The sequence below is a fragment of the Microcebus murinus genome, chromosome 5, assembly GCF_040939455.1.
Source record: "Microcebus murinus isolate Inina chromosome 5, M.murinus_Inina_mat1.0, whole genome shotgun sequence".
NCBI lineage: Eukaryota > Metazoa > Chordata > Mammalia > Primates > Cheirogaleidae > Microcebus > Microcebus murinus.
The window spans coordinates 8,158,733-8,215,110 of NC_134108.1; the positions used below are offsets into that span (position 1 = coordinate 8,158,733).

The 56,378-nt window shown below is 44.6% G+C and overlaps 2 long non-coding RNA genes across 7 annotated transcripts; one reads left to right on the forward strand and one right to left on the reverse strand.

The window, feature by feature from the left end:
• Positions 1–11,580: 11,580 nt before the first annotated feature.
• Positions 11,581–25,956, forward strand: LOC105868625 (uncharacterized). The gene is made up of 3 exons (XR_012919201.1): positions 11,581–12,107; positions 25,361–25,480; positions 25,845–25,956. It is a non-coding gene; the product is annotated as an uncharacterized LOC105868625 (long non-coding RNA).
• An 11,343-nt stretch (positions 25,957–37,299) lies between these two features.
• LOC105868624 (uncharacterized) lies at positions 37,300–49,975 on the reverse strand. 6 transcript variants are annotated; one of them, XR_012919241.1, is made up of 6 exons: positions 49,804–49,975; positions 44,653–44,754; positions 42,671–42,774; positions 42,157–42,219; positions 41,388–41,497; positions 37,300–37,434 (listed from the first exon to the last, which is right to left on the reverse strand). It is a non-coding gene; the product is annotated as an uncharacterized LOC105868624 (long non-coding RNA). The 6 variants fall into 6 exon arrangements; XR_012919244.1 differs by having other exon boundaries at positions 42,671–42,778; XR_012919243.1 differs by having other exon boundaries at positions 44,618–44,754.
• Between the last annotated feature and the right edge of the window lie 6,403 nt (positions 49,976–56,378).

Here is a 56,378-nt window from a genome sequence, read left to right on the forward strand (position 1 = left end):
AAAGAACTTCTACTCAAGCAACAAAATATAGCTCAATTAAAAATGAGCAAAGGGCCGGGCGAGGTGGCTCACGCCTGTAATCCCAGAACTCTGGGAGGCCAAGGCAGGCGGATTGCTCAAGGTCAGGAGTTCAAAACCAGCCTGAGCAAGAGCAAGACCCCGTCTCTACTATAAATAGAAAGAAATTAATTGGCCAACTAATATATATAGAAAAAATTAGCCTGGCATGGTGGTGCATGCCTGTAGTCCCAGCTACTCGGGAGGCTGAGGCAGCAGGATTGCTTGAGCTCAGGAGTTTGAGGTTGCTGTGAGCTAGGCTGATGCCATGGCACTCACTCTAGCCTGGGCAACAAGTGAGACTCTGTCTCAAAAAAAAAAAAAAATGAGCAAAGGACTTGAATAGACATTTCTCCAAAGATGATACACAAACAGCAGCAAGAATATGTAAAGATATTCAATATCATAATCATTAGAGAAATGCAAATCAAAACTAAAATGAGATATCACCTCACACCCGTGAGGGTGGTTATAATATCCAGCAAACAAAACAAAAAGTGTTGGTGAGAATATGGAAAGATTAAAACCCTTTTGCACTGTCCATGGGAATGTAAATGGTGCCGTCACTATGGCAAATGGTATTGCAGTTCCTCAAAAAATTAAAAGTATAATGATCCAACAATCTCTTGTCTGGGTATATATCCAAAAGAATTGAAAGCAGGGTCTTGAAGAGGCATTTGTACAGCTATGTTCATAGCAACGCTATCTACAATTGCCAACAGGCAGAAGTAACCCAGGTGTCTGTGCATGGATGAATGGATAAACAAAATGTGCTATATGCAATACAATATTATTCAGCCTTAAAAGGGAAGAAAATTCTGGCAAATGCTACAACATGGATGAACCGTGAAGGCATTATGCTAAGTGAAATAACCCAGTCACAAATAGACAAATGCTGTGTATTATCACTTGTATGAGCTATCTGGAGTAATCAAATGCATGGGGACAGAAGGACAGTAGTTCCCAGTGCTGGACGGGAAGCTGTTGTATTAATATAATGGGTTTAGGGTTTGTTTTGCCAGATGAAAATATTCCAGAGATTGGTGGCACAACAATGTGAATACATTTCACACTATTGAATTGTATACTTAGAAATGGTTAAGATGGTAAATTTTATGTTATACATTTCACAACTTTTTTAAAAAAAGTAACAGAAACGCTATAGAATCTACCCAAGATTTCATCCAAGAGGCAAAAAGAAACAAGTCCACAGATTGGGCTTGAAGAGTCCCCAGGAGGAGGAATAAAGAGTGTCCTGCCTGCCCCCTCTAAAGTTCAGCTCATTCAATCATCTGGTTAAACCAGGTAGGACTACAGCATACTAATTAAATGCTACGAAGGTGAAATTTCATACATTGCTGCTCTGTTTAGTTTCTTCTGGTCTTTGTTTCACAATCGTTTATCTTTCTCTAAACATAACAGGAAGAGAGTGCAAACAAACATTTATAGAACATCGAGTTTCTGAATAGACGATGCTACCAGATTGCCTGCTATAGTGAATGTTACTATGCACTTGGCAGCCAGCAGCCTCTCAGCGGGTCCTGCATTATAAGTGAAGCTACTGGCACTGAGAGAAAATACAAGGTGATGACTCACATTTTCTATATTGATTCCTTTTAGGAAGGGTTTGAGAAATTTAAAAGCTTCTCCAAATGATAGGAATTCATAGCATTTGCACCATGCTGAAATTTTTTTAGGAGAGACGGGGTCTCGCTCTTGCTCAGGCTGATCTCGAACTCCTGAGCTCAAACGATCCACCTGCCTGGGCCTAAATTAATTTAGTTCAGAGAGTTCTCATAATTTATCTTCATAGAGCTATATCTAGTTATCTTGTTTTGTTTTTTTTTTATTTCGGCATATTATGGAGGTACAGATTTTAAGGTTTCAATAAATGCCCTCCCCCCACAATTGTTTTTTTTTTTTTTTTAAATCTAATAGAAAATGAGAATGGGGTTTTATAAATATAAAGTGGTGGTAACTAAAAGGCTCTCCCAGAAAGAGTGATAAACTATAAAATTTAAGTTCCTTGACAGCGGAACATAAGAGAATTACACCAAATTTGTTCGTGAGTTCAGAAGGGATACAGGACAGGCCATGGCCATGCTGGGCTTGGCAACAGCACCACAAGTATTTAGCATGAGTGTGCCGACGGTACATCGAGCAATGTTACGATGCTGGCCTGCTGTTCTCTGACTCCTGCAGCACTAGTTTCGCTTCAGACAATGAAGCAATAAAACAGAGTTTTATTTCTATGAGGTCTCAAAATAAGGCAGCATTATCTGTAGACTGGCTAAGTCTGACGGGTTATCCAAGACCATTGTAGCCCACTGCATGTGTTTGGCTCATGTTAACTTTTAATATGAGAACCAAATCTAATCAGAGCTTTTGCCTTTAACTAGCCACACCAGACCCAAGTAACTGCATCTTGATAGATGTAGTCACCATTGCTACGTTAATACCTCTACACAGGCCGGGCGCAATGGCTCACGCCTGTAAACCTAGCACTCTGAGAGGCCGAGGCGGGCGGATCGCTCAAGGTCAGGAGTTCGAAACCAGCCTGAGCAAGACTCCGTCTCTACCAAAAATAGAAAGAAATTAATTAACCAATTAAAACTATATATACAAAAAAAAAAAAAAATTAGCCGGACATGGTGGTGCATGCCTGTAGTCCCAGCTACTCGGGAGGCTGAGGCAGAAGGATTGCTTGAGCCCAGGAGTTTGAGGTTGCTGTGAGCTAGGCTGACGCCACGGCACTCACTCTAGCCTAGGCAACAAAGTGAGACTCTGTCTCAAAAAAAAAAAAAAAAAAAATACCTCTACACACATAAAATGAATGCCATTTGAAGCTATGTGTCTTTCAAATAATTATGCAGAGAAATAACAAAGTACTTTCAAAAGATACTGAAATCATACTATCTACTCCATAAAGGCCAATTGAAAATTGTGGGGAATGCAGTCAACATCCACACCATTCTAACCTTATACAGAACATGCTCCTGGACCTGCTTACTTATAAACAGTACTGCGCCTAAAGGATCATGCTTGCTCAGTTCAGTTATGTGTTTTAGATATTCACACAGTATAATTTGCACTCAGTAAAATCTCTTTTTTAACATTATCATTTTCACTCATCAGAAAAAACATAAAGCACCATCTACTGTTTCCATAGTAAAGAAACATCAGCACACAACAAAGCATTCAATCAGAACAGACTGAGGACATCGCCTGCCAAACATGACAATTTGCTAGTGGAAGGGGGGGTGAGAAACCTGCTGCCCATGTGAAGAACGAACAGTGCTCATCCCCACTGCAGAGAGAGTGCACAGCCACACTGCAGAGAGAAAGCACAGTTGGGTCTTGAGCTTTGTCATTTATTTATTCAATCACTATTTATTTAGGGCCTACTATGTACCAAGACCTGTTTTTGTGGCTGGAGACACAACAGTGAACAATCAGGTGAGGTTGCTGCCTAGACTTCGCATCATCTGGAAATGAATAAACAGCCCTGCCTCCCTCCCTGGGCAAACATGGTCAGCCCATTGTGACCATTGTGAAATAAAGGTACTTTTTTTTTTTTTTTTTTTTTGAGACAGAGTCTCATCTCACTCTGTTCCCCGGGCTAGAGTGCCAGGGCATCAGCTTAGCTCACAGCAACCTCAAACTCCTGGGTTCAAGCAATCCTTCTGCCTCAGCCTCCGGAGTAGCTGGGACTTCAGGCATGTGCCACCATGCCCAGCTAATATTTTCTATATATTTTTAGTTGGCCAATTAATTTCTTTCTATTTTTAGTAGAGACGGGGTCTCCCTCTTTGCTCAGGCTGGTTTCGAACTTCTGACCTTGAGCGATCCTCCCGCCTCGGCCTCCCAGAGTGCTAGGATTACAGGTGTGAGCCACCGCACCTGGCCATAAGGGTACTTTTTAAGAATAATATTTTTTTCAGTGAATACTAATTGTGATTCAGCTGGTCTGGGCTGGGGTCTGGACATCCTTTGTTTTAAAGCTCCCCACGTTGGTGGAAAGTGCAGCCAGCGTTGAAAAGTTGAAAACCTCTGAGTTCTTTCATGGACACTGGTTTCTTATTCTCATTTGACCAGAATATGGTCTCCAGTGTTACAGAAAAATGGAAATTGGATCCAGTTTATTAGGTAATGTGACCAGACCATGGCAATCCCTGCCAATCTCTCAACCCCCAAAGAACAGAGACTGGAGGTCGCATGGCCATATCCATGACACCCGGGGGAATGTGGTCACGGCTCACCCCATCTGCCTCCTGCAGCCATCTGCCACGTTAAGTGTTCAGTTAGAAGAATTAGGAGAGCCCATGTACGTTGGGGAGGAAATGCCCAAAAAAGTGTCTTATTTATAATTAAAATAACTACAATCAAATTTTATCTTATTTATTTTGGGGAATGTTTTTAAAAAGTATAAAATTCTATTTAAAAACCAATCTATCCCGTTTTATTCAGAAATTTAAGACATAGCTAGATTTTAAGAATATAGCCATGGTTGGTGGATGGATATGGCATTTAAAAAGAGAGAGAGAGAGAGAATATAGCCATGGGTTTATTTTGCGGTAATATTAGCCTAAGCAAATATTACAATGTGAACATAGTATTATTTAATAAAAATTACTGAGGTATTAAAGCTTCATGTTTAAATAAGAATTCTCTGTTTTAATTGAATATATATATAATTCTATAGTGCTTTTTATATCCAATAACTTGCTTGATTGAAAATGTAATTTTAATAAAAGATAATTTATGAGTTTCTAAATTGATAATGCACCACAAATTATAATAAATCTGACAAGGTAGAAAGACTCATAGCATGTATAGTACAGGCTGACCAATCCTCACATTAAGCTCATTGACTAAAAGCTTCATATCATGCTCTTTTTAATTTTTTTGTTTTGTTATGATTTTGGTTTTGGTGAGACAGAATCTCAGTCCATTCCCTGGGCTAGAATGCAGTGGTGTCATCATAGCTCAATGCAGCCTCCAACTCCTGGGCTCAAGCGATGCTCCTGCCTCAGCCTCCCAAGTAGCTGGGACTGCAGGTGTGCATCACCATGCCTGGCTAATTTTTTTAATTTTTTGTTGAGATGGAGTCTCACTAAATTGCTCAGGTTGATCTCTGATCTCAAACTCCTGGCCTCAAGCAACCCTCCCGCCTCTGCTTCCCAAAGTGCTAGGATTACAGGTGTGAACCACCACACCGGCCTAAATTATTTTGTAAGTTCCAAGTAGTACTCAATGCAGAACATAGTACTTTTTTTTTTTTTTTTTTTTTTTTTTTTTTGAGACAGAGTCTCGCTTTCTTGCCTAGGCTAGAGTGAGTGCCGTGGCGTCAGCCTAGCTCACAGCAACCTGAAACTCATGGGCTCAAGCGATCCTCCTGCCTCAGCCTCCCGAGTAGCTGGGACTACAGGCACAAGCCACCATGCCCAGCTGATTTTTATATATATATATTAGTTGGCCAATTAATTTCTTTCTATTTTTATGGTAGAGACGGGGTCTCGCTCAGGCTGGTTTTGAACTCCTGACCTTGAGCAATCCGCCCGCCTCGGCCTCCCAGAGTGCTAGGATTACAGGCGTGAGCCACCGCGCCCGGCCTGGAACATAGTACTTTTAAAGATAGAATCTCTATCCTCTAAGAGCATCCAAATTAAGCAAAAATGAGTATATATTTTAAATTACTGTCTGAGAGAAGAAGGGGGAAAATATAAGTCTTAATAAAAATAATTTGTGCGCTGGGCATGGTGGCTCATGCCTGTAATCCTAGCGCTTTGGGAGGCCGAGGTGGGAGGATCACTCAAGGTCAGGAGTTCAAAACCAGCCTGAGCAAGAGCAAGACCCTGTCTCTACTAAAAATAGAAAGAAATTAATCGGCCAACTATAAAAATATATAGAAAAAATTAGCCGGGCATGGTGCCGCATGCCTGTAGTCCCAGCTACTCGGGAGGCTGAGGCAGAAGGATCACTTGAGCCCAGGAGTTTGAGGTTGTTGTGAGCGAGGCTGACATCACAGCACTCTAGCCCTGGCAACAGAGTGAGACTTTGTCTCAAAAAAATAATAATAATAATAATTTGTGCCTCTATAATCTATTTGGAATTTGCCAGAGGTACTAATAAATTCCCCTTTTCTACTCATTCATTCCTTCATTAAATGCTTATTGCGTTCCTGGGCTTTAGAGATGCAAAATGAACAAGACAAGGACGAACAAGGCCTGTCTTTACCAAGCTTAGGCGGCTGGAACCGCAGTGTATTCTCCTGTGGAACAGAACATGCGTGGGGCGTGCACAGCACCACCATCAGAAGCACAGGTGGGGATTTAACCAATATCCGGCATCGAAAGCTGGAGTAACAATTGCAGAGGGTTTTAATGTGGTAGTAATCTTAAAGTATGTCCACCTGGAGGAAGCAAAAAAAAAAAAAAAAAACCAAACCCAAAATGGAAAGTCTTTTTGTAAAATGCGAATTATACTGTGTAAATATCTAAGACTAGCATTTACACCTAACTGAACAGAGGAAGGATAATCCCTTAGGCACGTACTGTTTGTATGTGCGCAGGTCTAGGAGCGCGGTCTGTATAACGTGAGAATAGTGTGGATGTTGATGGCATTACCCACAAACCCGATTCTCCCCAGAGCCTGGCATGAAGAGGCGTTGTATTTCAGCAGCGTTCTTTTGTCAGCCTCAGTTAGTGTACTGATTGAAGAGTCAATGTTAAGAGGCTGTATAAACCACCTGCTAAAATATTCTCATACTTATCAGACTACCCTGGGAAGAGGGCACTGAAGTCAGCACATTAACTCTTTCAGAGCAAGGAGGCTCCAATCAGGTCCATGCAGCAGCATCTGGAAGCAAAGCAGCAAGGCTGGTCCTGGAAGCAACTCAACCCTGAGACCCTCTTGGAGCCTCTGAAAAATCTGGGAAAGAGGCTGCAGTTTAGTCAATTGAATTCAACTTCATCTACGGAGCAAGGATAACAAAAGAGCAAGTGCAAGTTACCTGCTTCATCGTAGAGAGCACAGACATAGGACTTAGGGTGTCAGCCAAAGGATCCCAGTACATCGAAACAGAGGGAACATGGGCCAGGCGCGGTGGCTCATGCCTGTGGTCCTGACACTTTGTGAGGCCAAGCCGGAAGGATCACTTGAGCCTAGGAGTTCGAGGTTGCAGTGAGCTATGGTCCCAATGCTGCACTCCAGCCTGGGCGAAGAGGGCAACCCTGTGTCTTTAAAGAAAAAAAGAAAGAGAGGGAACATGGATAATGGAGCATGCTGCTGCTACAATTTAAATTTGTGGAACCAAAATTTCCGAAATCACATAATAATGCACTGATAAATATTATACTTGAGTTTCTACAGATTTAAAAACAATGGAAACCATTTTAGTGACTTACCAACAAGATAGTTCCAATTCACTATTTCATTTTATAGTGATTTTGTAAATGTACTATAAACAAAAAAATACAAATGTATTTCTTTTATAGTGATTTTGTAAATGTACTGTAAACAAAAAATTACAAATATATTTCTACATACAGAAAGTTTGAGTTCCCACTGTTTGGGGTACTGAATAAAAATAGTCGATAGGCCGGGCGCGGTGGCTCACGCCTGTAATCCTAGCTCTCTGGGAGGCTGAGGCGGGCGGATTGCTCGAGGTCGGGAGTTCAAAACCAGCCTGAGCAAGAGCGAGACCTCGTCTCTACTATAAATAGAAAGAAACTAATTGGCCAACTAATATATATAGAAAAAATTAGCCGGGCATTGTGGCACATGCCTGTAGTCCCAGCTACTTGGGAGGCTGAGACAGAAGGATCGCTTGAGCCCAGGAGTTTGAGGTTGCTGTGAGCTAGGCTGACGCCACGGCACTCACTCTAGCCTAGGCAACAAAGCAAGACTCTGTCTCAAAAAAAAAAAAAAAAAAAAATAGTCGATAGATTTGGATAAAGTTACTTGCCTATGGCCGGGAGAGGTGGCTCATGCCTATAATCCTAGCACTCTGGGAGGCCGAGGCGGGCGGATCGCTCGAGGTCAGGAGTTTGAAACCAGCCTGAGCAAGAGCGAGACCCCATCTCTACTATAAATAGAAAGAAATTAATTGGCCAAATAATATATATACAAAAAATTAGCTGGGCATGGTGGCGCAAAAATTAGCCGGGCATGGTGGCACATGCCTGTAGTCCCAGCTACTTGGAAGGCTGAGGCAGCAGGATTGCTTGAGCCCAGGAGTTTGAGGTTGCTGTGAGCTAGGCTGATGCCACGGCACTCACTCTAGCCTGCGCAACAAAGCGAGACTCTGACTCAAAAAAAATAAATAAATAGTTATTTGCCTAGTAAATTGTGCCAAAAATAGGAGATTTATTATAAAGGTTATACTTCTGGCGAGTTGATTTTGGACCAACATTCCTGCGAAGAACAATTAGAAAACCTGGACTAAATATAACAAGCATTGGTTTGAAGGTAGCAGAGATCTACCAGGGCCATGGGCATCTTCAGGACCGAGACATGAAAGAGATGCAAGGCCAGGAGAAGGAAGCCCAACATTTCAGGCCACTTTTCCTCTTAAGGCAACTTTTGATTCAGAAAGCAAAAGCAGTAGCTGACAGGTTGAGGAGCTGAACAGAGCTTTTGGTCATCTCAAGGTCTGAGGGAATAAAACTTAGACTTCTGGGTCCACCCAAGAGGAAGGACGCTTGTAAACACCCTAGGGTTTTAGCTGGCACTACCAGTGCTAAACCCTTAGAAGGGTGAACCAAACATAGACCAGCTCTTAAAGACTAAAGCCCAGCTCTGAACCGTCTCAATCTCTGACAAAAATAAGGGGATCTGTCCCTAGCCCAGCTTTCTGACAAAAACAAAATTATTAATAAATCTTCTCTGGAGAAAGACCACATCATGCAGAGCCTCAAATTATCACTAAAAAATTTCACACACAGTGTCTCATCCCAAAAAAACCAGGGCATAGGAATCTGGCAAATTCCACTTTAATCAAGTAAATCGAGATAAATATCACTAAAAATAGAACTCTCTGATATCATGTACCTCCCGATGTGACACACTAAGAAGGATATAACATCAGTTATATGGTATTTCTGTCAAATCAACAGAACCTGATTTTAATCAGGAGCAAACAAGCCCGAATTAAGAAACCTTATTAAAAACAACCCGTACTTGTCAAAACTATCAACATCATGAAAAACAAAGGCAGGCTGAGGTATGTGAGTATTACCAACTCCTTAATAAACAATATTGCCAACAGGGCAAGCTTCCTACTGAGCATCAAAGCAGAAAATAATAAAAAAAGCAGTTGTAGAAGTTGCGAGTTTTGATCCACGTGCTCTTCTTCTCGCCATGTGAACCTGCTCGGGGCGCTTGAGCGGGAAGCAGAGATGAGCATCGAGCATCAGATCGCTCTGGTCTGCGCTGGTTATCAGCTGACACACGCTCTGGACGCTTTGCAGGAAGGCCGAGGCCCTGCTGTGGAAACAGCCGCTGAGGCTGTGCCCGGGGCCAGCCTTGCTCAGCCCTGTCCTTCCAACAGGTCCCTCCAGTCTTCTTGTTTCCTAACCTAATCTCCTTTCGGAAAGATGGAGATCTCACCTTATCTGAGGACCCTAAACAGTTTGGCAGACTTTTTATGATCTTAATTCAAATCATAGGAATTGAAGATTTCCAAATCAATTACTTAAAAAAGAGACATTTGTTAACCTTTGCCCAAATATAAAGTAATATTTTTCTGCCCAAATATGAAACCCAAGGAAAAAAATGTATATTTGCCACACAAAATCTTTTATTTGTGACTTTATAAAACCTCTCATACAATGACATGGCCTTTTCAATTTGAATCAAAAGTAAAAACACTCCTTTGGGTGTTCTCTTTAGGAAAATGTAATTAGCCTTGTTTATGAGATACACGCTATCCATTTCTCCTACTTATTGTTCTCGCGTTAGCAATACCATGGAAGCTTTGCCTCTAAACATATAAATGTTTTACTCAGGCAATGCCAACCATTTGATCTAAACTCTTGGAATGGGCCAGGCACGGTGGCTCACGCCTGTAATCCTAGCACTCTGGGAGGCCGAGGCGGGAGGATCGCTCAAGGTCAGGAGTTTAAGACCAGCCCGAGCAAGGGTGAGACCCCATCTCTACTATAAATAGAAAGAAATTAATTGGCCAACTAATATATATAGAAAAAATTTGCCAGGCATGATGGCACATGCCTGTAGTACCAGCCACTCGGGAGGCTGAGGCAGGAGGATCGCTTGAGCCCAGGAGTTTGAGGTTGCTGTGAGCTAGGCTGACACCACGGCACTTTGTAGCCTGGACAACAAAGTGAGACTCTGTCTCAAAAAAATAATAATAATAAAAAAATAAAATAAAGAAATAAACTCTTGGAATGATTATTGCCCCCAACAAGAATTAATCATGAATTTGCCATTTGTGATGAACTTGTACTTTCTAATAGGGAATTAGGCTCCTTTCTCATTTTCTCGTAATGACCACTACGACAAGGGCCTGGCCCAATAGAAACCAGTTGTAACTTAACACCTGACTGCCTTTATCATCATTGGCAACGGGAGCACGAGTCAGGAAGACCCCAGTTTTACACAATATGACTTAAACAAGAAGGTAAGAGCTAGCACTATTTCATGAATTGCCAAAAACCTCTCCCACCCCTCACCTCTTCCTGTGATCTTTCTCTTTCTACTGTTTCAATTTCTAGTATATGAACATTACACAAATTACCATGTGTGAGTCACCTGATATTGTGGAGAAAGAAAGAAAAGAAAAAAAATATTTGTTCTTTTTCATGGTTATTGCTATGCAAACACAATGCTATATTTTGTATTTGTCACTGGAGTCATGAGTCGGCGCCCATGGTAACATGAGAGCTTTCCCTAACAAATGGATGCAGTTGAGATGGAATGTTTGCAGGGACGTGCACCAGCAGCGTTCTGTAACACTTCAATCACGAACACCTTTTCCATTGTGCTCTAAAAAGATGCCCTGACTCTATTCCTGAATCTGCCATTGAATAGCTAAAGAGAATGAGAATTTCTGAATCTGGTATCCTCATTTTTTTAAAAAGGTGGGGGTGGACTCTATGGTCTTTAATATCCTCACCAGTTCTAAAATTCTGTGGCCCAGATATTATGGGATATGCACACTGCGTGGACACCCCCCTCCCCGGCCTGGCTGGTGGTGCAGGACGCTGGCACCAGCGGAAGGCGCTGAGGAAAGACGCCCCAAATGAGCGCAATGGGCAACACATGTGGAGGCAGGTAGAAGGGCCACACTTGGGGGCTAGGGTAGTCTCGAAGGATTCACGAAGACCTGAGACTCCAGCCAGGCCCAGCCGGGTGTGGCTGTGCCCAGGCTGCAGGAAAGCAGTGACATCAGGAGCTACAGCCCGTCTTCACTTCCGGCCAGGGAGCACTAGTGACACAAAGGTGAGCAAAACCAACCACCAGCCCGCCTCCCAGAGCCTGCTGGAGGACGGCGTGAACAGCCCAAGAGTGAGTCTCTAGGGCAGGCCCTGGGCAGGTGGGGTCACCTGCGGGGCATGTGAGCTGTGCGTGGGCCCAGACAGTGCGCTCACAGCTGTGGCAAGACCTGGTGAAGACGCACAGCAGGGGACCACAGCGAGGGCAGGGGGCTGAGCGCAGGGAGGGCCCGGTAACAAGGCAAAGCGAGGCGGAGGGAACCCACTGCCAGGCCCGGGGCGGCCCAGGCAGAGCAGGATCCGAGGGGTCAAGCAGAGGGAGGGGACGGCTTCCCACGGGGCCAGGACCTCAGGGCACAGACGCCCGCGGCCCTTAGTGGAAACCTGCGTCCTAGCCAGAGTGCTAGAGATTTTACTGCAGGGAAGGAGAATGAGATTTTGGGGCAGGAGGGTGATGTGAGCCACATAGCAGACAGTGACTGAAAGGGAGGCAAATGTGGAGAGAGCTGCCGCAGACAGCGAGGTGGCCTGGGCAGCTGGGCAGGTGCAGGTGCCCGGGAGGCGCTGATCAGCGGGCTCGAGCTCCGGAAGGGGCAGGTGAGAAACTCGTACATAACTAAGGATCACATTTTTTTTTTTTTTGAGACAGAGTCTCGCTTTCTTGCCCAGGCTAAAGTGAGTGCCATGGTGTCACCCTAGCTCACAGCAACCTCAAACTCCTGGGCTCAGGCAATCCTGCTGCCTCAGCCTCCCGAGTAGCTGAGACTACAGGCATGCGCCACCATGCCCAGCTAATTTTTTCTATATATATTAGTTGGCCAATTAATTTCTTTCTATTTATAGTAGAGACGTGGTCTCACTCTTGCTCAGGCTGGTTTCGAACTCTTGACCTCGAGCAATCTGCCTGCCTCGGCCTCCCAGAGTGCTAGGATTACAGGCGTGAGCCACCGTGCCCAGACAAGGATCATATTTTATGATGGACAGACAGTTAAATAAATGGAGCAATCGAGGACCTCCTGAAATGGGGCCACCTCTGTGAGATGGGACTGAGGAGGGGGCCAGAGCCATGCAAAGAGCTGGGCAGAGAGTTGTCTACGCAGCAGAGACTGTGGAGAGGGCCCCAGGTGTGGACAGGGGGATGCATCCAAGGGAACAGACAGCCACGTGGCTGGAGAGCCGGAGAAAGGGCAGCAGGGCAGCAGTCACCGAGGAGGACTGAGGACGGGGGCACAGAGCTTGTTCCAGACAGGGAGCCAGGCAAGGGGACACTGAGAGGAAGCTCAACTCCTGTTGGACACAGAGAGCCCGGGAGAAAAGGCAGGACTGGCTCAGTGCTGAGGCCGAGACCAGGGAGGGCACCATGGGCTGAGCAGCGCGGAGGGCAGGCCTGGGGGAGGGAGCCCTGGCCTACGGCCAGCAGCGAGGCGCCCCACTGCGCAGACAGCTGGAGAAGCGGTGGGAGGTGGGCGGGAGCACGTGTTCATCCGTACCTGGGAGTACCTGGGAGCCGAGGCTCAGAGCGGAAGCTACAGCCGCAAGCCGCCAGAGCAGGGCAGGGAGATGCCACCAGATTCCAGGGCGTTTGACAGTGGGTACAGCTTGTCCCCAAGGCAGCAGAGGAACCTGCAGTGTCCTCCAGAAATCAGGGATTTAGAAGGTGTGATACAGAGTCACACATTGGGTACAGTCACACTGATCAAAAGAGATCATGGAGCTGGATGGGGTAGCTCATGCCCGTAATCCTAGCACTTTGGGAGGCCCAGGTGGGAACATCATGTGAGGCCAGGAGTTCCAGACCAACCTGGGCAATATAGCAAGACCGTCTTTACAAAGAATTACTAGCCTGGTATGAGCACTTGCCTGTAGTCCTAGCTACTCAGGAGACTGAGGTGGGAGGATCGCTTGAGCCCAGGGTGTCAAGGCTGCAGTGAGCTGTGATCATGCCACTGCATTCCAACCTGGGTGACAGAGCAAGACCCCCTCTCTAAAAGGAAATTAAAAAATCACAGGTGCAGAAGAAAGTAAAGGAAAACACCAAGGACTTGCAGTATCTTTGAGTCGTGAGACTAAGGGTAAATTGGAGGGGTTCCTTTGTTTTCAGATTTTCTACAAGGATTATCTATTATATTTAGAGCTGAAAAACATGCTTTAAAATAATCAAACTCGGATTACGCACAAGCACTCAAATAGGAGCTAGAATCAGAGGAGAGACACAGAAATGAAGCACCTGTCAGAACAGAAATTTGACTAGTGGGGAAGCCTGTCAGTGGAGAATGTTGAACATGGCTCCCAGTGTGGCCTGTAAGAGAAATGGCTGAGGCCCCTGACCTCTGGTGGGGGCTCAAGCCACGTTCTCCCTCTTTCGGCCCCCTCCTCCTCCCACAAGCCTCGGCTGCAAGCACTGCTCCTGCCATACTGCCTGCTGGCCGCTCTGCCACCACCACCATGTGACCTCCTTGCTATACCTGGCCCACCTTCTTCTCCCCAATCCAACATGCTGAAGAAAAGGCCCACAATTGCTCAGGTCTCCAGTGCCTTCCTAGGTCTTGCCCTTTTCAAAGTACAGTTGTTCAAATGCCCTGAAATGCCTGGGCCTCCTTTCAGTAAATTCTCTTTTCATTCCAAATAATTACAGAGTTGGTGTCTGAGACTTGAAACCCAGACAACCTTAGCAATTACAAGTGGATTACTCCAAAGCTAAAACACACAAAATGCAATGAATGCAGAAATGTACTGGGGGAAAGTGACGTCATGGTTGGTTGTAATAAGATCCTCGATAGTCATTTAATGATCATCTCTCTACCTCCTGCCGTTGTCTTCCCGGACAGAAATGGTTTGGTAATCCCCTTTCGAGAGCTGAGAGCTCTCTAGCCCTGGCTCAAAGGCATTCTCCCATACTGGCCACACTTGGATTGTTTGCATGTTAAAACAACCTGATTATATTTTTAAAGGAATGGTTTCTTACTAATGATAGTCTAAGTTCTATAGAGTCACATAAATAACAGGAAGTCCTTGTTATATGGTGCAGCTGGTCACAAAATCACAGTGCTATGGGCCTCTCTCTACTTAGTGCAAAAGGAAGAATTTTTACACACTATTAAGATACTTACCTACATTTACTGGATAAGAAGCAAGAACATGGCTCACGCCTGTAATCCTAGAACTCTGGGAGGCCGAGGTGGGAGGATCGCTCAAGGTCAGGAGTTCAAAACCAGCCTGAGCAAGAGCAAGACCCTGTCTCCACTAAAAATAGAAAGAAATTAATTGGCCAACTAAAATTATATAGAAAAATTAGCTGGGCATGGTGGCACATGCCTGTAGTCCCAGCTACTCAGGAGGCTGAGGCGGAAGGATTGCTTGAGCCCAGGAGTTTGAGGTTGCTGTGAGCTAGGCTGACGCCACGGCACTCTAGCCCAGGCAACAGAGTCAGACTCTGTCTCAAAAAAAAACAAAACAAAAAAACCCACAAAGCTAATACGATTCATTTTAACAGAACATTTTTAAATGTATCCCATTGAGAAACACTACCTTTCTTATTTTCCAAGGCAATCACGATAGGCCATGTGAATTCCACATAAAGGGAATTCCAGCACTTCCCTAACTTCCTCATAATGGGAATTAACTGGTTGCTTATGGATCACACAGCTCCCAGGTGGTTCTGACTTCGTGGGCCTGGCATGGAGCCCAGGGACTGTAACAAGTACCTTGGGTGGTTGTCGTCATCGGAAGGGCTGGATGCAGCCGTTGCTGTGTTCCTTCTCTTTGTTACTGATGCTGCTAATGTTGACAGTTGTGGTCCTGAGGCTGTTGCATGTTGCATTCTGTAAGTTTGACTGTGATACGCTGCATATACTTCTCTGTTTTTCTCTTTTATGGGGTTCCTTGAGTTTCCTATATCTGTAGATTGATGTTTAAACACCATTAAATTTGAGAGATCAGGGTCTTTATTTCTTTGAACAACTTTTCTGCCATTATCTCTCTTCTCTTCTGCTAGGATTCTGATTACATGTATTTTAGACTACTTGAAATTGCCATACAGATCGCTCTGCTCATTTTTCTTAAATCTTTTTTTCTCTTTTTTTTTTTTTTTTTTTTGAGACAGAGTCTCACTTTGTTGCCCAGGCTAGAGTGAGTGCCATGGCGTCAGCCTAGCTCACAGCAACCTCAAACTCCTGGGCTCAAGCGATCCTGCTGCCTCAGCCTCCCGAGTAGCTGGGACTACAGGCATGCGCCACCACGCCCGGCTAATTTTTTCTATATGTATTAGTTGGGCAATTAATTTCTTTCTATTTATGGTAGAGACGGAGTCTCGCTCTTGCTCAGGCTAATTTCGAACTCCTGACCTCAAGCAATCCGCCCGCCTCGGCCTCCCAGAGTGCTAGGATTACAGGCATGAGCCACTGCGCCCGGCCTTTTTTTTTTTTCTCTTTATTCTTCAAATCTGATCATTGCTACTGATATTATTTTCAGAATCACTAACCCTTTCTTCTACAGTCTGCTGTTAAGTAGTTACATTTGCATTTTACATCCTATAGCTTTTAATTCTAGCATTTCCATTTGGTTCTTTTTTATGGTCCCATCTCTCTGCTGATGTTCCTTATATGATCACTCAATAAAGGACAATATTTTCCTTTAAGCCTTCGTATATTTCTATATTAGCTTCTCAAAATCCTTGTCTGCTAAGTTTAACATCTAGATCAATTTCAAATCTGTTATTGACTGTTTTTATTTTTCCTTGATCATGGGTCACATTTTTTCTGTTTCACGTGTCTACTAGTTTTTTATTGTATGGTGGACATTGTGAATAATATGTTGTAAGGAGTTTGGATTATGTCATCTTCCCTTGTAAGATGTTGAGTTTTGTTATGGCAGGCATTTAAACTACTGTTATATCCTTTTGATCAGTATAGGTTAGTAGTATTCTTTGGGAGGAATCTATTTTGGTTTTAGACTTAGTCCTGAGTTATTTCCCTTACTCTGTGGCATAGTTCTTTCTCCCAGGGCGTAGTCTTTCTAGGTCTCACCTAAATGCCGAAGGTGTTCAGCAAGGTGTCTATTCAGGCTAGACCCGAACTCCGTCTCCCAGTAATGTACAAATTCTAGTAGTACTGTTCAGTCTCAGCCCCACAACAGGCCTTGTGGAGTCTTGCCCTGGACAATCACAGCCTGGTCCTTGTTAAGGATTCACACAAAAACTCCCCACACAAACTTCTGTCCCCAGTATCCTGCACAGCTCCCTTCTTCTCTAGTACCCTGTTCTGTAAATGTTGGCTGCTCCCAAACCCCAATCTCTGCCTCCTCACTTGGGTAAAGTTGCTGCTCAGCTTAGGTTCCACCTCCCCTGTGTGACAGCAGGCAGAGGGCCAGGGGATGTGGAGATTATCTTGTGTGTTTCCCGTAAGTCAAGATCACATCCAGCACTCCCTGTCACTCAATGCCTGAAAACACTCGACTCATGTGTTCTGTCCATTTTTGTAGTAGTTTTCAGCAGAAGGACAAGTCTGGTGAGAGTTTGCCTATAATGGCCAGGAAAGGAAGCCAGGCAGATGTAGTGATGATGATTATGGCTGTAATCATGGCTTACATGGCTGCACGTGGGGATACCTTGAGGATGTTTTCTGTTTGAATATAGTGCCCAGAGCATTTTTTATAAGTTCTGCAGATGACCTGAAGGGGCAGCCAAGATTGAGAAGCAATCTAAATGTATCACAGTGTTCCTGCTCTGGCTTCTCACTTCCGTAAATTTTAGGCTTTTCTTTTTGGTTGTAAGATAATCCCCTAAATCACTCTGGCCTCCTTGAATCGGCCTGTAAGGAGGGTTTTGATGGCTTCTGTTATTAATATTATGCCTCAAGGACATCTAGAGTACGAGCCTCTGCAAGAAAGCTTGCTTGGTCAGCTGCTGCTGGGACCTGTGCTTCCCAGCCCACATTGACCTGATTAATAATTTACAGTCATCATGAGTGTTATTCTGGTTTTGGAGGTCATTTTATTAAACTATATACCATGGCCGCATGTTCTGACTTCCAAAGGTGATTACTGATTGCTGTGGAGATTCTATAGACCTGAGACTGCTCCAATAGCAGCAAGACAGTGCACTGAATTGGTATAGTACATACCCCAACTATCTTCAGAACAAAGCTAGGTTCAAGCAGTAGGCCACACCAGCTCCCAGGAATTATAATCTCTAATTGTGGGGGGAGGGCAATGCCCGGGGGTGGGAGAAAGTGTCTGGAGAATGAGAGAAACTTCAGAAATATCCCTAGAATAGGTTATCACATTTTTTAGCTTGTATCCCTATTAGTGTGTTAGTGGTTTTCTAAAATAATGCTTTATTTTATTTTGTTTATGAGTGGTACCAAAAAATTTTTAGCCTCATTACAAATAGTAATATTATATATACACAATATATATTATACATATATGTATATAATAATCTTTTAGGCAGAGCAATGTGATTTTTTAATGTTGCAGAATTTTTAGAAATATTGGTTTAATACTTTATGATATAGCAAAAGTTTGTTGGGCCGGGCGCTGTGGCTCACGCCTGTAATCCTAGCTCTTGGGAGGCCGAGGCGGGCGGATTGCTCAAGGTCAGGAGTTCGAAACCAGCCTGAGCAAGAGCGAGACTCCGTCTCTACTATAAAAAATAGAAAGAAATTAATTGGCCAACTGATATATATATAAAAAATTAGCTGGGCATGGTGGCGCATGCCTGTAGTCCCAGCTACTCGGGAGGCTGAGGCAGGAGGATCACTCGTGCCCAGGAGTTTGAGGTTGCTGTGAGCTAGGCTGACGCCACGGCACTCACTCTAGCCTGGGCAACAAAGCGAGACTCTGTCTCAAAAAAAAAAAAAAAAAAAAAAAAAAAAAGTTTGCTGAAATTTAGCTAGCAAATTTAAATCCTCTCTGATATCAATCAGTTCTTGCAAAGTAATCAGAGGGTGTTCCATTTTTATAACCTTAGTATGTTGTTTGAAAGTCTGAAGATTTAATTTGGAACATTTTAAGCAAGTTAGAGAATTCTATTTCCAACTTTTGAAATGGAAAAATATGAAAATTTTAAAAAGTGGACACGTCATTTTCAGTAACAAAATCAATCATAGAATAAAAATAGCCCCAAACTTCTATTTTTAAAATGCTCTCTATAAAGTTTGTTTTGTTTTGTTTTGTTTGAGACAGTCTCACTTTGTTGCCCAGGCTAGAGTGAGTGCCGTGGCGTCTGACTAGCTCACAGCAACCTCAAACTCCTGGGCTCAAGCAATCCTCCTGCCTCAGCCTCTCAAGTAGCTGGGACTACAGGCAAGCGCCACCATGCCCGGCTAATTTTTTCTATATATATTAGTTGGCCAATTAGTTTCTTTCTATTTATAGTAGAGACGGGGTCTCGCTCTTGCTCAGGCTGGTCTGGAACTCCTGACCTTGAGCAATCTGCCCGCCTCAGCCTCCCAGAGTGCTAGGATTACAGGCGTGAGCCACAGTGCCAGGCCTATATAAGGTTTGGATTTGCTGAAATTTCGTTTAATTATTAGGTGAAAGAAGAGTGTTGGATTCTTTTAGCAACATGGACAAGGCAGGCTGTTTAGCACCCTAAATAATCATACAAATGGCTTCGCTTCTTGCTAGCCCCCAAGGGTCGGCAGGAAAGCAGCTCTGCTAGCCTGTAAGGATGTTTGCAGTTGCTGCCGGCCTGCAGAAGCTCCGCTGCGGAGAGGAGTTGAGGCAGGAGCCCAGCGCCTCTTAGTTAAAGCTAAAATGGGGCCCAGGATTCTCCAAAGAAATCCTCACCAAAGAGACAAATTGGGGTCAAATATTTCATTTGCACAAGGTAAGAAGGCTTTCCTGGCCCCCTTTTCTGTGCACATGCCCTTCTGGCCTTTCTGCCCCACCCCAGACCCCCATAGGATCAGGGGTTCAGTCCCTGTTGGAGGAACCAAAGTTCTGTGAAGTTTTTTTGTTTGTTTTTTGGAGACAGTGCCCCAGGTAAAGTGCAGCTTTTCTTCACAGCTCACTGCAACCTCAAACTCCTGACCTCAAGTGATCGTCCTGCCTCAGCCTGCCGAATAACTGGGGCTACAGGCGTGCACCACCACGCCCAACTAATTTTTCTATTTTTTTTTTTTGTTGTTGTTGTTGTTGAGATGGGTTCTCCGGCTGGTCTAGAACTCCTGGCTTCAAGCAGTCCTCCCACCTTGGCCTCCCAGAGTGCTAGGATGACAGGCGTGAGCCACTGCACCCAGCCAGTTCTGTGAGTTCTGTCCAATTCTGTTGTTGTTCTATGGCTCTGTCTCAGATTATGATCCCCATGGGATAGGGACTGTGTCCCCTCAAATCACTGCATCCCCGGAAACCGCCGCATCCTCCATCTCACTCTGATTCATCCCTAAATGGGGTTCCTTGTCCCAGCACAGCTAACGCTCTTACCCAAGAGACTGTTCTTGAAATCAAGGGTTGCCTTCAAAAAGAAACAGAAACAGACACAGAGCACAGCAGGCCTCCCGAGCAGTGGGGTGGGGGTCACTGATCACGTGAGAGGTGGCCCCGTGTCTCCTGCTACCCCGGGACTGCAGAAAGGCCAACAGAGGTCACCAGACCTGGGTTTGGATTCTACCTCTCCAAGAACACTCAGGATATTTTAAAGTAAATAATTAAGGCCATATAAAAAGATCTAACTACAAGGATGTTCGCCCAAGCCTAATGCTGGAAACTGGACAATTTCTTTAAGTTTCAACAGACTCATGTAATGATGATATAGATTGATATTTATTAGAAAGAAAAAATGTTCAGTGCATGACAAATTTTTGAAAATAGTGAAAATGTGTGTGTTATATGATACCAGTTTGTTAAAATGAAACAACATGCAAGCTGTCTCTCATCACACACACACACACGTTTAAATAGTAATTATACATATGTAGTTATTAGTGATTTTAATGGCTTATTGCCTTTCTGAATTCTTAAATATTTTTTTGCAGTGAATATGTAACACTTTGGAAGAAAGAAAAAAATTGTCAAATGTATACACACACACACACACACACACACCCCTTCCAAGGCGAGAAAGCTGAGTGGAAGGAATTCGTTTCTAATAGATGAATTTCAAACAGAAATCCTGTATTGGTGGAGGGCTGTCGCTGGCCCCCTCCCATGCCCTCGCCCCTCCCCCATTCCCAGGCTCACTCAGAGCCCCAGGTGTCACCTTGCTGCCCTGCCCCAGCCTGGGCTCCCCAGGTCACCCCTCTGAGCCACGTGAGAGCTGGCTCTTTGTTCTGTCACCTCTGCATTCAGCAGCCAGCCCAACACTTGGGCTGCAAAGAGGGAACACCCTATAAAAATTAGGAGAAAGAAGCGACTCACTGGGGAAACATCTAATGCGGACGTGGAGAAAGAGGCCACACCACCCCTGAAGGACAAGTGATGATGCCCAGAAAAGCGGCTTCCACTGGGCCTGCAACGCTGACCTTCACCTGTCACGAGCACCATGGAAGAAAGTCGCGCCGAGGGTGCGTGCGGGGACCAGCCACTCCGTGTGGGAGACCGGGTTTCCCCTCCAGCGGCGTTTTGCATCAGACTTGCTGGCAATGTTTTGTGCTAAAAAAGTTACACATTGAGCTGAAAAGTCAAGGCTGCGACGGTGTGATCAAGAAGGACGTGCAAAGGGCACAGCAGAGCCTGATATTAACGTCCTCTCCTAACCCACGGTAGGAGACATGAGGACACTGATATAACCTTTGAAACTCAGAATTCAAGACAAATAGGACGTTCCTGGCCCTGGTTTAATTTGCTGCATCTGAGGAGAGCAAACCCAAGCCCTAAGAGGCAACGCCCGTGAATTCGCTTCCAGCCTTTCCAGGGCCCTTCATTTAGACAGCTGGAACACCGTTCCAGAACCTCTGGGGACGAGAGACCTGTCTCCCGCAGAGAAGTGTGCGTTTCGTTTCGCCGGCCGACGCGGTGTTCTGGACCTCGCTTATTCCCCGTAGAAACAGCGCTGTTCGAGACTCGTGCTCAGCATACACCACGCAGTCAGTCACCGCAGAGTCCTTTCCGTCACGAAAGGCTCCAGGCATGCAGAGGAGGTTACGAAGAATACAAACCTTATAACAAAACAGTTTCTGCTTCCAAAGCTCTAAACTCCACATAATGAAAAGTGGGGTGTGAAAACATCACTAAACGCCATCTTAAACATCTGACGTTCCTAATGAGAGACTCAGTCGAGAGGAATAGTAAAATAAATGACGGAGTATCGCAAACTTGGTGGCTCAGATAGCAGAGGGTAAGCTTGTACAAGGAGACTAGGCACCTGCACAATTTCCTAAATTCTACTGCATTGGAGAAAGTGATACGGAACCTAAGAATTTACACCTAGAATTTATAACAGCTACAGGTATTTTAAGAAGAGGAGAAGGGCCGGGCGCGGTGGCTCACGCATGTAATCCTAGCACTCTGGGAGGCCGAAGCGGGCGGATTGCTCGAGGTCAGGAGTTCGAAACCAGCCTGAGCAAGAGCGAGACCCCGTCTCTACTATAAATAGAAAGAAACTAATTGGCCAACTAATACATATATAGAAAAAAATAGCCAGGCATGGTGGCATATTCGTGTAGTCCCAGCTACTCGGGAGGCTGAGGCAGGAGGATCACTGTAGCCCAGGAGTTTGAGGTTGCTGTGAGCTAGGCTGATGCCATGGCACTCACTCTAGCCTGGGCAACAAAGTGAGACTCTGTCTCAAAAAAAAAAAAAAAGAAAAAAAAAAAAAAAAAAGAGGAGAAAATCTTTTCATGGTAAAACCCTGGCACTCTCTGGCATCCATGTCTCCAGAACTCTCTCAGGCTTTCCAACCGGGTCCCAACCAGGAGACACTAAGCACACACATATCCACGTATATACTGACATACAAGATGCCCAGAATATTTTTGCATTTCTTTATTTTCTAAGTCAAATATGTCCTGGACCTCAACTACCTACCTGGCAGAAAATCCAGTGTGAGCCATGTTGTGGGGGTTCCCCTTTCTGGGCTCGTGCAGGAACTCGAGGAAAGGTCCGCAGACCCAGGGCTCAGCCAAAGGTCGGTGAGCTTCACCACGAAGACCCCAGCCAAGCAGGCCAGGCTTGCAGGTGGGGCTGGCCACTCCCCGAGCGCACACAACTTAGGGGCCCCAGGCGAGGCACTGCAGGCTCAGGGCCCACAGGTCCACCCCCACCGCCGAGGAAACCCCCAAAGCTTAAACTCCAGCCACGCACCCATCTCAAGGTTGCACCTGTCCCCTCTTCCTGTCCGAGAGCCGCCTCCCTCCTTCCCACTGGTGGTAGCGGAGGGAGTTGTGGGGCAATTTCAGCCTAATAACTCTCTTCCTCCAACGAAGGGGTAACGAGACTCTAGCTCAGACATTACAAACCAGATGTCTGAGGGCAAAATTGAGTTGCTTTGGGTCTACTCCGTTTTTATCACTTTGCCAACACTTTAAAAATGTCTAGAATTTTCACATAAAAACCCAGCTTCCTGGCCGGGCGCAGTGGCTCACGCCTGTAATCCCTAGCACTCTGGGAGGCCAAGGTGGGAGGATCACTCAAGGTCAGGAGTTTGAGACCAGCCAGAGAGAGAGCAAGACCTCGTCTCTACTAAAAATGGAAAGAAATTAGCTGGACAACTAGAAATATATAGAAAAAATTAGCTGGGCATGGTGGCGCATGCCTGTAGTCCCAGCTACTCAGGAGGCTGAGGCAAGAGAATTGCTTAAGCTCAGGAGTTTGAGGTTGCTGTGAGCTAGACTTATGCCACAGCACTTTAGCCTGGGCAACAGAGCAAGACTCTCTCAAAAAAAGAAAAAGAAAAAAAAACCAGCTTCCCGTTGGCAGGTGCTCTGGCAACACCGGGGCCACACCCCCACATGCTGTGGCTGGCTGGAGCTGAGTGACGGCATTCCGTGGGACGTGTGTTCTCTGCTCTGCCGCAGTCTCCACTACTCCCCATCGTAGCACCAGGGACAATCATAAACTTACATTACCTACTTGACCCGTGTGAGAGTTGAATTTTGCAATGTTTGATCTAGGTCTTAACCCTTTGCACTCGCTCGCTTTTTCTCTCGATTCCTTTATTCTATTCGGGATTTAATTTTTTAAATATCCCAGATTTTACAAAGCGTGGCAGTAGAATAAAAAACTGGAATTTCTTTTCATACAAACTTATTTATTTGGATTTTTTTATATTTCAAATTATTGACATATTCAAAGAGTAATTTTAATCTCTATAATTTTTGCTAACCGTGTCGAGTCACACTCGACATCCGAGTGCAAAGGGTTAAAGGTTAGGCTGCCTCTCTGGGGTTAGGAAAAGGAGCAATTACCTTTTCGTTCTTTCAGGTTTCCCAGAGAATAAGCCAAAAGGTAAGGTTTCCATAGCGTAGCCTGCCACTGCCACCCCGGAACTCCTCCCTCGGGAAGCACAGGCAGCTGAGCACGGCAGCCACCAGCTTCCCGGGCTCATGCGGTGTGTGGCTACTCAGCCACCCACATGTTAAAGAAAAAATTATTCCCACACTTGTTAAAAGACTTCAGACTCTCGTGATGGGGACAGGGACCACGCAGTGGGGGTTTGCAGCGGGACAGAGAGAGCGGGCTCAACTCCAAACACAACAAGGAAAAGTGGGAATTTATGGGGAAAGAGCAGGGCTGGGAGATTCAGGCTTCCTGTTGAAGGCGGGCCCTGGTGGGGGTGGGGGCCTGGGCTTTGGTCAGGTGTCAAGCGGGTCGATATCGAGGGTGGGGGTTCTGGCTAAGCTGACGGCAGGATTCTTCCCAAAACTGGGCTCCTGAGATCTGCCCAGGATCTGCCAAGAGTCTGGAGCCTATTTGACAAGCGGCTCCGAGGAGGCCGACTGGAGTTTGGCCAAGGAGAGAACATTTGTCACAGCCCTCGCCTCCTCACAGACAAACCTCTCTGAAAAACCAGAAGGGCTGTACCCGCTGGCCATGTCTGCGACTCTCCCACTGCCAGCTGTGACCGGGGAGAGGGGAGCGGAATGCGGAAAGCAGCAGCGCAGCTCCGCAGGGTGGTCTGTCCCAGCAGAAGGAAGGGAGCTGGCCCCAAAGGGACAGGGGACCCGGCAGATACGGCCAGCACAGTGGCTGTCCACTGAGGGCCCATGACACCCAGGGGGGCCGGCTGGCTGAAGGGGTGGCAGTCACAGTGCAAGGTGACCCAGCAACAGTGGCGGGCTGTGACTCAGCCTCAGTTCCACACCGCGCACGTTTGTATCACAGCCATGAGGGTAGGAGGTTGCATCTCGCATCACAGAAAAATATTAGGATGCATAAAATTAAAAGGTTCTTGGGTAACCTCCCAATACACATCACATTCCCTTCCCCAGAATGACACGGTCCTAGAAGATACGAGGGAGTGAGCTTCCCAATGCATCTGAATTTTAAGGAAGATGTGACACAGAGACAGGCCCCGTCTCCTGGGCACCCCGGCCGCCAGGTGCGCTCCCAGCAAACGGCGCTCGCCCACGTGCTCCGTGCAGTTAACAGTGCACGGGCATAACCAGCACTGCCTCCTACTAACCAGTGTGGAATCTATAGTCAACACCAACAGCTGTTATTACTCACCGGGGTATTCATGGGGTAGGGCCAGGAGGAAGGGCTGGGCTGAGGGCCAACTTGCAAAGGACAGGAGGGAGGTAAGGCCACGGCTGTCGTGGATGGACACTGGGCAGGGTGAGAAAGAACAACCACGACGTTAACTAGTGTTGAGTACTGTCTCGTGAAAGACTCTGTGTATGTCACTTTATAAGTGTTGTCTCATTAAATCTTCTCCAGAATGCAGTAGGGGCTATATTATCCCCATTTTGCAGGGAAGGAAACAGGTGGAAGCCAGTTACATGCTTGCCCCGGGCCTTGATGGCAGTGAATGGTAGAGCTGGGATTTCAACCTGAGTCCCAGGAATCTGGGAACAGCAGGACAAACGAAAAAGGTAAAGGAGGCGAGAAATTAGGAGAGAGATAAATAGAAAAGTCCAAATGAGTGTGTCACAGCACCAAGGAATACAGTTGCGGGGACGGGGTTTAGGGAGGGGAGGTGGCATCAAAAGTGGCAAGTGCTGTGGAGCTCTAGTTAGAAAAGGAAAGAGACTCAGCCTCAGGAGGGGCCCCAAGGATGGCGGTGGAGGCGGTGACTGTCACTGGAGCCGTAAGGGCCAAAGGAAAACTGTAGAGTGATGAGGAATGACTGGGAGATGCAGAGATGTAGACAGAGAACAACAGGCACCTGTCCAGGAAGCTGGGCTGTGGCATAAAGATCAAACCCCTTTAACATGTAATTTCTTTTTTTTGAGACAGGGTCTTGCTCTGTTACCCTAGCTAGAGTGCCGTGGTGTCAGCCTCGCTCACAGCAACCTCCAACTCCTGGGCTCAAGCGATCTTCCTGCCTCAGCCTCCCAAGTAGCTGGGACTACAGGCAAGTGCCACCATACTGGGACAATTGTTTCTATTTTTAATAGAGATAGGGGTCTTGCTCTTGCTTGCTCAGGCTGGTCTGGAACTCCTGACCTCAAATGAGCCTCCCACCGCAGCCTCCCGGAGTGCTAGGATTACAGGGGTGAGTGACCGCGCCCGGCCAACATGTAATTTCATGGTTAGGGCAAAATGCAAGAGAGTCCAAAGCCACTGGGAGCCCCGGCCAAAGGTGGCCTGCACATGCCATGCGCCAGGCTTCTTGTGGCACAAACCATCCCCCCAAATCCGCTACTTCCTCAGAACAAGTGGTACCCTGTTGGGGTATTTGAAATCCCTTTCCTGCCTGCCAAGGTGCTGAAAGTAAATTTGCAAGTATAATCTGTGCAGCCATGTGCTGCAGCAACCCTCTGGAGGACAAAGAACTCCTGTGAACACCACTCAGGTTGCTGATCTGCCACAAATGCAGGCACTGGCGCCCTTCATCGCTTCTAGGAATTCCAAATGTCCACTGAAAACATTCTCCATAAACATCCCATGTGAGCCATGCATTTTTGCCTTGGAAATGTCCTTTTTTTTTTTGAGACAGTCTCACTCTGTCCCCCAGGTAGAGTGCAGTGGCACCATCATAGCTCACTGCAACCTCAAACTCCTGGGCTCAAGGGATCTTCCTGCCTCAGCCTCCCCAAGTGGCTGGGACTTCAGATGAACGACACCATGCCCAGATAATTTTTCTGGTTTTTTGTAGAGATAAGGGTCTCACTCTTGCTCAGGGGCTGGTCTGAAACTCCAGAGCTCAAGCGATCCTCCCACCTCTGCCTCCCAGAGTGCCAGGATGACAGTTGGTTTGGTTTTAGAAAGCAGCCATGGCCGGGCGCGGTGGCTCACACCTGTAATCCTAGTTCTCTGGGAGGGTGAGGCGGGTGGATCCTTTGAGCTCAGGAGTTCGAAACCAGCCTTAGCAAGAGCGAGAGCCCATCTCTACTATAAATAGAAAGAAATTAATTGGCCAACTAATATATATAGAAAAAATTAGCTGGGCATGGTGGTGCATGCCTGTAGTCCCAGCTACTCGGGAGGCTGAGGCAGGAGGATTGCTTGAGCCCAGAAATTTGATGTTGCTGTGAGCTAGGCTGCCGACATGGCACTCACTCTAGGCTGGGCAACAGAGTGAGACTCTGTCTCAAACAACAAAAAAAGAAAGAAAACAGTCATTCTCAAAGATGGACAGCTATCTACGCTCTAGAGCCCCAATGAGGGGCTAACTTTCTCTGACTCCCCTACTTCTAAAGCAAGATGCAGTTTGGGAACAAAGTCACAAAAAGGAGAAACAGGATTTTGTCTGTCCCCCACCACCACACAGAACCGGCTACCTGAAATTTTCAGGATGGAAATACGCTCAGATTTTCCCTGAGGGGTTAAATACACAAGAAACTCCGTAACCATTAGGTAGGATGATGATAAATTACTAGAGCCTTCCTTTCTTTCTTCAATCCGCACAGCCCTCTTGTCCTCAAAGAAATCCACAGAGCTGGAAAGATATAGGAGACAAAAGCGGTAAAGAAAAATCTAGGGCAAAAACAAAAGTGGAAAATTCACAGCAGTGTTCTTGCATGTTAAACTAATCCCTGGTTAATCAAACACTTTGAATGTGATTCCTAAAGTCAATCTTTTCTTTTTCGTTAAAAAACAAATGCCTGCAGTCTAACGTTTTATAGAACGACGATGGAATAGAATTGAAAACATAAATTCCAAAATATCTTACATCTAACTAAAGCGACCAAAAGTTTAGGGAAGCGAAAGTAACTGAAATAGGCTTCCTCTGTTCTTTTTTTTTTTTTTTAATGTTTGCTAAATCGGCTTAGAATTGAGCTAGAGAAAGGATTAAGTGCAGAGGAGGGGAGGGCTGCTCTCTAATCAGCGTCCGTGGGAACTGTGGGCAGTTTCGGGCCCGGATACTCCCCCTGCCCGGGGGACCGCCACCTCTCAGCCACCGTGGTTCCACCTGCAAAGGCCTTTCCCACGTCATGCTGCTTCCAGGAAGGTCAATGACGACGCCGTCGGCCAAACATGCCCCGACTTTCCTGGGTTCAGTTGCTGCAGTGTCTTTTTAGATGTTAATTTTATGATTCACTCAAAGGCTTTCAAAAGAAAGAGGCTTTTAAGCGACGCAAGAATCAAATGCGGTTTGAAGCCCTGGCGAGCCGATACGATCGGTCTCTGGAAAGGCACGGAAGCATGCGGTAGAACGGGTTCGGCTTGGAACTGAAACCACACACAGGAGAAAACGTTTGCAATAGAGGAGGTGTCACTTCCAGAGGGAACTTAGCAAGGGGCCCGTTTCCCAGTGCGGTTTACTTGTCGCAGGAGATTTCTTCCCCATCCACGTATCCTTTCTCACAGGAGACTGGGAAGGGTAGCCAGCTGCAAATGCCTACACTGAAATATTTAAGATTCCTAGCAAAGCCATGAAAGCTTTCCGTGATTGAATTTAATATATTAAGTTTCCACGTAGAACTATTTTTAACCAGTCTTGTCCAACGCGCAGAATTTTGGATGACTTTTACGCTTTACTATGGACTTTTCTTTCCATTTGTAAGATTTATGTGTTTAACAAGTATTTGCTGGTAAAAGGCTTAACAAAAGCACTGGTGAGTCACTCCAGAATGTGTTTGCACACGGCCGGCCAGGCTGAATGGAGGGAAAGCTCAGAGGAGGGAGGATCTTCTGGGGGGGGGAATACGTGGCCACATGCACCGCCCTGGCGCTGCCCCCCCTCCCAGCCAGCAGGGAAGCCCTCACTCCACCCCACCCCCTGTGAAGGCAGGCAGGGGTTCAAGGGGTTTCTCTTCTTCACTTTCTTCCATTTTTTTTCCAATAAAATATTTCAAACATACCAAAAGGCCTAAACAGTAATACAGTCAACAACTTTTATTCCGCAACCACCCAGCTCAAGGAAGGAAACATTTCAAAAACTGTTCCCAGGACAGCCCTGACCCTAATCTCATTCTCCTCCCTCTCTCCAAGCAGCAACTCCAATCTTGAATTGGCTGTTCTCATTACCATAGACTTCTTTCATTACACATGTAAACACTGCTAACACTATTTAAGTACTACATTTAGGTATTGCACATTTTAAAGCTTTAGATGAATGGGATACTACAAGGTTACCCAAAGTTGTGTGGGGTCCTACGCAAATGTTTTTTTTGTGGGGTTCCTGTCTACGTAAACAATTTGAGTTGCCCAAAACAGCATGTGAGCACCATCCTGGCAGCCCAATCTTATGCTATGCCACTAGCCAACAGGAGCAATGGCTCACAATCCTGCCTGCAATGTAGGCTTGGCACATGGGAACCCAGGCAAGCTGCTCAGGGCATCTGGTCAATCCCAGGCACTGTGCAGGCAGGGGAAGGGACAGCAGGTCCATACAGATCTCTGTCCTACCTCAGCCCTCGCTCCAGAGATGTGGGACCCAGGACAGCTGCCCCGCTTGCCCCAGTCTAGGACCAGAACTGGTATGCCATATGTAAACTTCTGCAATTCATAGTTTCCCTTCAACATTGTGAGAGTCAGCCATCTTGACAACCATAGCTCCTGCTCATTCGTTTTCACTGATATTTAGCATTCCATTATATGCATAGACAACAATTTATTCATTCTCCTGACAACAGACATTTCCTTTGTTTCCATTTTCCCACTATAAAAGAATGATACGTTAGATATTCCTCTACACCTCTCCTGTGCAAGGGTTTGTCTATGGTGCAGATTCCTAAAAGAGGAATCACTGGATCTTGTCGTATGTATATTTTCAGTTCTTTTTTAGCCTAAAGCTGCCTCCTTAATATTTTAAGTTTGGCCTAAAGGTTTCTCCTTACATAGTGAACCGCAGCCTAACTGGATGGGCAAAGAGACTGTGACCTACTCTTGTACCAATGACTGGGTTTCAGCCAATCACAGATGGCCAACCATTCTGACTGTTCAAGGCAAATGTGAGCTGTAACCAGTGCATATCAGCACATCTGGCTATTTATTCTATTTTTTGTAGAGACAGGGCTTGCTTGCTCTTGCTTAGCCTGGTCTTGAACTCCTGGCCTCAAGCAATCCTCCTGCCTTGGCCTCCCAGAGTACTAGGATTACAGGAGTGAGTCACTGTGCCCAGCCTAATTTACTATTTTGTTTTGTCCTTTCGTGAAATGCCTATCTTTTCTATTGAGTTGTCTTTTTAATATTAAGTCTTTACATATTTTGGATACTTCATATAATCTGCTACTAATATTTGTGAGTAAAATATGTTGCATATACGTCCTCAGATTCAATATCTTTTTACTCTTCCGTTTTGTCTTTTTCTGCAGTCTTCAAATTTAATATCAGTGAAGTTAATCTTATTTTGTTATTTGCTCTTTTTATCACTTATAAGGAATCTCTCCTAACCTGAGGTCATAAGCATTTTCTTCTAAAAGTTGGGAGTTTTTCTCTCTCCTATTTAGATCTTCAGTCCACCCTGCAATTGATTTTTGTTTATACTGTGAAGATTCAACCTTATTTTTTCTTATATGAATAACTAGTCGGACACTTTTCCTTCCCCATTGATCTTGCACGCCCCTCTGGAGTTTATCCATGTCCACACACGCATGCGTACTTTTCCGTGCTTTCTACCCTACACCATTCATCTGCCTGTGCCTTCACCAGTACCTCTCTGAGTTATTAGACTACTATAAAACATAGTTATATCTAGCAGAGCAAACCTTATGCTTCTTCAAAGCTGGTTATTCTTGGCTCCTTGCTTTTCTACTAAAATGTAAAATCAGCTTGTTAAGATCCAAGAAAAATCCAATTTGGATTTTATTTTTTATTTTTTTTGAGACAGAGTCTTGCTTTGTTGCCCAGGTTGGAGTGAGTGCCATAAAGTCAGCCTAGCTCACAGCAACCTCAAATTCCTGGGCTCAAGCGATCCTCCTGCCTCAGCCTCCCGAGTAGCTGGGACTACAGGCATGCGCCACCATGCCTGGCTAATTTTTTCTGTATATATTAGTTGGCCAATTAATTTCTTTCTATTTATAGTAGAGACAGGGTCTCGCTCTTGCTCAGACTGGTTTCGAACTCCTGACCTCGAGCAATCCACCCGCCTCGGCCTCCCAGAGTGCTAGGATTACAGGCATGAGCCACTGCACCCAGCCTTGGATTTTAATTGTAATTGAATTTATAGGTTGATTTGCAGAGAACTGACATCTTTATGAAATTATCTTTCTATCTACTTGTTTGGTATATATTTTTTCATCCTTTTACTTTCAACAATTTATTGTCTCTTGTAAATAGCATTTCGGTAGACTTGTCAAAAATCAATCTGGAAATGTCTGTCTTTTAAGAGGTTAGTTTGGTCTGTCAACATTCATTATTATTACTGATGTATTTGGAATTATTTCCTATTTTTTTCTTTCTTTTATCCTGTTTATTCTGTACTTCTACTTTTTTCTCCTTCCCTGCCATGTTTTGGATTGATCAAAGGGTTTAATTTAGTTGTTTTCCCCACTGAATTCAAATGCACATACTTTCGTTCAGTGGCTCTCATTTGTTAGCGGCATCAGAATCACCGGAAAGGCTTGTTGAAACGCTGATGTGCCCATATGGATTGCAGGGGTTCTGACTTAGCTTTCTGAGGTGGGGCCCAAGAATTTGCATTTCTAAGAAAATTACAGGTGACACTGATGCTGCTTGTCCAGGGACCACACTTTGAGAAGTGCTGCTCTGATGCTTTTCTTTTTTTTTTTTAATATTTATTTATCTATTTATTTATTTTTTGAGACAGAGTCTCACTCTGTCGCCCGGGCTAGAGTGAGTGCCGTGGCGTCAGCCTGGCTCACAGCAACCTCAAACTCCTGGGCTCAAGCGATCCTTTTGCCTCAGCCTCCCAAGTAGCTGGAACTACAGGCATGCGCCACCGTGCCCGGCTAATTTTTTGTATATATATTAGTTGGCCAATTAATTTCTTTCTATTTATAGTAGAGACAGGGTCTCGCTCTTGCTCAGGCTAGTCTCAAACTCCTGACCTCGGGCAATCTGCTCGCCTTGGCCTCCCAGAGAGCTAGGATTACAGGCGTGAGCCACCGCGCCTGGCCTCTGATGCTATTCTTTTAGTGGTTAGCCTTCAATTTTTAACATTGATAATCAACAGAGTATACAATCAATAAATATCTTTACTATTCTTCCTAAAAATACAGAGACCTTAGAATATTGTAACTCTAATTTTCCCTCTCCTGCTGTAAATGCTTTTATGATTCAGGATTTTAATTCTACCTTGTTTTTTAACCCCCCCAAATCAGGGGGGTCTGGAATTATTTTCCTGCTATGTAAAGTACATGCTTTAGAAATTTCTTCAGTGAGGATCTGTTGGGAGTAGATGCTCAAGATTTTTTGTTGATGTTATTGTTTTGTTGCTTGTTTGGTTTCCTATTTGCTCATTTTATTTGTTTTTTGTTTTGGTATAATAATGCCATTTTTTCACCTACATTCTTTTTTTTTTAAAACAGAGTCTCACTTTGTTGCCCAGACTAGAGTGAGTGCCGTGGCATCAGCCTAGCTCACAGCAACCTCAGACTCCTGGGCTCAAGTGATCCTCCTGCCTCAGCCTCCCAAGTAGCTAGGACTACAGGCATGCGCCACCATGCCCAGCTTATTTTTTGTATATATATTTTTAGTTGGTCAATTAATTTCTTTCTATTTTTAGTAGAGACGGGGTCTCGCTCAGGCTGGTTTCGAACTCCAAACCTTGAGCAATCCACCCGCCTTGGCCTCCCAGAGTGCTAGGATTACAGGCGTGAGCCATCGCGCCCGGCCTCACCTACATTCTTGAATGATAATTCAGCTAGACATATAATTCTATATTAACGGTTACATTGTTCAGCATTTTGCAGATAGTACTCTGCCACCAACCTCTGGCCTCCACTGTTAACTTGAGGAATCTGCTGTTCTTACTGTCATGCTCCACAGGTCACCTGTCCTTTCTGTATGGATGCCTGTACCCTGTTTCTTCAGTGACCTCAGTACCACCGTGGTGTGTTGAGGTGTTTGTTCCTTTTCCTTATTCAGCTTGGGCTTCACCATTATTCCTGAATCTAAGGCTACATAACTTTCAGCAATCCTGAAAAACTCCCAGACATTATCTTGTTGAGAATCCCTTTCACCTGTTCTCTCTGTTCTCGCCTTATTGTACAGAATTTTTATCAGAAGCATGTTAGACCCCTCATTCTATCCTCCACGGCTCTTAACCCTGCCATTTTCCCATCATTGTGTCCCTCTATGCTGCGTTCTGGGAAATTGATTTCAGCTTTAATCCAGTTAACTCGTTATCTAATTCCTTCTTTATTTAGCCATGTCAAAATATACTATTTAACCCATTCAGTGGTTTGTTCTTATTGGTTTTTAAAAACCTTATTAATTATATTTTTTTCACTTCTTAGAAGTCTTATTTAGTGCTTTTAAAAATCTGCCTAGGCCGAGCACAATGGCTCAAGCCTGTAATCCTAGCACTCTGGGAGGCCAAGGTGGGAGGATCACTCAAGGTTAAGAGTTCGAAACCAGCCTGACCAAGAGCAAGACCCCGTCTCTACTAAAAATAGAAAGAAATTAATTGGCAAACTAAAAATATATAGGAAAAATTAGCCGGGCATGGTGGCGCATGCCTGTAGTCCCAGCTACTCAGGAGGCTGAGACAGCAGGATCACTCGAGCCCAGGAGTTTGAGGTTGCTGTGAGCTAGGCTGACGCCATGGTACTATACCCGAGCAATAGAATGAGACTCTGTCTCAAAAAAAAAGTCCCTAAAACTAATCTGTGCTGTTAGAAGTTGGGATCGTAGTTACTCTTGGGAAGGGTATGGGTGAGCATGGGGTTGGGGGTCTCGGGTGCTGGTAACATGGTTTTTGTTATGGGTGCCGAGCAGACAGATGTGTTCTGAATGTGAAACTCCATCAAGATGTACAGTTATAATCTGTGTAGTTTTTAGTATTTATGTGATTATATTATATAATATCTCTTTTTCCTTTCTTGTGTATATTTTTAAATTTAACCAAAAATCTTAGGCATTTTTAAAATATTCTGCATTTGATAGATCATGTTCTTAGGAGCTTTTGATATCTCTAATTTATGGTGGCTTGTTTCTTCATGTCTTTTTTTTCTTTTTCTTTTTTTTTTTTTGAGACAGAGTCTCACTTTGTTGCCCAGGCTAGAGTGAGTGCTGTGGCGTCAGCCTAGCTCACAGCAACCTCAATCTCCTGGGCTCAAGCAATCCTCCTGCCTCAGCCTCCCGAGTAGCTGGGACTACAGGCATGCCACACCATGCCTGGCTAATTTTTTCTATATATATTAGTTGGCCAATTAATTTCTTTCTATTTATAGTAGAGATGGGGTCGGGGTCTTGCTCTTGCTCAGGCTGGTCTGGAACTCCTGACCTTGAGCAATCTGCCTGCCTCGGCCTTCCAGAGTGCTGGGATTACAGGCGTGAGCCACTGCACCAGGACTTCTTCTTGTCTTTTTAAAGTTTTGGAGTGCTATTTTGTGTTTGGTGAGGGCTTATCTATGGGAACTCTGTAAGGCTTCAGCTGAGAGTGTGTCCATCCAGGAGGGATCTGCACGGCTTCTGCAAGATGTCCAGACTTGCTGCCGAGTCAGGTTCATAATGCTAACTTCTCAAACCACCCAGAGTAGATTCAAGTCTCAAACTCCCACCCATAGGAATGGAAATGTATGCTTGCAAATTCTTGGAAGTTACTTTTTTTCCTCCCACCGAGAAGAGAGACAGACAAGTTTCTTTATTATTGCTCCTTGCTAAAGGCCAGATTTTCTTCTTTTATTCAGTCCATTCCTTCTTCCCTGAGACTGTGGCTCTTTGAGTGTCTGGCAGTGTGTAGAGTTCTCTATTTCAACTCCCTAAGTGGCGAGGGTCCCTGCACCGGATTATCTACTGGGCCATATGGACCCAGCCTCCAGGTTATCAAGATTGGCAAACACCCGGGCATGGCACCAGCTTCAGTATTAGCTTACAACTCCAGTTTCTTTCCATCTGTGACCACCAGGAATTTCCTCAATATTCTTTTGATCTGCTATATGTATTAATATTTAAAAGGATATTTGTTACATTTAACCTTGCATTGTGAGGTATCTTTATTTGGGTTGTTTTCACATTTGTTGTTGTCTGTCAGTTCTGACAGTAGAATTAGCAGAGATTCCAGTCCAGTTAATAGCTTGGTGTGCTCTGGGAGCAGGACACAGGGCACTGGTTTTTGCCATGAAGCTCTAGTAGACCCAGCACGACTTAGGAGTCAAGAGTTGTGGCTGCAGCCCAGTATCTAGAGTGAAACTGACCAGGGCGGAAGTAGCAGCTTTCCTGAGCAACCAGTGAGGGCAGGTGTTCTCAGTCATTCCTGGAAGCCCAGCGCAGATCCTGCTCCTCCAGCCCTTTCCGTGATAGTGTAAGAACCTAATTCCCTTTGAGAAAGCTCTTTCCCCTTAAATAGGAAGAGTGATTTCTGTTATCTCCAGCTAAACCCTGCCTGATACAGACATCAAGAGTATAAAGACAAAAGAATAACAAATATATAATAGATTTTGATCAAATTTGTAATTGAAAAGTGGAAATTATAGCAGGATATATTTTTAAAGTTTTGTCATTTATTTTTTTTAAAGCTATATTTCACCTATTACATTGATAAAGATTCAAAATATAATAACCACTGATAATGTTTTGGGGAAGTAGGCCAGGTATGGTGGCTCATGGCTGCAATCTCAGCGATTGGAGAGGTTGATGCTGGAGGATTACTTGAGGCCAGGAATTCAAGACCAGCCTGGGGAACATAGTGAGACTCTGTCTCTACAAAAAATTTTTTAAAAATTTAGCCAGGTGTGGTGGCAGACATCTGTAGTCCCAGCTATTTGGGAGAATGAGACAGGAGAATTGTTTGAGCCCAGAAACTCAAGGTTACAGTGAGTTTTTTTACGTTTATGTTTGGGGACAGAGTCTTACTCCATTGCCCGAGCTAGAGTGCTGTGGTGTCAGCCTCTCTCATAGCAACCTCAAACTCCTGGGCTCAAGGGATCCTCCTGCCTCAGCCTCCCGAGTAGCTGGGACTACAGGTGCAAGCCACATGTCCTGCTAGTTCTTTTTCTATTTTTAATAGAGATGGGATCTCACTCTTGCTCAGGCTGGTCTGGAACTCCTGAGCTCGAGCGATCCTCCCGCCTCGGCCTCCCAGAGTGCTGGGATTACAGGCGTGAGCCACCGCGCCCGGCCTACAGTGAACTGTGACTGTGCCACTGCACTCCAGCCTGAGCAACAGAGCAGAAACCCCATCTCAAAAAAAGATTTGAGGAAGTAGAGACACTCTCATATCCACTGCTATTAATGTAAATTAGCACACCCTTTCTCAATAACAAAGCTTTAAAAATGTGTGTGACCCTTGATCTAGTGATTCTGCTTCTGGGAGTTCATTTTAAAGGAATAATTAAAGATATGCAGAAAGACTTTAAGAATGTTCAGTCAGGCCTGTAATCCTAGCTCTCTGGGAGGCCGAGGCGGGAGCCTCGCTGGAGGTCAGGAGTTTAAAACCAGCCTGAGCAAGAGCAAGACCCCCACTCTACTATAAAATAGAAAGAAATTAATTGGCCAACTAATATATATAGAAAAAATTAGCCGAGCATGGTGGCGCATGCCTGTAGTCCCAGCTACTCGGGAGGCTGAGGCAGGAGGATTGCTTGAGCCCAGGAGTTTGAGGTTGCTGTGAGCTAGGCTGACTTTATGGCACTCACTCTAGCCTGGGCAACAAAGTGAGACTCTGTCTCAAAAAAAAAAAAAAAAAAAAAAAAAAGTTCAAATATTCACTCTGGGAGGCGGATGGCTCAAGGTCAGGAGTTAGAAACCAGCCTGAGCAAGAGTGAGACCCCATCTCTACTAAAAACAGAAAGAAATCAGGGGGGAGGAGGAGCATGGGCAAAATACGTAACCTTAACCCTTGTACCCCCATAATACACTAAAATAAAAAAAATTTAAAAAAAAGAAATTAATTGGCCAACTAAAAATATATAGAAAAAATTAGCCAGGTATGGTGGCACATGCCTGTAGTCCCAGCTACTTGGGAGGCTGAGGCAGAAGGATTGCCTGAACCCAGAAGTTTGAGGTTGATGTGAGCTAGACTGATGCCACAGCACTCTAGCCTGGGCAACAGAGTGAAACTGTCTCAAAAAAAAAAAGAATGTTCAGTGAATTATTGTCTGTAATTTTTTAAAAATGAAGTTACTTCATGTCTTAGTCTATTCCTGCTGCTATAACAAAATACCACAGACATGGTACATTATACGTATTTAATAATAGAAATATATTTCTTATAGTTCTCAAGGCTGGGAAGTCCAAGATAAAGGCACCAGGAGATCCAGGGCCTGGCGAGGGCCATCTCTCTTCTTCCAAGGCGGCACCCTGTTGCTGTGTCCTGGCACAGTGGAAGGAACCAACAGTTCATCTCACATGGTGGAAGGGCAAAGGGCAAGGGTATGTTCTTTGACCTCTCCTATAAGGGTACTAATCCCATTCATGAGGGCAGAGCACTCATGATTTAACCACTTCCCACTCTTAATAGTATCTGATTGGGTATTAGAGCCCAACACAGGAATTTTGGAGGGACACATACATTCAAACCATAGTCCCTCATATTGAACAGCCAGGGGCTGTTCAAATAAATTATGGCACATACACAAGACAGAACATTATACAGTCTTAAGAATCTCCCATCCAAGTACTAACCAGGCCTGACCCTGCTTAGCTTCCAAGAAGTCTTAAGAATCTATGGTAGAAGAATGCCAAAGACATGGTAAAACGTTGCCCATTTATTAAGTGAAAGATCAGGTACGAAGAATGTACACAAGAGGATTCCATTTTTGGTAAAATAAAAAGTTGATAAAATATAATGTCCAAATTATTAACAAACAACATGGATCGATCTCAAAGACATTATTTTGAGCACAAGAAGCCAGACATAAAAGCACATGTTGATGCAAGTGAAAATAGGGGGCGGGGCAGAGTGGTGGGGGCAGAGAGCGGATATGGACTGCACAGGAACAGGAGGGAAACTTCGAGGCTACCGTAACCGGTTCACATCTTGAGCTGGTGTTATGCCCTGAATGTCTGGGTCCCTTCAGCATTCATCTGTTGAAATCTAATCTCTGATACGTTAGAGTCAGGAGATGGGGCCTTTGGGAGGAATTGGGTCATGCGAGTGGAGCCATCATGGCTAGGATTAGTGCCCTTAGGTAAGGAGAGACACGAGAGCCATGATCTTTCTCTCCACCCTGTGAGGATACAGTGAGAAAACCCCCTCTGTAAATCTAGAAAAAGGCCTTCACCAGAACCCTGATCTCAGACTTCCAGCCTGCGGGAACTGCGAGAAATAAACGTCTGTTGTTGAAGCCACTCAGTCTGTGGTACTCTGTTGCAGCAGCCGGAAGTGACTAAGACAGCTGGGATGTGGTCTCACGGGAAGCCACAAATGTAAAAGTTCACTGACTTGTGCACTTCAGACGAGCGCCGTTTATGCGCTTTATTGTGTGTATGTTAAACTTCAATAAAAAGGTAAAAGTCTTTGTGCCAATGTGTCCACACCCTGCCCCCGACCCCCACTACGGCCGCATTGACGCTGAGGCTCCGTGCTGGCTATCTGGAGAGCGGTGAAAGATCAGGATAAAGCAGCAGGCCGAGGCAGCAGCCTTCACACCCAGGGGTCTCCTGCTGCTTTCAATCCACCCCCTCCCTCAGCTGAACCCATGGCTCTGCCAGCTGCCCTGAGCTATGGCAGATTTTAATTTTTGTCTGTATTTTCTAAACTTTTTATAATCTGTATTACTTTTGCAATAAGAAAAAGGAGGTATTTCATTTGTGGTTTACAGTTCTTTTTTTTATTAGCTCACTGCAACCTCAAACTTCTGGGCTCAACTGATTCTCCTGCACCAAGAAGCTGGGAATAGGCCAGACGTGGTGGCTCAAGCCTGTAATCCTAGCACTCTGGTAGGCCAAGGCAGGCAGATTGCTCGAGGTCAGGAGTTCGAAACTAGCCTGAGCAAGAGCGAGACCCCGTCTCTACTATAAATAGAAAGAAATTAATTGGCCAGCTAATATACATAGAAAAAATTACCTGGGCATGGTGGCGCATGCCTGTAGTCCCAGCTACTCGGGAGGCTGAGGCAGGAGGATTGCTTGAGCCCAGGAGTTTGAGGTTGCTGTGAGCTAGGCTGATGCCACGGCACTCACTCTAGCCTGGGCAACAAAGTGAGACTCTGTCTCAAAAAAAAAAAAAAAAAAAGAAGAAGAAGCTGGGAATATACAGGTGCTCACCACCACACCCAGCTAATTTTTCTATTTTTTTGTAGAGATAGATCTTGCTCTTGCTCAGCTGGTCTCGAGCTCCTGACTTCAAGTGATCCTCTCGCCTCGGCCTCCCAGAGTGCTAGGATTACAGGCGTGAACCACCGCGCCGGCAATGGAAATATGATTTTAGCTCTCTGGGAGAGGTGGGCAGTTGGGACAGGCAGAGAGCTGGCCTGCATGAAGCTCAAATTCAGGGCTGTGTTGAAACCCATTTGGCTTGGGCATGGAATTTTAGCTGAGACTTTCTCCCCAGAAGCTAGAGTAGAAGCTCAAGATGCATTTATTGAAAGGATGGACAGATGGAAAGATATGGAAGAGTGAGCTCATTAATTTGGATTTATCTTGGAAGTGATGTCAAGTCAACAAACGATGCTGAGCAGCCCAGTGATAAGCTGAAAACGTAGTTTAGAAAAATGTGTCTGTGTGGGAGGGAAGAGGAAGGGTGAGCTGGCAGCGAGGAAGCTCGGCTGCGGGCTCCCACCAGGAGAGAAAGGGCTTATGGAAGCAGCATCGTGAGATTGAAATCACTGGATTTTAGTGCCCAATTGGATGGGAAGGTCCAAATCGGGAAAGCATCGGTGTCAGCCTGGGGAGGTTCATTCACTTCCCTGCCACCCACCCAGCCCCACTCATTCGGTTCCTGAACACTCACTGAGCACTTGCCATGGGGCAGGCCCTGAGAAAGAGCCAGAGATTTAAAAAACAAACAAACAAACAAACAAAAAATGGTGTGAGAGACAGTATCTGCCCGCAAGCAGCTCACAGCCTAGTGCAAGAGGAGACGGGATCCGCAGGCAGATGTAAGAGTAGCGCAGGGGTGCGAGGCTGGCACTGGCCGGAGGTACTCTCCCTGCCACCCCTTCCCCATGGGGTCCCTCTACCCAGGCTTTAGAGAGAGGTGGGACTTGGGGAAACACCAGGAGCTGAAGGCAGCCCTCTGAGACCCCTGGGAAAGCCCTGCCGGTGGGAGGAGCTCCAGGAAGCCGGTTTCCCTTTCTTGAGCACGGGGTGTGGCGGGGTGGACCCTACCCGTACCAGGGCACCACATATTTCCTTGGCTCTCTGACTACCTTCTCGCCTCCTCTCCCTCCCACTACTCTGCAGGTACCGCTCAGAAGCCAGAATGTGGGAGCTGGAAAATGTAGTTTAGCACACACTCCCTTCTTGTGCAGATGAAGAAACTCCCCTGGCAATGTTCCTGGTTCTTCAAACCTCTCCACCTGCACTGCCAACAAAACTGTGCTGGGTCATTAGACAGGCAAGTGATAAACACACAATAATGTGCCAATAAAGTCACAGACAGGTGTTAAGAGCTGGTAATGAGTTAATGTGTTTTTTCCCCATGAGGGTCATTTACATTTTATTACAGAAAGTTCTTAAAAGCCCTTAACAAAAAACAGATAAAGGAATGCGTCCCCACGTGGAGTGCACCAGACAGGAGCAGAGCGCAGTGAGTACTGCTCCAATTTCACCTTCCAAAGCCAGGTCACACTCCTTGGCCTTCTGTGAAGGCAGCTGACCCTGCACATTCAAATTCTTCCCACCGGGACCAGGCAGGTGGATGTGTGAGGGGCAGGCTGGAGATAACAGCCTTGAAAGCAAGAAGATGCCAAAGAGACACAAGAAAGGAGCGATGATACCCTCCACTCCTCTTTCCATCTCACAAGCAATACAGGTATGCAATGTCAGCTGCACACCATAGATTTAGATTAGTGATTTGGGGTCAGAAACCCTGGGAGGCATCAAAAAGCCCAATCCTCTGTTCCTCAGAGCCAGGAATCACCTCCCCGGGCAGGTTGACTGTGTTCTCAGTCTTGTGACCCAACTTCCTCCCCAAACAGTGTACAGTGAGTGCACTGTGCACAGAGGCCCAGCCAAGGGGACACTGAGGTTGAAACCCAGTTCACGCTCAACTCACCAAGCCCTACGATGCGGCCAGCTCTGCAGCAGTCCAGAGTGGTCTGCTCTGGACTCAGTGGTCTGACCAAAGAAGTGTCTCTTTCTAATGTCCACAACCTATCTTACCTCTTGCCTTCCTGGAGCCTACAAAACACTAAGTTGATGTCTTTGGAAATGTAGAGGTGGAAAGATGTAATACATTCCCTCACCCATCATACGTATCACAGTTGACACTCCTACAACAAAAGATAGGTTAACAAGAGAAAAGTATAACAAATTTATTTAATCAAAGCCTTGTGTGACATGGGAGCCTTCACAAATTACCCCAAAACCCAGGGAAAACTGTTCTTATGCTTGGGCTCTATGAAGAATGGACAGCTGTATAGAAGTATGATTGGACAAGGTAAGATCTAATGGTAACCGACTGAGTGGGGAGACCCGGTAAGGCCTGCCTGTTCAGATTCTTCTTGGCCTCTCTGCGAAGCATTCCTTCCTCCTGGGCATGGGGCAGGACCTCTCAGGAATGAAGAACTTCAAGGGAAAAAGGAGAGAGTGACCTTTCTAGGTTTTAGGGCTTGCTTGGGGGGGCGGGGTTCTAGCGTCTCTGACTTGCCTTGGGGAAGAGGGATTCTGGTTTCCGTGACTGGAGCCAGGGAAGCAGGAGGGGCAGGAGACGGGAGGGCGGGAGAAGGTCAGAGGGACCTTGCTTCTGAGGCCCTTCCAGTCTCTTTTAGCATAAGTACTCTGCATGCCAAGTGAGCATGTTTTGGGGTATTGTGTTCTGAGCCCCAACAGAAATAAGTAAGGTACACTTAGTCCCTCTGAGGGCCCAGTAGACCATGCCACGCCCAACCACACTGAGTTTAATATAGCACAGGAGAGGACGCTCCCTCACCCGCCCAAGGCCTTCAAAGGGTGTCTGCTGTCCCCACGTCCACTCAGCATCGTACTGGATGTTCTAGGCAGTGCAGTAAGGAAAGAGAAAGAAAGTGAAGAGGTTCAGAACATGCCACCCCAAAATATTTTCCTACTGTAGCATATTGATTATTTTGAGCTAAAGGCAACTGAGACCCACATAGGAAAAGCTCTTTATCTCCCCCTTAACTGTCTAAAATAAAGTATACATTTCCCTTTTGTGAAGGAAATTTACATTTATAAAGGAAATTTCCATTAGTAAAAGTATCTGTGCCAGGAAGAGAGCTATTATGAGACTTTTGTCTCCTGAAAGACTCCCATTTGCATGAGATGACAGCCTTACACACCCTCCCGGCCCTCCCCAAAATTGGCCTCCTTCACGCCAGAAGCCTGAAGCTCCCATCCTTTCTGAGCATCCATTCTGCTCAGGATGATAGATGGGTCTCAACCATCTGGCTGCTGCCTTGGGTCTGGTGTTTTTGTGAGGCTCATACCTGTAGTCCCAGCACGTTGGGAGGCTGAGGCAGGAGGATCGCTTGAGCCAGGGAGTTTGAGGCTGAAATGAGCTATGGTGATGCCTCGGCACTCTAGCAAGACCCTGTCTCAAAAAAAAAGAAAAGAAAAGAAAAGGAAAGGAAAAGAAGAAAATTGGTTTCTCTTCTGTAACTCTGTCTTATGTCAATTTAATCCTTAGACCAGCACAGAACCTAGAAGGAAACAATTTTTCTTCCTTTATGAAAAGAAAGGTATAAAAATTAGACAGAAAGAAATAAAACTATATTTATTTGTAGGTAACAATGGTTATAAACATAGCATAAAATAACAATTAAAAAAAATTTTTTTTTTTTTTTGAGACAGAGTCTCACTTTGTTGCCCAGGCTAGAGTGAATGCTGTGGCATCAGCCTAGCTCACAGCAACCTCAATCTCCTGGGCTCAAGCAATCCTCCTGCCTCAGCCTCCCGAGTAGCTGGGAATACAGGCATGCACCACCATGCTCGGCTAATTTTTTCTATATATATTAGTTGGCCAATTAATTTCTTTCTATTTTTATAGTAGAGACAGGTCTCGCTCTTGCTCAGGCTGGTTTTGAACTCCTGACCTCAAGCAATCCACCCGCCTCGGCCTCCCAGAGTGCTAGGATTACAGGTGTGAGCCACCGCGCCCAGCCCACAATTAAAATTAATAAATTCGGCAAAGTTACATGCTACGAGGTTAAATGTATGAAAATCAATTGTATTTCTATGTACCAACAAAAAATTTGAAAATGAAAAAAATTCTAAATGCCATTTATAATAGCATCAAAACTATAAATAGCTAGGAATAAATCTAAGAAAAAAGTGTGCCAAATCTCTATGCTGAACATTATAAAACATTTCTGAGAGAAATGAAAGAAGACAAATGAATAGAGAGTTATTCCAACAAAAAGGAGGCCAAATGAAGAGATATGTGTGGTGGTAAGGTTTCTATATTGCACTTGAAATGATAAAATATTAGTTCTAATTAGACTGCAAAATGTTAAGTATGTGCATTGTAATCTCTTGAGAAACCACTAAAAAAAACATGCAAAGAGATAAAATGAAAAACTCAATAGTTAAGATAGAACACTAAAAATATTCAAACAATACAAAACAAGGCAGGAAAGAAGAAATAAAGGGATAAAGAACAAATAATAAATAGAAGAGAAATATTAAAATTTTTAAAAATCTAAATCCAAGCATTTCAATAACTACATTTAATGGAAATGATATAATCGAAGGTCAGTACATTTTTTCCGGAAAGGCCCAAACTGTAAATATTTTGGGATTTATCAGCAATGTGGTCTCTGTTGCAACCATTCAACTCTGCTTGAAAAGCAGCCATAGAAGATACATAGATGAATGAGCATGGCTGTGTTTTAATAAAAATGTATTCACAAAACAGGCTGGCCATGTTATTGAAACTGCCAAGCAAGAAAGGAATTTTTTAATACGAAAGATGTCTTGTCAGTAGAACAAGAGAGGCTGCCTCAAATCCACCTCTTCTGACTAACAGGGATCCTGGGCATTTTTTTTTTTTTTTTTTTGAGACAGAGTCTCACTTTGTTGCCCAGGCTAGAGTGAGTGCCGTGGCGTCAGCCTGGCTCACAGCAACCTCAAACTCCTGGCTCAAGCGATCCTCCTGCCTCAGCCTCCCAAGTAGCTGGGACTACAGGCATGCGCCAACATGCCCGGCTAATTTTTTTTTTTTTTGTATATATATTAGTTGGCCAATTAATTTCTTTCTATTTATAGTAGACATGGGGTCTCGCTCTTGCTCAGGCTGGTTTTGAACTCCTGACCTTGAGTGATCCACCCGCCTCAGCCTCCCAGAGAGCTAGGATTACAGGCATGGGCCACCGCACCCGGCCTGGAATGGCTATGTTAATATCAGATAAAGTAGACTTAAGAGCAAAGAAAATTACCAGGAATAAAGAAGGACATTATTGTTGAAAAATACCTCTCCAAAAGACTCTCCCATTTCTGAACATCTTGTGAGTGCAGGCAATGACTTCCCTGGATCTGGAGTATCTTTTCAAGGATGTTTGTATAGTTGACAGCCCTGGAAATAGTAATAGTTCTTCACTCTGGAGCAAAGGGCAAGTTAATTTCAGTCCAGTATAATAAAGATAATGTCTCCCTTTGGGGCAAAAGTCAGGAAGGCTTACTGCCCATTATTAAAGGTCTGGGTTCCCTAACCTCAGGGGTCCTCTCCCATAATGCAGCCTATGGCATGCACAGGTGCCATCTGGTCCCCTTCACATCAGCCTTGCAGAAATGGAACCCAGGGAACTGGCGCAAATGTGACTACTGCTCTTGTAGGTGATAAAGTCCTATGTCATCGTCCCAGGAGTCAATGTGTCTTTTTGCCAACATCTATGAAACTGTGGCAGGCTAACTTGCTAGCCTGTAAGTAGGGTAAAATCTCACACCTTTCAGTTCATGCAAATGATAAAAGGGCCACCAAGATGACAAAGCTATCCTAAATGTGTATGCAACTAATAAGAGAGCTTCAAAATATTTGAAGAGAAAACCGATAAAACTGAAAGGAGAAATGGACAAATGCAATTATAGGTAGAGAATTCACCACTCCTCTCTCAGTAATCAGCAGAACAAATAGAAAATCAACAAGGATAGAGCTGAAAAGCATCATCCACCAACTAATATAATTGATATTTGTAGAATATTTCACTCAACACATTCTTCCTGAATTTTGCTATTCACCAAAATAGACCACATCCAGGATCATACATAAAACAAACTTTGATACATTTAAAATAATTGAAATTATACAAAATCTTTTCTATGATCAGAGTGGAAATAGAAATCATAAGAGAAAGATAACTGGGAAATCTCCAACCTTAAAAATTAAACAACAGAACCTCTGGCTGAAGCTCTCCCGAGGGCCCAGTCTTAAAGAGGCCCCCACTTCCCCAGGTTTCAGCCTCACCAGGGTTTCAGATGGCAGAGCTGGGAGTAACCATTTAAAAATATATCCAGGGGGAAAGTAACCATTTTGAAAAACACTCAGGGCATTATCCATAGCAAAGGCTGCCTTTTAAGGGAAACTATTTTATCAGAGGCTAACCTCATTTGGAGGAAAGGCAATTAGCCAACTCCAGCCCCCTCTAGTCTTCCTGTATCAGGTAAGGGGAGAAAAAAAAGCTAAGAACCCCTTCTACAGGTCACAGTCCAAGGACTCAGAGCCACTAAGCAACTGAGATTTAATCATATGGTTAGAGAACACTTCTCCTCCCTCAAACCACATCAACAGGACTTCAGTATACTAACAGAGGATTACAACTGAGAGAGCTGCAAGGCCCAGAGACTCCATTTAAGAAGTTCTTAGGTCGCTCAAAGACAACAAAAAGAAAAAACCAAGGAAACTAAAGGAAGCCTCTGGCACCACAACTACAGCAAACATCAAACACAGGCCAGTTCCTAGCCAGATTAACATAAATCCTCACAGTAAAAGCCTAAGCATCTCAGTTCCTATTACCTAATATATCATGTGTCAGGCTTTCAACAAAAAATTACAAGGATGCTAAAAAGGCAAGAAAAAACAGTCTGAAGAGATGAAACACGCAGCAGAACCTAACTGAGATATGGCACAAACTTTGGAATTATTAGATAGGGAATTTATTTATTTATTTATTTATTTATTTATTTAAGACAGAGTCTCTCTCTGTTGCGCAGGCTAGAGTGCTGTGGCATCAGCCTAGTTCACAACAACCTCAAACTCCTGGGCTCAAATGATCCTTCTGCCTCAGCCTCCCAAGTAGCTGGGACTACAGGTACACACCACCATGCCTGCCTATTTTTTTCTTTTTCTTTTTTTTTTTTTTTTTGAGACAGAGTCTCACTTTGTTGCCCAGGCTAGAGTGAGTGTTGTGGCGTCAGCCTAGCTCACAGCAACCTCAATCTCCGGGGCTCAGCGATCCTACTGCCTCAGCCTCCGGAGTAGCTGAGACTACAGGCATGCACCACCATGCCCGGCTAATTTTTTGTATATATATTTTAGTTGGTCAATTAATTTATTTCTATTTTTGGTAGAGACGGGGTCTTGCTCAGGCTGGTTTCGAACTCTTGACCTTGAGCAATCCGCCCGCCTCGGCCTCCCAAAGTGCTAGGATTACAGGCATGAGCCACCACGCCCGGCGTATTTTTTTCTTTTTTAGTAGAGACGGGGTCTTGCTCTTGCTCAGGCTGGTCTAGAACTCGTGAGCTCAAAGGATCCTCCCTCCTCGGCCTCCCAGAGTACTAGGATTACAGGCATGAGCTACCATGCCTGGCATCAGATAGGGAATTTAAAATAACTATAATTCATATGTTTAGGGCTCTAAGACTCTATTCTTGACATGCAAGAATAGATGGGAAATATAAGTAGAGAGATGGAAACTCAAAGACTGAATCAGAAGAAAATGCTAGAAATTAAAAACATTGTCATAGAAATGAAAAATGCTTTTATGGGATCATCAGTAGACTGGATATATCTAAGGAAAGAATCAGTGTGCTATAAGATGTACCAATAATAACTTCCCAAACTGGAATATAAAAAGAAGAAAGGATGAAAATGATGAAATAGAATATCCAATACTGTGGGACAATTACAAAAGATCTAATATGCATTTAATGGGAATAGCAGAAGAAGAAAGAAATCAACAGAAGAAATATTAAAAGTAATGAGGACTAATAATTCTCCAGTATTAATGACAGACACCTAACCACAGATCTGGGAAGATCAGAGAACACCATGCAAGATAAATACCTAAAAATCACCACCTAGGCATATCATATTCATACTGCAGAAAACCAAAGACAAAGAAGATATCTTGAGAGAAGGCAGAGTAAAAATACCTTACCTGGAGCAGAAGGAGAATAAGAATTATATCAAACTTCTTATCAGAAACAATGTAATCTAGATCACAGTGGAGTAAAATATTTTAAAAAGAAAAACCCACCAACCTAGAATTTTTCTGCAAAAGTAAAGGGAAAAATTTGGAAATAGAATCTTTGGGGGGGGGGGAGCAAAGGGAAGAAAAAAGACTTTCTCAGATGAACAAAAACTGAGGGAAATTTGCCGCCAATGGACTACCTTGCAAGATATAATACATTAAAATAAGTTCTTCAGAGGAAAGGAAAATTAAATAGGTCAGACACTCAGATCTACATAAAGTAATCTACATCAAAGAAAAAATAAATGAATGTAAAATATTTTCTTTATTCTTAATGATCTAATGGATAACAATTTGTTCACAGTAACTGAGTGATTATAGCATATGCACAGTATAGCAAATGGATAGGTGAAATGAATGGTAGCAATGCTATACAGATGAGAAGAAAGAATTGAGAATACCATGTTATAAGGGATTTGTACTACCTATGAAGCAGTATAGTGTTCGTTTTAATTGGATTTAGATTAGTGGTAAGTGTATATTGTAGTTGCTCAAATATTGTAGTTTTTCTATTTTTAGTAGAGACAGGGTCTCACTCTTGCTAAGGCTGGTCTCGAACTCCTGAGCTCAAGTGATCCTCCCACCTCAGCCTCTCAGAGTGCTAGGATTACAGGCATGAGCCACTGCGCCCAGCCTGTATGTTACCTTTTTTAAAAAAATAAAGATACCATAAATTGAATAGGCAAGGCAAAGACTGGGAGAATATATTCATGATACATATGTATAACAAAAGACTTTTATATCCAAAAAATATAAAGTGCTCCTACAAATCATAGGGAAAAGACAGATTAACCAATTAAAAAAATGGGCAGAAGACTTGAATAATCATTTCCCCAAAAAGGTCATCTAAATGGCTGATAAGTTATTAAAGGGGACTCAACATTATTTCTTAGGGAAATACACATTAAAACCAGATGGAAATACTGCTACCAAAAATGTAAAAGACTGTTAACAACAACTAACTGTTGACAAAGATGTGAAGTAACTATTAACTTTCATAAATTAATTCCCCCTCTTCGGGGGAACTGCTAGCAGTGTCTATTAAAACTAAACATATACCTATCATACAACACAATAATTCCTCTCACAGGTATATACCCAACAAAAATCAGGGTATTAATTCACTAAAAACACTACATGAATGTTCAGAGCAGCTTTATTCATAATAGCCCAAACAACCCAAATGCCCATCAATGGTAGTATGAATACATTAATTGGCATATATTGATACAATAGAATACTACCTAGCAAGAGGCAAACAACAAACTACTGATATATGTAATAACACAGATGAATCCTACAGACATTTTACTGAGTGAAAGAAAACAGGGAGAATAAAGCATACCGCTTGATTGAAATCATATAAAGTTTAAGAACAGGCAAAAGTAATACTTAGTAATAAAATTCCAAATGAATAGTGGTTACCTCTGGGGTGATAAGTATTGACTGGTAAGGAGCAGGTGGAACCCTGTGGTGATGGAAATGTTCTATATCTTGGTCTGGGTGCTGATGGTGTGTGTGTGTATACATAAGTAAAAGCTCACCCAGCAGTCCTCCTACCATCTGTGCAGCTCTGTGTATATATATTACATCTCAGAAAAAAAATTAAGAAAAATGAAGGAATGAAGGAGAAAAGAAATGAAGAAGAGAATAAGAGGAAGGAAAGAAGGGAGGGAGGGAAGAGATGGAGAAATGAAAATGAACACAGGGTGGGGATAGGGGGTTCCTCAAAAATACTTCACTGGGCATGTAGTTAAAGATGGGGACACTCTGAGGTTTGTAGTTGTGTTCAGCGTCACAGATTGGGTGGGCGACCTCAGTTGGGTCTAAAACCCAGGTGCATAGGATGCCAAAGCCTTTGTTTTTCCACTTCCTTCTAGAAACATGACTCCTGGAAATACCCCCCCCCTTGAATTGATCTGTTCCTGGGAAGGATGTCTCACCCGCCTAGATCTCCCCAGGGGCTTAGCGCGGGCTAGGTCAGTATTGTTCCTGCGGCCAAGCAGTAGCCACTGGAAACGCGGTTGCGGGCTGCCGGTGAATATGCCCTTAGGTTGCGCAAGCCCGCCGGTTGCGGCCGGCGCTCCTTTCCGAAGAGGGAACCCAGTTGAGAGCGCAGCGATGAGTTATGTTTAACTGGACACGGCATTACTCACTTAGAAACTCAATGTTATGTATTTGGAACAGCGGTTGACGACCTCCAGAGTCCACGTCAGGTGGAAGCAGGTGCGTGGTGGGCGGGGCGGGGCGGGGCGGCTCCGCCCCCTCAGGTGGCTCCGGCACCGCCCCCACCACCTCTGCGCGCAGCCGCGCCCCAGCGCGCAGTTCTGAGCCGGGCGCGCCCGCCAGCCCGCATTTATAAGGCGCTATTTTGGTCGCGCGCCTTGATTGGCCGGGCGCGGGTGACGACACGCTCGCGCGCCGGGGACGGTGAGGAGATCCGGGGAGGGGAGCTTCCGGCCGCCTGGTAGGGCGGTGGAGCGGGCCCGCTGCGGTCACCCGGGGTGTTCTGGGCCTCTACGCCTGCTGCGCAATGTCAGTGAGGTGGTAGTTTAATAAAAGAGCCTGTGTGCCCGAAGGGAGCGTGCTAAGAACCAAGCTCATCATTCTCGGAGGCAGTAGCCAGACGGCAGACACAGACGGCACAAACCTTACTGGATGTGACCAGGCTGCTTGAGTGTCATTCCCTTCTTGACGCGCGTGCTTAGCCCGCTCTGCAGGCCTGTCTTCTGTCATCCCTGCGTCGCCCTTTGGTAACCCAGCCCTCTAAGATTTTCTCTGTGCCTCAAGTCAGACAGTTGCTGCAACCTCCTGTCCCTTGATTCTGTCATCTCCCCTTCTCTGAAACCAGAACACTAATTAGATGTCTCAAAAGGATCTCATTTCCACCGCATTCCCATGTGAAAAGAAGAGCCACATCTGGCCTCCCTGGGTTCTGGCTGTCCACCAATCAGGCAGCATTACTTCTCTGAGTCTCAAGGTTCTTGAATTTCTCTTGGTAACAGACTGGTTTTGAACTTCTTTGCTGAAGGTTGCCGAATAGGCACCATGTGAGATTCACCAAAAATTCTTATACTTAAAATGATAAGCAAAAAAAGGACCAGTAGAAGCCACTACTCCATATTGGATAAGAACTTAGCTTTAAAGGGGTCCTATAAAGGGATTCTGTTTCCTTCTTAGAATCACAAATCTTGCCTCTGGTTGCAAAGCCCATAAAGGTTTCTGAGATTTCCTCAGTTCACAACTTTGAAGATCATCAACAATTGGATGCAGAAAAAACATATCGCGGTAACTGTTGAATATGAACAACATCAGCATGAATTAACATTAAGTGCTTTCAATGTGCCAGGCATTGTAAATGCTTAACAGGTATTTCATTTAATCTTTAAAAAATCCCCATGATTTAAAATGATACTATAATTATACCCATTTTTACAGAAAGGGAAACTAAGGCCCAGACAGCTTACATAGTATGACTGAAGTCATGACGTTAGTATGATGGTAGTGTTAGGATTCATAGCCAAGGGTGCCTGATTCCACGTGTGCCCTTAACCTCTAAGTTGTGCAGTTTCTTCATGTTTTATGTAACTAGAGACTCAGGTTGGCACAAAAGGAGTTGAGACCAATCACCAAGTCTTATATTTGTCTTGCTGCTGGCTTAAGGAAAGGATTGCTCTGAGAGAGGGAAAGTAAAAATATCGAGTCTCAACAATCTCCATCTCCCCTGAGCAACAGACTGTATTAATTCTGCAGTACAAAGTTTTTGAAAATATCTTGTATTCTGCTGTGTTCATCCATTTGGATACAAGACTACTTACAAAGTGACCTCATTTAGATCCACTTGGTTGGTTAAGAACTGGAAGCAAACTGATCATAAGAATGATTTTCAAACTTTTTTCTGCACTCTTCTCCAAAGAGCTACCAGAACTACCTGATGAGGGTTCCAAATACAGCAGACACTGCGGTGGAAACTGCCTTTGAGCCAGGCAGCCTGGATTTAATCCCCAATTCCTGCACTCCCTCTCTCTGATGTGTGAATTTCTAAACTTCTATGAACCTCAGATTCCTTATTTGTAATCTACTTTGCTGAAAGGATTAAGTGAGATGTATAAAGTTCCTGGATTAGTGAGTGGCATAAATAGGTATGCAAAAATGTTAATTCTCTTTCTTGCCCCTTCCCCTGAATGATCAAGAAGAAAAGCACCTAGTCATGACGATTATATCTTTATTGTTCTTTTTACAGAGCTACGTTGACTGTACTGAGTTTCTAAGGTAGCAATTTACAGTAAGACTTAATTACCATCCATAACTTTAAATGACCTTATTGAAACTTCAACAACATCATTTGCAAATATCAACTTTAGCTTTAATTGTGTCTGTTATTCATTTAACAAATAGTTGCTGAAAATCTATTAGGTATAGGACATCAGTTATTTTTTAATAGAACTTTCTGAAAACATTTCAACAAAATAGCATTGGTTCACAAACAGGCATTAGGGAAATAGATGGTACTTTTATGTTATAATAATCTGTTCTTTCTTACTGCTCCCAAGCTCCAACTGTGACCATAACTCTTGATGACAATGATTTGGTCTGGCAAGACTGAATAAACAAAAAGGAAAACCAAGCTTTATTGAAGAGCAAAACACAAAAAACTAAGAACAGAACCAGATTTCAACAAAAATTAAAGGTGTTCCTTTTATAATTCAGAGGATGTTTTTCCCTTTGAAAGACATTCAATTTTTTTGTCAATTGATTTTGCATAATAGATAGATCATTTCAACACTGCTAATCTCTAAGGAATACTTTTAAGTTTTTTCAAGTATTAATATAAAATCATAAAATGTTCAGTGTGTGTGTGTGTGGTACATCAGGGTAGTGGCGGATATTACTACTAAAATGCAAAATTTGAAAACCATTACACATCCAGATATGTTTCAAGTGAACTGATTTCCAGAAATTTGCAAAGTATTAACTAAATGTTTTTAATTTAAGTGAAACTGTTTTTTCCTAACTCAAAAGCATGTGACTTAGGCAACATGTATTTGACACCCAAATACCTGTTGGGATTATGTGATTCAACCAAACAAGTAGCCAATTAAATAGAAAAGAAATTAGACAAACTTACCTTTTTTTTTTTTTTTTTTTTTTGAGACAGAGTCTCACTCTGTTGCCCTAGCTAGAGTGCCAGGGCGTCAGCCTCGTTCACAGCAACCTCAAACTCCTGGGCTCAAGAGATCCTCCTGCCTCAGCCTCTTAAGTAGCTGGGTCTACAGGCATGCGCCATGATGCCTGGCTTATTTCTTTCTATATATATATTAGTTGGCCAATTAATTTCTTTCTATTTATAGTAGAGATGGGGGTCTCGCTCTTGCTCAGGCTGGTTTTGAACTCCAGACCTTGAGCGATCCACCTGCCTCAGCCTCCCAGAGTGCTAGGATTACAGGCATGAGCCACCTCGCCTGACCTAGAATCTGCATTTTAAATGGCCACTTTGAAGCAAGCATTCATTCTTCCATCCATCCATTCATTCAACAAATAATTCTTGATCTCTATTTCCCAAGTATATACAAATAAATATGAATAGGTCATGGTTCCTGCTTGGAAGACCTTACAGTCTAGTGGGGTGAGAGGTGAAAAAGCAAATAATGCAGCTGCAAACTAATCACTGCCATGGAGGAATTTAAATACATGTGCAAAGGTTTAAGGGGAGGGGAGGCCATGGAGATTGTAGGCAACACCAAGCACAAGGGCTCAAGATCTGGGAGTGTTGGGAAATAAAGTCAGTTAGGAGACAAATGGTGAGACAAACACACTGAGGCATTTGACCGCCATATGCAGGTAATGCAGAGCCTAAAGGGAGTTAACAGAATATTAGAAAGGCTGCTTCCTGGAGGCTCTTGACTGGCTTTCCTTGCTGTTCGAATGGAAGAGAAATGGAGGACCTGGATGTAGTGTCCAGTTCTCCTGAGGGGTGATACTGTTCCTTTTTTTGACATAGAGTCTCCATTTGTTGCCCAGGCTAGAGTGAGTGCCGTGGCATCAACCTAGCTCACAGCAACTTCAAACTCCTGGGCTCAAGTAATCCTACTGCCTCAGCCTCCCAAGTAGCTGGGACTATAGGCATGCGCCACTATGCCCAGCTAATTTTTTCTATATATATCAGTTGGCCAATTAATTTCTTTCCATTTATAGTAGAGACGGGGGTCTCGCTCTTACTCAGGCTGGTTTTGAACTCCTGACCTCGAGCAATCCACCCGCCTCGGCCTCCCAGAGTGCCAGGATTACAAGCGTGAGCCACCGCGCCCAGCTGATACTGTCCTTAATACTTGCCATAAGGTATTTTACTGTCTCTGCTTTACCCAGGACTAGAACTTCAGGTGGATTTGTGGGGTTTTTAGGGAAATCGTTTTGTCAGACATATCAGTCATTGTTCTCTGCCAGTAAACAAATGGTTCTAACAGCCTGGGGGACAATTACCACATTTAATACATACAGTGTTTTAATACATGTAGACTTGGCTTTCAGTCTAAAACTGCAAGTTTGAGGATTCCTTAATGACACTGCTCACTTCTTTATTGTAACACACATGATGGGCCGGGCGCGGTGGCTCATGTCTGTAATCCTAGCACTCTCAGAGGCCGAGGCAGGAGGATCGCTCGAGGTGTTTGAGACCAGCCTGAGCAAGAGCGAGACCCCGTCTCTATATAAATAGAAAGAAATTAATTGGCCAACTAATATATATAGAAAAAATTAGCCGAGCATTGTGGCATGTGCCTGTAGTCCCAGCTACTCGGGAGGCTGAGGCAGCAGGATTGCTTGAGCCCAGGAGATTGAGGTTGCTGTGAGCTAGGCTGATGCCATGGCACTCACTCTAGCCTGGGCATCAAAGCGAGACTCTGTCTCAATAAAAAAAAAACAACAATAAAACAAAACAAAAAACACACAATGAGGCTCTCTGCTGGTACTTACTTGGGGGTTTATAATGGCTGGTTAAAGGCCTTAACCACCGAATCTACATCACAGACAGCCACACTCACTGAGGAGCACATTCTTTTTCTTCTTTTTTTTTTCTTTTTTTTTTTTGAGACAGAGTCTCACTTTGTTGCCCAGGCTAGAGTGAGTGCCATGGCGTTAGCCTAGCTCACAGCAACCTCCAACACCTGGGCTCAAGCAATCCTGCTGCCTCAGCCTCCCGAGTAGCTGGGACTACAGGCATGCACCACCATGCCCGGCTAATTTTTTCTATATATATTAGTTGGCCAATTAATTTCTTTCTATTTATAGTAGAGACAGTGTCTCGCTCTTGCTCAGGCTGGTTTAGAACTCCTGACCTTGAGCAATCCGCCCGCCTCGGCCTCCCAGAGTGCTAGGATTACAGGCGTGAGCCACCGCGAGGGCCTTCTTTTCTTTTTTTAGAGATGAGATATCCTTACATTGCCCACAGTGGTCTCAAACTCCTGGCCCCAAGCAAGCCTTAGCCTCCTGAATAAATGGGACTACAGGTGCAAGCCACCACACCCAGCTTGAAGGGCACATTCTTTTTTTTTTTTTTTTTTTGAGACAGAGTCTCACTCTGTTGCCCAGGTAGAGTGCCGTGGCATCAGCTGAGCTCACAGCAACCTCCAACTCCTGGGCTCAAGCAATCCTCCTGCCTCAGCCTCCCAAGTAGCTGGGACTACAGGCATGCGCCACCGTGCCCGGCTAATTTTTTGTATATATATTTTTAGTTGGCCAATTAATTTATTTCTATTTTTGGTAGAGACAGGGTCTCGCTCAGGCTGGTTTCGAACTCCTGACCTTGAGCAATCTGCCCGCCTCGGCCTCCCAAAGTGCTAGGGTTACAGGCGTAAGCCACCACGCCCGGCCCTATATATTTTTAGTTGGCCAATTAATTTCTTTCTATTTTTAGTAGAGATGGGGTCTCACTCTTGCTCAGGCTGGTTCCAAACTCCTGACCTTGAGTGATCTGCCCACCTTGGCCTCCCAGAGTGCTAGGATTACAGGCGTGAGCCACCTCGCCCAGCCTGAAGGGCACATTCTAACATAAACACTATTGACAGTATCAAAGCAAAGTTCCTGCCAAAACATCAGAGCATGAGAAATGCACACCATGGAATGAGCCCCTGAAGACCAGGTCAGGTGCATCTAAGCCTGGAAAGGTGCCAGATACTGATTCTACAGGAATGGCTATCTCCAAAGAATATGCAACTCAAAATCCATCAGAACAAAATTCAGAAACGCTCATGGCCATTCACTGTACCTTGACTTGGGAAATCTTGATTATGCCCTTGACAATAAAACCAAGGACTTGTGTCACATCAGCTGGATCTGGGTAGGACGGCTCACTACAGTAACATTTCACAGCAGGAATCCTAAAAATGTGTGGAATGCAAGATAACTTCTATCTCTGGCTGAGGTAAGGAGCTATTAGATAGATTCACATAGTCCTTGGTCACAAGCTCCTTCTCCAAAGCTGTTGAAGACACCATGCCTGATGACAGAGGTCAGTAGCTGAAACTTTGTGGTCATTGCCATGGGACTTCTGAGTAAGCCACTTCATGAAGGTGCCTGAAAAGCCTATGAGGAAAGAGCTGGTCACACCACCAGGCATAGGGGTCACGGTGGGCAGACTGAGAAAAGGCCTGATGTCTGGCTATTGTCCAAAGGGTTCCCAGGCATTCTACAAGCCCTGGAAGTTTCCAGTGCAGGGCCAGTGGTCTTCATTTTT